The following is a 70,673-nucleotide window of genomic DNA, read 5'->3' on the forward strand; positions in this document are numbered from 1 at the left end:
CCTTCAATGGTGTTTACAGAACACAATAAGGAACATAATATGCATTTCCGCCTAGACTATCTATCTGCACTTACATGAAGAAAGAACTACAAACAAGTCTGGGGAAACGTTACAGAGTATTTCAACGCATAGTGTGCACACAGAAGTGACATGAGACTAGAGGTGGACAGTAGTGAAAGTCGCGGTACAAAGGTGCTCAAGCGTGGAACAGATCGTGCAGTGTCGTCGCTAAACAGAATTATCTACTACGTCATTATGCGCATGCGCGGACGGATCGTGCAGGCATCCCGGATCGTGTACCGACAGTTACCATAGGAACGTTGTTTGCCATTGATTAGTGTCGTGACGCTTGCGCATAGCACTGCATGCGTGTATTGGCCAGGACAACCTGAAATATTCATATAATTATGTTTTTTTAATGATCAAATGTTGGTGAAGGGTAAGACACCTAGCGAGCCACATGATTTTTTGAAAAGAGCCACGTGTGGCTCGCGAGCCATAGGTTACCGACCACTGATGTAAGGGGAAATATGAAAAGTTCAGGAACAGAAGCATAAAAGTTTAAGCAGCTTTTCAAAATCTGAGATTTAATAGCTTTCATCTTAGTCCAAGACAGAAATAAATGAATACACACAAACAAATATGGCTCACAATAAGTAAAACTAAGAACACTGTAGCCAGATTTTATGGAAGTACCACACATAATAATTTCGACTGCACGGATTGGAGTGTCTTTGAAGCTGCAGCCACTGATCTGGATGAGTTAACTGACACAGTGACATCCTACATTAGCTTCTGTGAGGACATGTGTATTCCCACCAGGACTCGCTTAACATACAACAATGACAAACCATGGTTTACAATGAAACTGAGACAGCTTCGTCAGGCCAAAGATGCTTACAGAAGTGGGGACAAAGTCTTGTATAATCAGGCCAAAAACACACTGACAAAGGAGATAAGAGCAGCTAAGAGAAGCTACTCTGAAAAGCTGAAGAACCAGTTTTCAGCCAACGACCCTGCATCAGTGTGGAAAGGCCTGAAAGACATTACCAACTACAAGCCATCATCCCCTCAGTCTGTGGGTAATCAACGACTGCCTGACGATCTGAACGACTTCTATTGTCATTTTGAAAACCAGAGTCTCACCCTCCACACCTGCCCTGAGCCTATCTCTGCTATACCATTAACACCTCCTCTTGACACTCAACCTATATATATATATGCATATTTTAGAATCTTTTAGACTGTAAATCTTATTATATTTGTATTGTCATTGTGTTGAATGTCTGTACTAGAAGCTTCCAACACCAAAGAAAATCCCTTGTGTGTGCAAGCACACTTGGCAATAAAGCTCTTCTGATTCTGATACAGTATCTGTGTTGTCATACAAATACTATTCATATACGCATAATGGTGTCTGTTCAAAATGTCCTCATGTGAGCAAGTAAGTAACGTGTGAGCGTCTGTTTGACTCTGTCTTACGTGTGCACGAATCCGGGTCAGTCAGGGGTCGCTCTGGGTCTCTGTAAAAGCCACTCTTGCAATGTTGGCAGTGGCGTCCACTAGTGTTGTGAAGACAGTCACATACACCACCACTCCTTTGGCCAGAGCGCAGCCATACGGTTTCATCAAACTGACAGCTCTCTGCGTGTCCATTACACTTGCATTCTGCACAACAAAATTTGTCATTACCAGTGTGACCAGCAATATGTGTGTGGGGAGAAGTTTACTTAGCTATGGAATATGGGTGTCACAATCGCGGAAAAAAAATCATTTTTTATTTTTTCATCATTTCTAGATGTATTGTGGCCATTCCAGTCCAGTGTCTGTTGAATTTCAACAAAATCACCCCTTTTGCTGTTGTATTGTTAAAAAGTGAATATAAACGTATTTTCTTTGTGGTATTTGAGGTCTGAAAAAATACAGAGCATCTTTTGTGTTATCTTAACTTGTTTCTCCAGTTTTCATTTTCCGCAAATATAAACAATATTTTTATTCGCAATTTGGGAGACATATTGTTAGTAGTTCACAGAATGAAACAGAAATGATCATTTCACCTAAACACACACTTTTAAATGGTAAATTCAGATTTTTTTCCTCTGTCTGTACCGTTCATGTCAATAACCGTGATTAAAAAAACACGGTTATCAATATTGTGTTCATTTAAACATATTGTAACATAATTCAGCACCCGTTTTGAAAGCACCGGTTTTAGTCACAATGGTTACAAACTCTTTCTCTCTCTGCATCTCTACATTCACGCATAAACAAAATTAAAGATGAATTTGACTGTAAAACATCTTTTCACAATATTATTGCTATCGTGAAATTTTTTTGGCCACTTAACCCGTACCATCACATATTAGTGACTGTTTAAACTGCCATAAACGGGTTTCCTTCGCGCACACAGCCAATCTAACGTTGTTTTTAAACGCATCATTTGTTTATTCATGTCACAGACACCCGATGGTAGTCCAAACCATTGTAGTCTAGCTGTCCTTCCAGTTTTCTTCCCACCTCTGCCTCGTTTTCGATTTCAACATGGCAGCGGAGTGAAATCAGTCTGTAGAGATAGAGCGCATTTAGGCCACACCCACATCGGATGGGAAAACATTCCAACCCTCTCCATTGACTTTCTATTGCAGGAAGCTGCCTCCTTGTGTCGCTCTGTATCTATTGTTAGGGCTTTGACCAAACCTTTAGACCTCAAAATAGTGCAGTTTGCTGAAGTACAGAAAAAGAAAGAGCTTACTAATGCATTGGTGAGCTTGTCCAGTTAAACCATTAGCAGGTTGCCATGGTCGGTCGTTGTAGAGCCTATCACACCGTTCACAGTGATCTCCTGCAGTGTGATGTCGACAAACACATTTACCATGCACCTGCAGCAGAGGCCCAGAAATGAAGAAAACACAACTTTCACCATACAATTAGATGTTAACAAGTTCACCCAAGAACACCTCAGTCGAAGGGAAAATAAAATAAGCAGAAGATAACCTAGACAATTCTTATCCAGTTTCAATATACATGTTGCCAAATATTTTACCATACAGTTTACATACATTCTACTTTGCCAACATCCAACACTTTCTGAACTAAACCAAGCTGGGTACATTCACTAAAGCTATAAGCCATTTGTGCATTACAGTGATTTTTTGTAAAGAGGGTTGTTCTTATTTATGACACAGAGCTGTGGAGAAATTATTGTAACACGTTGAATTGACTTTTATAAAAAGAGTTTTTAATCATGTGCTACATATTTCTTGCCCAGAAGTCCTGCATAACAACGTCCAACAACACCCATATTTACTTAATGCTTCTCCTTGAAATCAAAGACCCTGCATCAGAAATCCGGCCTTCTATGAGTTTACATAAAATAAATAAAACTTGACACTCTCATAAGTGAAAAAAAATGGTGAGGTGATTTGAAAAACCTATAAAGTGCTTTGAGTGCTTCATTGAGTGCTTCAAAATGGGGGGTGGGGGGGATGTTTAATCCAGTTGGCCATTTGAAACACTTTCACATGTTTATCATCATAACATGGGAGGAAACGCACTCAGACACACACTCCCCGCTAACCAAAACATTCCTGCAGGGGCACACAAGGGTTGCGTGTGAGCATGTGTCCTATTATGAGTGTCCTGTCTTGTCAATGCAACCATGTTTGTTTGCATATCTGCAAGTATGTGTGTGTGCATGCATACTAGTTGGCATGCGGTGTCTATTATGTCTGGGCTGTTAGATCAAACGGTCTGACCTTTGATAAGAGGGCAATGAGTTGATTTGTGTGCGTTTGAGCGGGTGACACTTAATTGCTGTTATTGTCTGATCGCAGTGGGCAAACAACAACAACCCCATTAGGACTTTGGGTGCAACGGAGCCCCTCTTTTTTGTCCTAACTCTTGTTATCTCCAATTCTCCCTCCGTTCCTTTTTCCGGTTCTTGTCTTTTTATGTTTCATTTACTATCTGAGTTAGGTTTAACTGTAATCTCTCTGCAGAGACACAGCCAAACGAACAGCAAACATGTCGCTTATATAATCTAGAACAAAGAGAGTGTGAGAGAGGGAAAACAGCGAAGAAGAGAAAATGAGAGATGGGAAACTGTTTATGTAACCGTAGGAGAAACCTGTTTTCTGGGAATGTAAATAACCATCAACAACACAAAATTGTAATAACTATCTTAATTACTATGTAATTACCCATGAATTGTTTATGTTAAGTTGCCAGGTTTGCCATTTTTGTCTAACTTTGTCACTTTCTCTTTAACTGATTTAGATTTTTTATTTTACAATCTAAACAGGAAATTTAAATATACAGTACATGCATTTAAGCACACTGTTTCATTAGCTTCCACATAATAACTATGCATTATATATACACATGCATACGCTTACCATGTGTTTGTTGGTAAGGTGTTTTATCTGTTGGTCACCGGCAGGAATGCATTGATCTGCATGCCCATGGCACAAACAGCCTCCTTTTGATATTAGGTCATAGATGGCATAGTGGGCAGTGGCAAAGTTGGCATCAGGGAATTTATGTTGGCAGGGGCAGGTCTGTGGTTGAAGTAGACGCACTCGTATGTTAGTGATGCTGAGGTGGGCTTGAGCAGTAATGCTGTATGGATCCAGTTTGTCCCAGGGTGACAGAGCACGGTAAATAACCTGCTCACACACAGATAAATATAATTTACTCACAATTTAGAATTTCAACTGATTTTATTCTAAAGCTTAATTAATTCTCTGTTGTAATTTATAAGCAACCTTCACAAGTACAGTAGCAGTGTCAAAAGACCCAACATATTAAACAACACACACACACACACACACACACACACACACACACACACACACACACGCACACACACACACACACACACACACACACGCACACACACGCACGCACAGCACACACACACGCACAGCACACACACACACACACGCATGTCTTCTGTACTGTGTGAGGTTGTGGACGCACTTCTCACCTCTCCATTGCTGCAAGGCAAAGCTGTGGAATATTTCTCAGTACACCTATGTCCATCCTCCAGGTTGAACACTTCACTACAGTTGTGTGCATACAGCCTAAGAGCACTCCATGTGTGTCCAAAGTCCTGCGAGCGCTCTATTGCCATGGCACCAGGGCGTGGCGATCGAAATATGATAATGAGGTGAGTGAAATAGAATTCTACCTCCAGGTCCAGCTGTAAAGTTTCTATGGTAATGCCCTGTGCAGACTGCCACCAGGTTGGCGGGTGTTTGAAGGGTGAGTCTGTCATGGAGGCAGGTGAGTGTGCAAGGTGTGTCACTGAAGCATCACACACCTCACAATGTGGCACACATCTGTCCATAGTGTAGTGACAATACCGCTCCGGAGATTTTAAGCCACACTGTGAGATGGTCCATACAGGACGGCCGACTGCCAGATTTCCCATGCGTGGATTACACACCCGATTCTCGCATCCTGGCACATATAAGAAACACTTTAAAAGTGCTGTTCCATTACAAACACAAACTGCATGAACAATTGTGATTTTTATAATGAAAATTGGGACCAGTTAGTGTTGCAAACTTTATAAGAAAATTTTGTTCCGAGACCGTCCAATGTAATTGAAAGTGATACATTATTAAACTGAATTTACAGTAAATGTTTTATGTTTTGGGGCATCAATCTCCAGTAGGCTATAAATATAAACATAATATCACTTTTTATAAATGTTGAGTGTGTTGGGTGTGTATGTACAGTATGCAGAGCTTATATTTGGTTTGCATAGTCAAATCATCCTTAATCTCTCATTCTCTGGTCTAGTTCATCAGAGATCATGCGTTTAGAGCATGTTTTGATCGCACATGCGTTTATTTACATGCGTAGAGCGCAAGACGAGACACTTACCTGAACGCGCAGGGTGAGGAACGCTGATCACGAGCGCTGCGAAGAACACGCATCTCCCTATCAGTTCCATATCCAGCTGGGAAATGACACAAATTACACGTATCAAGCCTTATGGGGGTTTAAATCCACAATAAGCAGAAGAATCTGATTCCTCTCCAGAGCCTTTCAGAATGCAAGTAGTAGCATGACTTCATTGGCGTGGGTTGGCCAGGTGCGCAAACGCTGAGCTGATCTGCCTCCATATAAACAGAAACTATTCACCAGAAAAACGAGAGAAATCTTGCGCGGCAGGGCCATTGGTGTGAAACTTCACATAAGCATAATAGGCCTACTGAATCACTCCGTTCCCCAGTGACAGCTGTCCATGCGCACAGGTGTGTTGATCTGTATCGCGTCTCGTTGACCAGTGCGTGTCGCTCTACATCTGAGCTCGAATCTGGAGCTCCTGTGAGTGACAGCACCTTTGAAGAACGTAAGCCACGCCCCTTGTCCCAACATTTTTCTCCAGTTTAATGGAGCATTCTTGTCAGGCATGAGTCATTCAACGTCAGATCAACACTTGCAGGATGTGCGCACACTCGCACTTTCACATGACACACACAAACATATTGAGAATGTAATTGTTATACCATGACTTCTTAGGTTCTGTAAGAAGATTGTTTTCTTGTATATAAGACGGAGTTACAATTAATTCTATCCGACTTTTAACGCTTTTTTAAAATAACTACAAATGGATTTTCTGAAGGAAATAACTTGTATTGCAAGACTGAAAATAAAAAAATTGAAGTCATAAAATGTAGTTCAGTAAGGAATATATTTTACTGTGGTTGCATTATTGTCACTTTAAACAGACTAATTGTCACTTTAAACAGACTAATAAGCTCTTTGCACTACCTCACATCTGCACTGTTGTATATTTCACTGGTTTGCACTCTATCTGCCATTACCTATCTTCCTCTTCTTTTTTTTAAATATCCCATGCTCGTAAAGTTGTATTTTACATATATATATAATAATAATGTGTATTTTTATGTATCTTTTTAGATATTTTTATTCTGTGTAAGTGTTATTTGTATGCACCATGGGTCTGAGAGTAATGCAATTTCAATCCTCTATATGTATGTACTGTACATGTGGCAGAATTGACAATAAAGCAGACTTTGACTTTGACTATGAATTTAAGCTCTTTGTAAGTGGAGAAATTCAAAATCTTAAGTATTTTTTTGCCTGTTATGTTATTACATCTATTACATCCTCGGACACCTTAGGAAATATTTTGCCTATTTACTTGTACTTTACTATTTAAACAAGAATCCTATACTTTATCCTTATTCTATCGGGGAAAAAACAGAAATCTCTTTCTTTATTTATTTTTCTTGCACACTTGGTTCCATGTTCATAGTGCTCCTTCAGATATTTAGAGGACTTTGAGGAATTTTCTGTGCAATTAAAGCATCTATGTTACGTATAACTATATTTTTTAGATTTGAAGGATGAAAGACCGGACATTTTCGGAAATTATGAAAAAAAATTCTTATGGAATGCGGACCTGCAAAAGATTTCCGCTTTAATCTGCTCTCGTGGGTTTTGGGGCATTTTTTCTAAGCTTTGGTTCATTCACAAAGTACCCAATCACTGACGCTTAGAATAACTGACCAGGATATTCTGTTTTTAAACAAGGAAACGTTAACCTCTCTTTATTTATTTAAGCACATCAAAATGTATTTCTTTTCACATTTGAAATGTATTCATTTTCACATAAGCTCCCAATGATAAACTTAAAAGGTGCTTTTTCATGCCACTACTCTAGAGAGCGCTGTGGGAAAACGCACTCTTCCCTCCCCCCGTGCGCTCATAGTGCGCTCGCTGTACTTCCTTCTTTCGCGGCAAGGCTTGCGAGTATTCTGTTGTAGCCTATGCTATTTGAATAAACACAATTTTTGTCTTCTAAAATATAATTTTAACAGTCCAGACATGGTAGGTTTATAAGGATCACGTATATTATATTTAAATTTGAGATGGTGTTTGAGAGTGATAGATTTCATTCATCACTTAGCTGTAAATGAGGCTGGCATGTTAGCATGTGTAACGTAAACTGGTCGTTGTTTCTGTTTAGCGGATTCCTTTTGACTAGTTTGTCTCTGTTCCTGTGGTTGTTTTTTTATCCTAACGGGTCGTGGTAACTTGCTGTCTACACTACCCAAAAGGCACATACAACAGTATTACTCGTGGTTTTATATATATATGTGTATATAAATATATATATATATATGTGTGTGTGTGTGTGTGTGTGTATATATATGTGTGTGTGTGTGTTCTTCAAAGTGCCTTCGAGTACCTTGATAACGCCACAGAACGTAGGCTACGGTTTAAGTACGCAGCTTGCTAACGTTAGGTTTTAGCATCTATTACATTAGACGAATTGTTCAACTCGGCACTAAACTTAGTTAAATTTGTGTCTATTCTACAGAGTTTGCCGCTGAACCCCAAGCCCTTTCTGAACGGTCTTACGGGTAAACCCGTGATGGTGAAGCTGAAGTGGGGTATGGAGTACAAGGGATATCTGGTATCAGTAGACGGATACATGAACATGCAGGCAAGTGTCAGAATGTAATACATGTTACGTGGATTCATCACTTATGCTTATCTGCATGTGAAATAATAATGTTTACACAATTTTCTGTTCTCGTGGTGGTTGTGATGGGTCTAGCTGAATTGAAACACTGTGAAGGGTTCCGTTTGAAAAATAGGATCAATGTAAAATAATTGAGATGACTTCACATTGTATTACCTTGTTGTGTTTAAGTATGCCTCTTTACACACGCATCATTTACGACTTTTTCATGTATTATAAGGGGGCAGAGTGTAGAGGATTTCCATCTCTTATCCATGAAATTGCCTCTTTCACACATTAATAACATTATATAAATATGAGGCATTTTCTGCATCTGTTAAAAATATAAAACATGTCCCCATAGAGTCCCCCAATGAATTTCTCCAACTGTCTATACCATATATGAAGCAAAATGGTGTAAATCATTCTATTGACAACACAAAGAGGAGATTGCCGAATGATCCCATTTTAATTGATCTGTCTCTGTGCTGTATCTAGCTGGCCAACACAGAGGAGTATGTGGATGGAGCATTAGCAGGTCACCTTGGTGAGGTGCTCATCAGGTGAGTTTTAGACTGCAACTCGATATATGACCGTTATATCAGGGAAATCCTTGTTGTAATTAACCTGATGCTTTTTTTGCAGATGTAATAATGTTTTGTACATTAGAGGAGTAGAAGAAGAGGAAGAAGATGGAGAGATGAGAGAATAAAGAATGGATTGATTTCTTTGTCAAATCAGGATTGGAAGTTGCATTGCTCAGTTTGCATTGTGTCTCGGTTTTATGTGAGAGTGATACATTTTCCTTATTAAATTGTTAGTTTTGTTATTTTTTACACTGTAAAAGTTATTGGTGGCACGATGACTAATAAATTGTGCAGTTTGTATATTTTTGTCATGACTTTTTCTGACTTAAATTGTGCCCAATATTCAGGGTCAGGGTTGTTAAATGTAGCACTAAGGGCCGGGGTATATGTAAGCAGTCAGGTACAAGAGGCTGTGCTTTATTCTGGATAAATGCTTTTATTAAACTGTTACCATACAATACAAATATTAAAGCCTAAAAATATGTATCAGTGCAACTTTCATGATGTAAAATGACTAAAAGGCCTTCCTTCTGCTGAAAAGAAGAGTCCCTGATCGACTGAACAGAAACAGAATGTTTCGTTTACTTTGCTAAAAGTGTGTAGTGATAAACAGAATTGTTAGGGGAAGCACTGAAGCAGCTATGACTGTGTTTTATTGCGAACAGCTTTTGACCAATCAGAATCAAGGACTGGAACTAACTGTTTTATAATGATTTAAGGATCATTAGAAATAGGTTTTTATTCATAATGTAATGGTTGCAGCCTCGGATTGGATTATAGTATTTGAAATTCATGAGCTGTACAATTTGCTTTTTAGATAATTCAAACCATGTAATCAAGGATCCAGTTGTGACATATCTATGCACTGTCCTTTCACTGACCTTTGGTCAAGTTACCTAATTTTGGGCTTTGCTACATATTACCCACTCTTTTATCTCTGAGCTCTCGCCTGAAACACTAACACTGAACTCTCACAATGTCTACTAGTTTCAAGACTTTGGTTAAGAACGCAAAGCAAGTTGTCTTGGTTTGTAGAAATGCTGAAAAGTACCTTACCAAAAATGAGATGCAGAGTCTGGCTATCATTGAGAATGGAAGTGTGGTGATTGGACAGTAAGTTAGATTTACTCTTAATATAACTGATGGTGTGGTGATTTTAGTAACGTTGTGTTACCTGACATTGTTTCTGCTAAATCAGATTTTAAAAAGTAGTATTTTATATTTCCTGTTTTACATAAAACATACATTTTGAGTCATTGGTGAATAGTTCGAAAAACTATTTTGGCTATTGCTATTTGGCTAATGGTTTGAAAAACTATTTTGATAAATTGGCTCCTGAAAGTCAGCCACATTCTCAAAGATAAAAACAATCCAATATGTAAAATAAGTATACAGTAAATTTTACTTTTTCACTTGAAATACTTTTATGTAAAACAGTGGTTTTAAGAACTATAGTAATGCCTACATAACATTCTCATTATGTGTATATATAATGTATACAGGCGCTGGTCTGCTGGTTTGATGGTATTAGAATATCATCAAAAAGTTGATTTATTTCACTAATTCTATTCAAAAAGTGAAACTTGTATATTATATTCATTCATTACACACAGACTGATATATTTCAAATGTTTATTTCTTTTAATTTTGATGATTAGAACTGACAACTAATGAAAATCCCAAATTCAGTATCTCAGAAAATTAGAATATTACTTAAGACCAATACAAAGAAAGGATTTTTAGAAATCTTGGCCCACTGAAAAGTATGAACATGAAAAGTATGAGCATGTACATCACTCAATACTTAGTTGGGGCTCCTTTTGCCTGAATTACTGCAGCAATGCGGCGTGGCATGGAGTCGATCAGTCTGTGGCACTGCTCAGGTGTTATGAGAGCCCAGGTTGCTCTGATAGTGGCCTTCAGCTCTTCTGCATTGTTGGGTCTGGCATATCGCATCTTCCTCTTCATAATACCCCATAGATTTTCTATGGGGTTAAGGTCAGGCGAGTTTGCTGGCCAATTAAGAACAGGGATACCATGGTCCTTAAACCAGGTACTGGTAGCTTTGGCACTGTGTGCAGGTGCCAAGTCCTGTTGGAAAATGAAATCTGCATCTCCATAAAGTTGGTCAGCAGCAGGAAGCATCAGAAGCGTCTCGCCTGGGCTAAAGACAAAAAGGACTGGACTGCTACTGAGTGGTCCAAAGTCATGTTCTCTGATGAAAGTAAATTTTGCATTTCCTTGGAGGAAGAGAGGAGAGGCACAGAATCCACATTGCTTGAGGTCCAGTGTAAAGTTTCCACAGTCAGTGATGGTTTGGGGTGCCATGTCATCTGCTGGTGTTGGTCCACTGTGTTTTCTGAGGTCCAAGGTCAACGCAGCCGTATACCAGAAAGTTTTAGAGCACTTCATGCTTCCTGCTGCTGACCAACTTTATGGAGATGCATATTTCATTTTCCAACAGGACTTGGCACCTGCACACAGTGCCAAAGCTACCAGTACCTGGTTTAAGGACCATGGTATCCCTGTTCTTAATTGGCCAGCAAACTCGCCTGACCTTAACCCCATAGAAAATCTATGGGGTATTGTGAAGAGGAAGATGCGATATGCCAGACCCAACAATGCAGAAGAGCTGAAGGCCACTATCAGAGCAACGTGGCCTCTCATAACACCTGAGCAGTGCCACAGACTGATCGACTCCATGCCACGCCGCATTGCTGCAGTAATTCAGGCAAAAGGATCCCCAACTAAGTATTGAGTGCTGTACATGCTCATACTTTTCATGTTCATACTTTTCAGTTGGCCAAGATTTCTAAAAATCCTTTCTTTGTATTGGTCTTAAGTAATATTCAAATTTTCTGAGATACTGAATTTGGGATTTTCATTAGTTGTCAGTTATAATCATTAAATTAAAAGAAATAAACATTTGAAATATATCAGTCTGTGTGTAATGAATGAATATAATATACAAGTTACACTTTTTGAATGGAATTAGTGAAATAAATCAACTTTTTGATGATATTCTAATTATATGACCAGCACCTGTATACTCTTGTTTTTTCAGACCTCAAATACGGCAAAGAAAATACGTTTATATTCACTTTTAGGTCATACAACAGTAATATTTGTACATGTATTTAGGAAGTTAAAAATAAATATTTTTATGTGATAACCTTGATTTTTATCACAGCTTTCATGTGTCTTGTCATGCTGTCAGTCTTTCACATTGCTCTTGGACAGTGTCAAAATGACTTGTAAGGACCCACCCCCAATCCTGTATAGGAAAACAGCTCTTAAATAAAACAAATGATGTTGTACTTCAGTTGTACTTTGTGTGAGGGATAGATTTAGGGTGAGGGGATAGAAAACGTAATTACAACAGAAAAACTTGGTGTTCTTTTTCTCACCTTTGTAAGTGACTTTGGATAAAAACATCTGCTAAATGCCAAAATGTAAGGTAATGTACTGTAATTACCATGAAAGTCTGTGAGATATCCCACTAATATAGTGAAACACCTGTGTGTAGTGATGGACTAATTAAAGCTGTTGGACCAGCAGACACCATTGAGTCTCAATTCAAAGGAACAACGTTTGACCAAGTTCTGGATGTTTCCGGCATGTGTGTTCTCCCAGGTGTGTTACATCTACAAGTTAACACAAAATAAGCAGTCGTTCCTTCAGTATTGACAATTCCTATTTTAAAAAATGTAACATTATTGCAGGTCTGGTTGATGCACATACACATCCAGTGTGGGCTGGAGACAGAGTGCATGAGTTTGCTATGAAGGTTTTACTCTCTTTTAGTTCCATCCATTTTTATTGTCCTTGTGCAATTTAAACTGTAAAACAGAGAACCTTAAAGACATGTTGGTATCTTAACACCCTAAACATATTTCCCAAACTTATTTCTAATGCATCTAACTAAGGATTAACACTGTCTATGTATAGCTGGCCGGTGCCACATATATGGAGCTGCATGAAGCAGGAGGCGGCATTCATTTTACAGTGGAACACACTCGCTCAGCAACTGAAAAACATCTTTTAGAGGAGCTGAAAAGCCGCCTAGAGCGTATGGTAAGAACTGGAACTACGCTGGTGGAGTGTAAGAGTGGCTACGGACTGGACCTTGACACCGAACTGAAGATGCTGAGGGTGATCAACTCAGCAAAGAAGTCACTGTCAATCGGGATATCGACAACACACTGTGGAGCCCATGCAGTACCCAAGTATGTACTCTAAGGAGATTTAACATTACACTATTCTGTCCTGATGTTTAAGTTTTATTGATAGATTAAATGCCAGACAGATGTACAGATATCTGTGTAAAGAGTTGTGTGGTTTCTAAGGAGTTTTTGTGTGGTTGCTAGGGTAGGTTGTTACTAAGGAGTGTTTTAATTGCAATACATTTTTAAATACATGCCTTCTTAATTGTATAACTTCAACTTTTTTATCTATTCAGAGGTAAAACGATGGAAGAAGCCACTCAGGACATTGTGACAGTGCAGTTGCCTGTGCTAAAAAAACAAATGGCTTCAGGTGAACTGCAAGTGGACAACATTGATGTATTCTGTGAGAAAGGCGTGTTCGATTTGAGCTCCACACGTCGCATTCTGGAGGCAGGCAAAGACATGGGTCTCAACATCAACTTCCATGGTGATGAACTCCATCCCATGAACTCGGCAATAGTATGCATTCATTCTGCACACTCGCATACTATTCTGGCACTAATCATTTTATAGGATGCTGTTTTAACACAATCATTTCTGTCTCTTCTATCATCTCTATACTTTTGCAGCTCGGGGCAGAACTTGGGGCTTTAGCCATCAGTCATTTAGAAGAAGTAACAGATGAGGGCATTGCTGCCATGGCAACCTCTAAAACATCAGCAGTCCTGTTGCCCACCACTGCCTACATTTTAAGGTAAAGTATTGCAACTTTAAAGCATTAACCTTTTACAAGATTAGTGTTTTGATGTTACTTGCGTCTGTTTAAGGCTTTCTCCACCACGTGCCAGAAAAATGCTTGATTCTGGGGTTATAGTAGCTTTGGGTAGTGACTTTAACCCTAATGCCTACTGCTGCTCAATGGTGACCATCACACACACTTTACACATAACCACAAAATGACATAAACATGATAATTAGGCCAGTCCTCCAATGAGTGTGTGTGTGTTTATTAGCCTATGGTGATGCACTTGGCCTGTGTTATTATGAAGATGTCTATGACGGAAGCTCTAGCTGCAGGCACCATAAATGCAGCGTATGCCCTTAACCGATCGAATACGCATGGATCGCTTGAAATCGGTAAACAGGGAGACCTTCTGATCATCAATGCACCACGGTAAACCTGGATGCATGGCAATGCCAGTTGTTTACATTTAAATAAGACTGTTTGTATATGATGATTTTACTTCCTTTTCTCTCTGATGCAGGTGGGAACATCTGATCTACCAGTTTGGGGGCCATCAAGAGCTTATCAGATACATCATTATCAAAGGAGAGATTGTTTACGAGAATAACAAAGTATTGAACCTTTAAGGTTGAGCATCTAGCTAATGAATCTCAATACACTACAAAAGATTATGTGGTAAAATTTAATTAGCATTGTCACTTAAATTTACTTAATAACAAAATAAATAATAATAAAATATGTACATTTGTTCGATTATATATACATTTAAAAAAACATAAATAATGTTATACAACAACCGATGCACAATCTTTTACACGATTTTGTCTTTACATCTACATAATGTTTCTCTGTTACCGTAAAGGGAATGCACGGTTTAGCACAAGTTCCACCTTCTCTCCACCTAATGCACATGCCTCTAACACACACAACAGTCGTTGATTGGTCAGTTGGTCGGCTTTAGTGATCAGGTCAGCTGTGGTGAAAAAAACTGGATTTAATGCTATGGAGTTACAGTATAGGTCAAACAAATTCACCTTATATCACCCCCATGCTAGAAAGAGTATAGAATGCAATATGGCCTCACCAGAGAATTCAAATTTCAATGGCAAACTTAGGAGTTAAAAGGAACTATCAATAAACTGCCCTTATTGTAGTTTCATCATCCGGTAAATTCATACTTGCCTGGGCTTGGGGGTGGGACATGCGGTGAAAACCCTCCATGTGATAAGACAGACTCCCATGAGTTATCGTGTGAAAGGGGGAGGGACGTCCAGTGCAGGTTTCCAGGGACAGCAGGCAGGAAAATAACATCAAGAGTCACTCCATCTGACAAAGCTACGTGAACACCAGAGAGAAACATTTCATTACAAAACTAAAAGCATCCCTTCTCTGAAACACAAACACAGCAGTTAAGAGTTGACAACGGACAGTGTGCATCCAACGACAAACTATAATCAAATGTGTACCTCTCATTGTTAGGGTAAAGTAGCCTGTGTAGCAGGAGGCAGGAGAAAATGACTCCAACTCTCTTTGTGGGAGGAGTTTGTGAAAGCTATTAGCCTGCATCCCCACAGCAGCAGCCTGAATGTGCCGTCGTTCATAACAAAAAACCCGTGGCAATGTTTCAATGGCAACACGTAAGAGTCCAAGACGTGAGGTCAAGGGACTTGTGGGCGGAGTCGAAAAGTCTCCGTCATCATCTTCATCGCTACTGTCATTGTCACATTCACCAACCAGAAACTCCATAGCGCCGTCGAACAGAGAGAAATCTGCAAACATGATGACAGTTAGTCATGACAGATTGGCGCATAAATATAAACACACTATTTCGAAACTGAGCTGACAGTAATTATAAATATTTTAAAATTATATTATTTATATAAGGGACACTTTATCTATTCAAGAATTCATCATTTAAAAAACGTCATCACAACAAAAGCAGAAAAAGATCGATGTTATCATCCTTGGTGTGAACCCTCCGTAACATGTGTTTGTTGTGGTCCATGGAAGAAAGAAATGTATTTTAAATTTGTGTTGAGGATGCTACACCTTAAAGGAGTAGTTCACTTCAAAATCTGCCCCCAAATTTAGAAGTGAACTACTCCTTCAACAGTGTTGTAGGTAGCTTCCAAGGGTGTGGAAAAAGTGTCTGTGTATTTGGAGTGGTTATTGTTTGTTTGTTTTATTGGACCTGGACATCAAAATTGCATTGGACAAACTATATGCTTTTAGCATACATGCTCATTTTCAACACCTCCAAAAATTATTGAAATTGTCATACCCCTTTCTGTATCCTCTTCTATTGCAGGTGGCTGCAGAGGTGGTGCTAACCTGAAACAAACTGACAGTCATCACAAAAACTGCATTTATATACACAATTGCACACACGCACGCGCATACACACACACACACACGCACACACACACACACACACACACACACACACACATACCTCTTTCTATGAGTGGTAGGCCCACTGCTAAAAAGTTTCCTCTTCATAGTTGTCCTGTGAGGTTCAGACCTGTAGTGCAAACCCCAAAACAATTACAAACAAACTTCACTACTGATCACATTAGTAATGCCCACTACAGCCTAAACACAAACCCCTGTCTTTGCCGTGGCACTCTAGGGCTCAGTGGAGCGGATGGAAGATCTGTATACTGTGTTCGCCCGCTGTCCTGTATAAAAGAATATGTTGGGGTGGTTTTTCTTGTTAAATGTGTAGAATTGTGAGAAACTAGTTACTGTGTGTGTATCTGAACCTCTCTGTGGTGATAACAGGCTGCAGTGATGACACATTGAATAGTGAATCTCTGCCTTTCTCTGTAATTCATCCTCTCACATTCTAACTTCATCTCTCCTCCACTGATGAGACCAGCTCCCCCTGCACAGACATACACTTAAGATCATATACCACTGAAAGAGTTTAAAGCATTGCATAACATTGCATTTGTTTTCGTTATTTTTACGGACTACCATTAGGGGGCACTGTTCGCTTGGTTTTCCATGTAATTTTGCTTTAGCGTACACCGGCAAACTCCACATTTACTTCATTCTCTTTTGCATCTCACCTTGTCTGTTTTCCATGAAAGTGTGCAATGAAACAGGAAGAGGTGGGTAACTAAAATATCCTCCAATCACAGCCCTTTCTAGCATGCTTCCCTCGTCTACCTGCTTCAGCCATTGGAGGAACTGTCGGACTGGGCGTACCCCTTTGTACGGCATCATAGGCTGAGAGCCCGTGCCTGTAAAATAATCACCAATAACAATAAATCACCAATAAAATGAAACATCTCATGAATCCACATGGATTATGTGTGTGATTATCTGTTACCTGTGCAGTAAACCTGGGTCAATGATGTATTAGTGAGATATTCAAAAGATGTACTTCTGTCCATGGCACTTCTGATAAGTTTTAACCGTGTGGAGACAAGTAGTGCCACTAGAATGCAAAAAAGACTTTTAAAAAAATGTACATACTGTAATGTGTAACAAAAACAGCACAAAGAGAGTAAATGGCAAATGGAAAGAAGAGGCAATGACTGGTTACTTGGATAGATTCGGCTTTGAATGTCAGGCTGTGATGTGGAGAACAGCTTGATCATGATTGGCCTATCTGAAGTTCTACCCTCCAACTGGAGCCATCGATACTCTTCAAGCTCCGACCTCTGCCCATCTGCTAGTAGACAGACATTTATATACATTGCTTGTGTAAATATCTTCAATGTTTTGTTTTTCTGCATCTACCTTACGTTCTCACCTTGGCTTCTGACACGTTCTGATCGACCAATGAAAATCACCACACCAATGACATCGCAGATGTGGCCATGTGGACAACAAGGAAGTTCCTGCCTGTAAAACATGATACAAATGACTCTGCTAGGCAAATCTTTAATTCTGATACGAGACTTCAAAGGATATTAAGATACTGTTCTGTACACAAACCCGCAGATAAACGTATGAGGCAGGTCTGGCAAAAGCCAATCTGGGGAAATCTGGTTCTTAGGGATGATAGAAATTTGAGCAGGGGGGTTCCTGGAATTAAGACTGATCTCTAAAAGATGATCAGAAATAGATAAAACAGTCAGAGCGGGGAAGAATTATTGCATTCATGTAAAAGCATACAGTTGTAAAGGCCAAAATATTTCATTGTTATTGTTAATAAACAGTATACATAACATGTACATACAACATTTACCACACGTAATTTGGCACTGAAATAATATATGCATAGAGCTGTAAAGGCCAAAATATTTAATTTTGCGATCATTTGTTAATAAACAGTATACATCACATGTACATACAACATTCACCACACATAATATGGCACTGAAATAATATATGCATACAATTAAAAAAATATTTAAGTCGTTGTTATAAATGTGTTTAGAATATCTGATGTACCAATTTGTGGCTCTGATTCCTGCCCTGAGCGACTGTTGTAACTTTCCTTGACTCTGTAGCGACTCAATTTTACAACCTGGCCAGGCTGCAGGATTCGAAGCCAGTCCAAACAAAGTGTGTTCCACAGCACCACACAAGCACTGGATGAACCATCCCCGACTAGCAGCTCTGCCTTACGAGTACAGGAGAGACAGAGAAATAACACTAACAACATAACTGTACATTATTTGAAAAGTTAACATAAACTGTTAAAACAATATGTATATATATAAATATTTGTTCAAACAAACTGTGTTAATACAATCACTCAGAAATTGGACATACTGTAGGGAAGGATGTCATGTGACATCTAACCTTATAGGGACATTCACATTTCTGATCTGTTTTCCCATAATACATCAGTCTGTATTTGTGCAAAATCCGGACACACAACACTCCGGGGAATCTCCGAGATCCATTTAAGAAACGCCTGCGTATTACAGAGAGTGAAACTGTGGACCTCGTATCTAAAAGAAAACGATATGTATTAGCAACAGCACTTTAACCTCACACCATATTTACTGTATAAACACAGATTCAGATCATTTATAGTATTTTACTGATTACCAATGGCAGATTATTAAAATATAATCTTAACAAATACGTTCACTAAGCAGCTCATAGGCTACGCACCCTCTCTTCCATCCTCACTGTCGTCTTCTTCTGGACCGTGTTCAGAGGGGGGCGTGTCCCGCCACACCTCTCCGTAAAAGTCCTGATTATTCCATAGCGGCAGGTACGAGCTTCTGCGGGCTCTGAGGGGACCTGCATTCGAATTTCCTCCCATCCACGGAATGGACCTCACGTTCACAGATGACAGTGCCCGGAGAGCCGCGTCACCGCCGCAGAGTCTATCCACTTCCAGATTACAAACGTGAAACGAGCCGCCGTCTTCGTCGTTGTCCTCTCCGCGGCTGAACTCCACGTTCCGTATGACTGACCCGCAGTGCAGTTTATTTTTGCTGATGAGTCTATTGACACTGGGATCCATAGAGACGCGGATTTTACAGTCTCCGTCAGTGATGGTAGCGTCAAACAGACTCTCTGACATCGAAATAACGTCCGGAAAACGGATCTCGAAGTCCGGGTCTCTGCCATAGCGCTCCAGTGAGATCACATACAGCGGTTCCGAGTGGGTTCGTGCCCTTGGGGAGGTAGAGGTTTTGGATATTAATTTATTTAGAGCCTTTTTGAGTGTGCAGCACTCAGACGAACTACCTAACCGCGCGGCCATGTTTGTTTGACGCAATAATAATAATACAGCAAAGCATCATGGGAGATAGAGTGCAGAAAGAAAGAGAGTAAATTGGGACATTAACACGTTTAGTCTAGTGAACAGTTTAATTAAGGTCAGTTTTTGTACGTAAGTATTTACTACAAATGACTGTTAAACATGTTAATCGTAATCGCATAAGATACAGCCGTTTTGTATATAACGTTAATGTTGTGTAACGTTAGGCCTACTAGAGACAACACTGCTTTTTAAAAAATGCGTGGTTGTGTTCATCGCATTTGGAATTAAAATACAACAAGAGAAAAATATTTGTACTGTAATAGTTATTTATTTATTTATTGGTTCTACTTTAAAAGTTTAGTTTAGTGTCTAATTATAACAAACGCGCCATCTAGCGGGGGTCTGAGTCATTGAACAGTGTTGAAGAACAGTTCACCGATGACAAGTGATAGAAGCAGACGAGGTGCCTTTTATGCTTGTTATTATGGTGGTTTTTCTAGACATATTATTGACTTTTCTTATATTCTAAATATATTATTGAGTTTTCTTATATAAAATAGTTTTCTTATATAAAAGAATACATTTAAAGGTAGTTATAGAGTTCATGTACTTCTCTGATCTTAACAAGGGCTACGGGAGTCTTGTATGAGTTTGAGCACTTGAACACCTGCGTACACACCAAATATCTTATCACACTAAGACAGGAACTGCACGTACACCACACACACTTTTGTAGAGAAGTTTAATTAAAAACGCTGGGTTGCTTATTCTTACACTAAACAATGAGCTCATTTTTAATAAAACCACACACTTTTTGTAGAGGAGTTTAACTTATCGCATACAGCCAAGGACGCTGGGGTGCTCATTATCACTAAAGCATGAGTTCATTTTTTAAAACCAATGTTAAATCATGTATCGTCCGAAAAGCCCCCGGAAAGGTGTCAAGATAAAGAGCACATGATATACTATGTGTTGATTGAGAGGCGCTCCCTACGATTAAATCCTAATATGGTAGGCCGGAAATATAACTGTAACGTGAAATGTAACTGTAGCGAGTGATAAGGGGATGGACTAATAAAAATAAGTGATGTCATGTAAAACCTGGTTGGTAGAAGATGATGTCAGGTAAAACATGATTGGTTTGAACTGTGATAACAACTTGAGAACAATGTATAAAAGATGGAGTCAGACATGTATTCGTTGGACATCATTGGGCATCTACAGATGAACTCTGTATGTCTCTCTTTGATTGCTCGAGCAAATAAAGATTGAAAACTCTTGAAACCTGGCTCTCTGGTCTCCGTGAATTCTTTCTACATTGGCTGATCGACTAGTGCTGCTAATAAGGCTTCTTGTGTTACTTGGGGCAGCAAATCAGCTGTGTAGGACACTTTGTTGCTCCCTCATTTAAGATGCATGACTTGTTAAGGATCACCAAACCCAGGGCCAAACCAAACCACAAACCATAATCTCTGCTGGAGTTTGTGTGTAGATTGATGAAGCGTAATTTGGGTTTTTGTCTGTATGCTTGTTCACATATATGCAGTGTCCGAGTTTACTTCTGCCATGTCATGTAGTTATGGCGCGCGGTGCAATAAAGTAACTGTTTTAATGGCGGTAGGTCTTTCTTGCTGTCCAATGAAACTCTGCCTTACATCTACTTCATATGACATGTGGGAGAAGGGGTGTAACCTAAAACTGAGCCGAAAGCTGATTGTTTGCTCCCACGTGTGTACTGTCCGATTTTTGACTCGATTGACAAATGGATAAAGAAAAGCATTTGGCAAAACGAATAAGAAAAGCAATTGGCAAATAGAGAGAGAAAAGCATTTGGCAAATGCTTTTTTAAAAAGCGATTTAAAATGTGCATTTAAAATGTGCATAATAAAACTTTTTTTTTAATGTTTTAAAGCATGAATTAAATAAACAGTTTTAAATGTATATATTTATTTATACATTTAATTATTTTTTTATTTAACGTTTTATTGTTCAATTAAACTACATTTTAAAACACAAATTAAATAAACCACTTTAAATAAGTCTATTAATTTCTCAATTTGAAAAGTTATTTATTTGTTTACATTTTTATGTTTTAATTATTAAATTGATCAATTGATTCTTAATTTTATTTCTAATCAGCACTCCTGGTCCTCCATACTATAGAACAGTGCCGCGCAAAGGCAAAGAAACTCCGTAACAGTAGTAACCAAACAAGCCACAAAAATGCTGTGTAGCTGCTGTCTGTCCATCCTGACGGATGACATCTTTGAGCGGAATCCCGGAAAATAAACAGATGCACTCTGACCAATCGAGGGAGAGTTTACTCGCACGTGACTTTTATTAACAAAGTTTAGTCCATTTGGAAATATTGCCTTGTGAATGCGAACCGAACTAAAATAAATTGCAATATTGTAGCAATTTAGCCCCTGGTTACAGAACAAAGCAATCGATCCACGTGTGTGAAAACGCCCAATATGTTGTAGCATTTTTCAGCGGTGTTGGTTCCCTTTCACACCACACTGATTGCTTTGGTCCAAACGAAACAAAATGCAGTCACGTGACAACACGTGGAACTTGTACGTCCCGCAGTTGGATGCACTGCTGGCGGAGTTTCTTTACCTTAAACGACACACTGTTCCACAGATCTACAACACAGCCCAACCGTTTGGTCTTTCAAAAGCAACAGTCTCCACAGGTTTAAAACTAAAAGATGTTTTGATACACAGTGCAATTTTCCACTCAAAACGATTCTTAAGGTGTTCACGTTGTTTTGTCCAACCCCTGAATATGTTTTTTAATCAGTACTCCGTTCCATGACTTTTGTTCTTTTTTTTACACCCCAGATGTCAAAAAAGCTAAAAAAAAATGTACATCTTTTCTCTGTGCAGTACCGTTTGCACCTGCGTCACTCAAAGGGATCCACTCAGATTTCATCTATTGAGGAGAAAGAGGCCAAAGTGTTTAGCTCAAATAAATCTCAAACAGTTTTGTTCAAGGTTAGTAAAGTCTATCATAATTACAAAGTCTCATAAAGCCACGATGTCGACTTCATAGACAAGTGCACACAGTGTTACTGTTCTCTGACCAGGTTTCCTCAAACACTTCTGTGCTTCTGCAGAGTCATGTGATACTGGAGGAGAAAGAGAAGGACGAAGAGGAGGGCAAAAATAAGCAAGAGGGCCAAATAAATGTTCAAAACGCATCTTCATGTACAGATGAGGCCCCGCAGGGCCAGGGCTCTTTGTCTGAAGGACCATTTAGGTCTGCTGATATTGAGGACAAGCAAAGATGTGATGAGAGAGACCCAAAGCTGCAATGCCATTCGTCTCCAAAAATGTTAAATGATGGGAACGTTTTATCATTCCATGTTAAACAAAGAAAATTCATGATCTATCTGTGTGGTGGATATAAAGGTGAGGCTGGTGGCGTCTTCTGAGCATAGAGTAAGTGTAAAGTCAGTTTAACATGCATATGCATAACATATGTTGTGTGTGCTTGCAGATACGTCCTCTGAGCGTAGTGCATTGATGGAGAGTGTGTATCCTCAGCTGTATACACTGCAAGCAGAGAGGATATGATTTCAGGATGATAGACCTGCGTGCAGGAGTGGGAGATCCTGTTTCAGACCATCATGATTTGGCAGAGCTGCACTTGGAGACCCTGAAACGGTGTCAAGAGACTGAAGTGGCAAACTTTCTAGCAACCTCATAGCAATGTGTAAAAAAACACTTCTTAGCAACTGTACAGCAACACCCTAACATCATCAGTGAATTGCAAGCACAACTTGTTCACAAATCATTTAACTAAATATTCCCTTTTTTGTAGGTGTTTGTTGGACAGAAGCATGAGATACAGTCATTGCCGAATACAATCCCGCAAGAAGGTTTTGAAGCACTTCTTAAAGGTACAGTGCGGGATGTTTTGTATGATCTATTAACAGAAATGCAATATAACATACAAAACTGTGTCTTTAGATGTGTATAAAAACCTTATGTAATGAAAAGTTATGTTTTTATTACCTTAGAATAAACCAGTTGTATCTACATAGGGAGCGGGCCTATCTACATCGAATTTGTTATGTTGCGCAGCCATGTTTTGTACAGTAAGCTCTAACGGACAAACAGCTCTACAGAGCGCGTTTCGTATATGTTGGTCTTCGTGTTTGTTTTTAGACGCAGCTTGCGTCATCACTGAGTTGAAGACGCACAAAGTAGTAAGTCGTAGTACGGAGAGGAGGAGGAGTAGTCGTCCTCTAGCTGAAGCAACTGATTGTTCTGTCTTAGAAGTTTTGATAAAATGGAGGACCATGCGTATTGTGCACAAGCGCGGACAGAGCGTGAATCTCCGTCGTCAAAGAAGCGCAAACGTGATGCTGCCAGACGAATTAGAGACAAACGGCGGCAGAAATCCAGGATAAACATCGGTGTATCTATTACCAGATGGAAGGCACTGTTGAAATACAAATGTTTTCAAGGTGACGCCGAAGTTGCCTGTTTTCTGCTAGACTGGTAAGATAATTCAACATTTTCAATGTTTCCACTTTTTCAATGTTTACCAAACAACTGTTTTGTTGAAACGGTAACGTTAGCATTTTATACAAATGGCCATATAACCTCCGAATAATAATGTTTTTCCGTCCCTGCGGTACGTACTCCGGTTGTTCCTGACTTTACAAAGGGGGAGACAAACGTCTACTAACTTACACAACTGCCTATGTCGCTGTCAGATAAAACGCTTTGAACAGCGTTGCTATTTATGATTAGCTAACTTTAGTTACTTCACTACTCTCAGCGTGTACTAGATAGCACGCAAGAAATATATCTAATTATAGAATTGTAACAGTAACTTTCGCAATAGAATACATGTTAAATGATTAATTACGTTAATATATTGCCTTACCTGCTTGTATCACTACTATTCGCTGTCTCAGTAGACGACATCTTTTTTTACTGTTGCGGCCTCCGTCGTAATTCGAAAGGGAGGGGTGGGCAAATGACTCAGAGATTCATTGCAAAACTATAATACAAAGCTAGTGGCCGCTGATTTTCAAGAACTGCGCCTTTAAATCTGTAGAGAGAAACAAAAATAAAGTGTCTAGGAGACAGTCAGACATTGCTGTTGAATCACAGTCCAGTTTTGCCACCAGTAACAGTGGGAGTGTGATCCTGGTGCAAGTGGCAGATGACAAGGAGCTTTCACACAGTTCTGCAGTAGTAAATGAGAACGTGGGTTCCAGCAGCTCCATTTCAGATGGAAAGGACGCACATCTGGCCAGGAGCTGGATGGACTTTGACCAGGATTTGACTCTTCTGCAGACATGGTACAAGCTGGATACAAACACACTTCCCACTGTGTATCGCTTACTTCCTGTCAGGTAAGTTAAAGGATATGCTTTAATGGAACAAATCATCACAAGTAACTTCAAACTGGTTTTGTGTTTTTGCCTAAAGTATTTAGACTCTTAAATGGATAGTTCACCCAAAAATAAACATTTTGTCATCATTTACTCACCTTCGAGTTTTAATGAATTTAATGAATTATAGCACACGTGTACACACTTTTTAAAGCACAATATTTCATGTAAAGAAGTTATCTTTTTAATTATAGAGCAATATAATCCGTAGTTGTTGCAATGATTTACACTTGTGGTTATTCTGCTAGGGTCACTTGTGTATATGAGGGGGAATTATTATACATTCACCATAAACATCAATGTGGGTGCAGTTGCTTAAAAAGTAATTGCAAAAATGGCCAAAGAATTTGATATCTTTTTTTGAGACAAGATTAAAGATAATTTGTTTTCAGAAAATTATTTTAATTGAAGTTGATTTTTTTTTAATTGAAACCATCGGCTGAATATAGACAGCACAACTCACTGGACAGTATGAATTAGCCAAAGATCTGCAATTTCTTGCTTAGCAAGCTGAAAACAATAGAGTCCTTTTTTTCAGAATTACTGTGCAGTTATGTAGACAGAGCTCTCTTTGTTTGGTTCCCATGGCTAGATGACTAATTGTAATATTGTATTACATTAATTGTATTATGTATTACAGTTGCTTTGTGTTATTTTTTGGAGGATATATTGACAGAAATGCAAAATAATATTAATAATAATACTTCAGAGGTGTATAAAGACCTTACATAATGAAGTGTTATGTTTTTATTACTTTAGAATGAGCTATTTCTATCTACATACACTGCGGGTCCCCTTACATGGAATTTGCCATGTTGTTTCTACAGCATCCCTGAACGGACAAACTACTCTACAGAACACGTTTCGTAAATAAATTATCTCCTTCGAAAAAGAAGTCAAAATGCGACGACATCTTTGTTCTGTGTCAGCCTCCGTAGTGCTTCAAAAGGTAGGGGATGGAGTGAACTGTTGGTTGCAATTCGCTATCTCGCTGCTAGATGGCGCTTAATTTCATACACTGGACCTTAAAACGTCTCGGTTACGACTGTAACCTCCGATCCCTGATGGAGGGAACGAGACGTTGTGTTGAGAGACAGACTGGGGTTTGATCTTGAGAACCTATCATCTCAGAGAGGAATTTATACGGGTATAAAAGGGAGGTGGCGGCGGCCATTCACTCACCCTTTGGGCTGAGGAACCTGAGAGACATCTCCCGGTCGCTGCAGCGTGTTGGCGAAACGTTGTGGCATGAAGACACAGTCGTAACCAAGACGTTCCCCTTCAGTCGGTCTCTCGACGTTGTGTTGAGAGACAGACTGGGGACCTATCTTTACATGCACATACGGCACTGAGCCGTATCACGACCTCCAGCGGAGCGACACTGACTGGACTAGTGAGTCACAAGTGAGTGCTACTGCGAGACGTAATCTTCCAGTGGGATCAGTACTAGTAGCATACCCTGAGAGGCTAGTACAGACGACCATCACGGGCGGTGGCGTTCGTCTCTATTAGCGAGACGTTGTCCGGCGCCGTAAGAACACTGGGGAAACACTGCTCTCCTCGTTGAAGAGTGTGTTACGGAGGCCACATCCTATCACAAGGGGAGGTTACATGTGGAGACACCAACATGGTCTCACCAGTGGGGAGAACAACATGTGAGAAATTGTGTCAGCACGAATGGGGAGACCCAGGTGGTGTAATCCACCGGAGGGGAGGTCACAGGTTCACCGACAGGGGAACCAAGAGTGAGGAATTCAACATATGGGACGACCCTGCAGGGGAGTCACTACGTATGGGGCAACAGTCCTAGTATAGGGGTCCACCTGAGCTGGGGCGACTCTACCAGTACTGGACTTGGTTCTAACAGACCGCTCCGCCCGGTCTGTTACCATAATGCCAATGCTTAGTGATGGATGGAATGCCTATACTTCGCCGTGGATTCACCCTTCTGGTGATGGGTCACCATAGCATTAAGAACCTGATGGACCGCCTGAGCGTGGAAGGCTGAGGCAGTTTAACCCACAGCATCGTAAGTCTTCGACACGGAAGTGAGCCTTGGTCAACCCCTCCAAGTGGCAGCGTCCGCGGTGCACTGCAACTGCACATTCCACCTGGGGGACTTCGACATATCCCTTAGCTGCCCCACCATCCAGGGAAGTAACAGCTCCTGAGCCCGTCAGACGGGAATGCGCCACAAACAGCATATTTCACGTCTTTGTGAGCTCCTCATGCACCTCCAGGACAGCCGCGAGTGTCGGGTTGCAGTGGCCCCACCCTCCCCGGAACACTCGCGGCTGTCCTGCCCAGCTGGCCCGGGCAAGCACGGCCGTCATCTCTGCATCGCCTCGTCTTGGGCTTGACTGCCCGGGGATGGGAGCTCCAAGGGGTCTCCGCATCCGATGCCAGGAGGTAGCTGTCCGACGTTATGACAGAAAGTTCGTCTCCATCCCAAGCCACAAGCCATTGAGCGTGCCGGGGCACAGATGGTCCACGAGCCGAAACTGGCGGAGTGACATCCATGGGCATCCCCAATCACCCCCGCCGCTCGCCGAAGCGGTCGACCTCGCCGAAGCGGCAGTCGAACTTGCTCGGGAAGCAGACGGGGTTGCGGCTACATTCCGAAGAACGTAGCCAACCGTGACCGCAACACCTTAATCGACGAGCCCTGCCACTGCATGCTAGACCCCCAACATGCAATACAGGTGTCATGCCCGTCGGACTCAGGGATGAGTCTGTCATACCCAAGAACACAGCTGCGAGACATGCCCGAAGACAGCGCAGACTGTGAGAGGAAATTTGTCGTAAATCCAGCAGTCTGGAAGAAATCTCGAGGTTCTGCTTATTGATGAATAAATAATGTGCATGTTTTTTATTTTATTAAAAAGAAATAGACTGATATATCAGTAGGTAGATCAATCAGCCAATATTTTTACTATTTTGCCATTTTGTTATATCAGCCAGCATATCAGCCAGTTTGTTATTTGTTATATAAGCCAGTTGTGTCCACTAGGGTTTTCCTTTATTTGTCCCTAAAGCCTGCTAAAATAAGGCTTAATTATTTAAAATCCTTTCGTTTTTTTTAAATAGTTTTCCTCTCTAATTTTCTTTACTGTAGCACACATCATCCTGAGTACACCATCCTAAGTAGGGATGTGCATCGCAGAAAGCTTGGGAGAAAGGCTTGGCGCTCTGCATGTGTAAAACTCTGGAATGTTCTGTGGCAGTCTGGACCTGAAGCCATAGGAGAAGACGCCACCTGTCATATGCTTAAGACAGGCAAGTTTTCAACAGACATTCTAGAAAAGGGATAGCATGTCATTCACCGACAGAAAATCTTTAAATATCATGTGTAGATGGAGGGCAAAAAGCTCGGTTGAGATCACTTAGTCAAATGTAATTTATGTTTCAGTGTTGGACTCGGAGGTGGAGCAGGGTTTTGAAGGCAAACTAATCAACCAAGTCTTGCATCAAGCTCAGCAGCGCTTTGTCCGCAACATCCACTTCAAGGTTTGTGTATGATTGTATATGTCGAGGGCATCATTAAATCATAAATATAATTTGTTATACACGTACAGTATGTAAAGATTTGCTGTCTATGTTTTATTTTTAAGCTGAGACACACTAATATCCATGAGACGAACATCAGTTGGGGAAGAAGAGTTCTCAGCGCCAAACACAACAGATCTCATCAGTTCTACATTGAACGTCTCTGCTCGCATGTCCAGCGTGCTGTCACTGCAGCCCTTAACAGGTAACAAAACACACCAGTCCATCTGTTCCTTTCATCTCGCTTTACTTGGCCGAATAATTTGTTGTCAAAGTCATGTTTCAGTGTTATGCAGGCTAGTCTGGCTAAAGGCTCCTATGATGTTCAGAGGAGAGACATTTCCAGGCGTCGAGTTGATGAAGAGATTCAGCATCATATCAAATTTGGAATAACACTGTAGGTTACAAATTTTATCATTTGTTTTCTGTCTCTGAGCTCAGTTTTAGTCTTTTTTCATGACAGACTTGAAGTTGTTTTGTTTATTTACATAGGTTACAGTACACAGTTATCTTTCTTGTTCTTTAGAGCACATGGGTATGTGTTCAGACAGGATTTTCTGGGGAAAGTGAAGCGTACACTTCTAGAATCATCGTCGTTGCTGTTACTGGGGGAACCAGGATTTGGAAAGAGCAGAACACTTGCCAAAGTGGCACAACTCATACCCACCTGGATACCTGGGTGAGCAAACAAAGAGAACATAAACATACATATTGGATGTCAGTGTACAATGTCAGTATGTTTGTTGGTTTCATTTTTATGTATTTGCCAAATGCTTTTCAAAGAAGTACTCAAATAAAATTTCTGAATAGAATTGAACTGTTTTGAAGCAGTCTGATAGAAATCCTACTACTACTAAATGTGGTTTCATCTGGTAAATTCTTAGGGATGCCAATGTGCTGACCTGCTTTGTGGGTCTAATATCTGACAGCAGAAATGTGCGTTTGATGCTTCAGAACCTGTGTCTCCAGTTAGCCAACATCTATTGCCCCAAAACAGAGATATCTGAGGTAAAAGGCCTTTTACCCAATATTGGATACACCAACTTGTGAGATGGCTTTATCCTAGATCCAGCAGATTGTATTACACAGTGAAATATACTCTTGTTTCCCTCACAGACACTTCCCAAGTTGTCCAGTGAGCTGTGCTCATTGTTGGGGCTGGTGACAGAGGACCGGCCCCTGACTCTAGTTCTGGATGGTCTGGATAATCTGAGTGAGGAACATGAGAGTGACCTTTCCTGGCTTTGTAATATTCTACAACCACACGTGTTTATCATTTTGTCTGCCAGCACGCAATCTAAATGTGCTCATATTCTACAGGTAAGCAGATGAGTATGGATATATACAGTAGGGGGATATGGGGTTTATTTTCTGTATGATGCTCAGAACAGTACTGTCAAGTGTGCTTACACACACACACACATAGTTTTTTGTTCTTTTCTATTCCAAAGTATGACATGGTCATGTTCCTAACAGGTATTGAGAAAATATACAGTCAGGGTTACGCTCTATCTCCACTAGGCTTGTGCCGTATCAAATTTCCATGCTGCGATTAATTGATTAAGGTTTCATCGCGGTAAACGGTATTATCGCAGTATTCAATTCTATGAGAAATGCAGGTTGAAAATATAAACCAACTTCAGTGTTTTCCTCTTGATAACAACTTTATTTTAAATAATAAAGAGAACCTCAAACATTTAAATATAAATAAAACAACACACAGTAATGACGTATAAAGTGAGTTTATTCAAACAGAATAAAGTGCAAACTACAAAAGAACAACTTTTGTTAACTGCTTTTAAATATACTTATGTCTGTACAATGCTAGTACTACAATTCATGTTATTATTATTATTGTTTGAATAACAAGCCAAGCCAGTGTGTTAACTATTATAGCAAGCTAAACATTTATAAACAGCAAATTCACTCGCACTTTGAGACAGTGTATGACTTTATTGCGTTCCATCAAAGTATAATTAAAAATAATTATTCTGCCACACTGTCAAATTTCATTACTCGGCTTACTTTTAACCCTAAATATTTACATACCTCATACTTCACCCTTTTAGAAGGGGGATAAATCGTCGGCAGCGTTCCTCCTTCCGCCACGCGTCTTTTGCTCAGCAGCGCGCGCACACACACACGTAGGCATCTCCACATGGGGAACGGGATCGTTTAGAGCAGAGTGCGCATTCCTACGCAGCATACACGGAGTGTACTTTTATCCGGTTGATGAAAAATAAACAAATACACGTTCTAAAAAAATCTATATATTTTCGCGGTATTTGAAAGTGCCCGCGATAACAACATCGTGCTAATTCATTACCGCAATTAATCGCATTACCGAATATCGGCACATGTCTAATCTCCACCTTATTCCTTTGTCATTCCTGTCTCATTTTGTTCTCTTCATCTCTCAGTCTCAGCTCAAGGTCTCCGTCCTGACCCTGCCTGCTCTTAACAGTAAGGAGATCACATCAGGACTGGTGTCCAGACTCGCATCAGACTCTCACACACTAACAGAAGACCAGTGGAGCCTCTTATTCCAGTCATGTCTATCATGTCCGTCCCCTCTCTACCTAAATTTAGCCTATGCTGAGACCAGGAGATGGTGTTCCTTTACTCTCAAAGACAGTTTTAATCTCCCTATGGACCTACAACAGCTCTTTTTGAGCATCCTTGTTCGCCTGGAGCGAGAGCACGGCGCGTGTTTGGTGAGACGCATGGCTTTGTTAATCACTTTCCCGTGCTGGCGTGACCGAGGAGGAACTTTTGGTGCTGTTGGGACGAGATGATCATGTGATTCGTGAGATGGTGGTTTTGCACCATCAGACGTTGCCCATTTCCAAATACTCCCCAGTGCCGTATGTGTTTGTCATGCAACTTCTGCATGGTCTGAAGGGTTAAGTCACAGAAGCAGAAAGCGACGACACATGGGTTCTGCGCTGGACTCATACAGAGTTCAGCTGCATCGCCCTGCAGCGTTATGCACCGACAGAGGACTCCAAAAAAGCCATACATGCAAATTTCACAGATTACTTCAATGGGAACAGCCCAAATAACCAGGTTTTCGAGCCACTGGCATGGATCAGGACGGACAAGGGAAGAAATTGCTATGTATTTAATTTGCACAAACTTCACAGTTTGCCGTATCATTACATCCACTCGGGGCAGATTATTCCATTACTTAGCCAGTGTCTGTTTAACTATGAGTTTCTTTTACATAAACTGTGGGGTCTTTCCATCTGTCACGTTGTGGAGTATCTTAAAGCTGCAGTCATACCGGATAAGTACGTTTGTGCCTGCATATTGCAGAAATAGCTGTTTTTGGTAGAAAGACTATGCAGTGATCAGCAAGAAGTGTGTTTTTGTTAAGTTTAATAATGTAGTGTGTGTGTTACAGAGAACTTCTGGATGTGAAAGTGTTAGGTCAGGTGTTGTGTCTTTCTCATTCTGTGCTCTTGAATGATCCCTGTCAGCTGGCCTCTCAACTCTTGGGGCGTTTGCAACAAATCATTGCACACGACAAGCCTGTTACTTCAGGTACTATATGTACACAATTTTTAAACATTCTTTATTCATGCGTTTATTTAGCTAAAACTTTACAATGAGGTTTAATAATAATGAATAATTCATTACATTTATATAGCACTTTTCTGGGTACTCAAAGCGCTTTACATCGAAGGGGGGAATCTCCTCAAGCACCACCAATGTGCAGCATCCACCTGGGTGATGTGACGGCAGCCATATTGCGCCAGAACGCCCACCACACACCAGCTAATTGGTGGAGAGGAGACAGAGTTATGGAGCCAATTAGTACATATGGGGATGATTAAGAGGCCATGATGTATAGAGGCGAATGGGCAAATTTGGCCAGGATGCCGGGGTTACACCCCTACTCTTATTCGAAGGACAGCCATGGGATTTTTAATGACCACAGAGAGTCAGGACCTCGATTTAACATCTCATCCGAAGGACGGTTTCATTTTTAAACATTAGTTACACCAGTGTTTCCCAATCCTAATCCTCGGGCCCCCCATCCCAGTATGTTTTAGATGTCGCCCTATATAAAACACCTAATCCAATCAGCCCCCACTCTGAATGTTAGTTAGTGTGTTATTTAAGGAGACTAATGTGAAAGTTTCTTCTTTAAAAATGTTTTGTGAATCCGGCCCCAGGTGTTTTATATGCTCCTGGCCTACAAGACCACCACTGGTTTGGCACCTCCTTATCTTCATTCACTAATGCAGAATTATGTACCCGCTAGATCCTTACGCTCTGCAAACGAGCGACGTCTTGTGGTGCCATCCCAAAAAGGTACAAAATCGACTCTCACGAACCTTCTCTGGATCGGTTCCACATTTGTGGAATGATCTGCCTGCTGCTACAAGATCAGCAGATTCTGTGGCCATCTTTAAGAATCGGCTGGAAACACATATCTTCCGTCAGCACCTGAACGATCATTTCTGACTACTATATCTTTTCTACTTTATCTATATATAAAAAATAAAATTAAAAAGAACTTAGCTCTGTACACTGTAGTAGGCTTTGTGAGACATGTTTTATTGCACTTATGCTTTTTGTTTTCATAATGTTGACCCAATTGCTTCCATTTTTTACCCAACTTGTAAGTCGCTTTGGATAAAAGCGTCTGCTAAATGACTAAATGTAAATGTAAATGTATGTAGGGAGACATCTAAAACATTCTGGAAGGGGGGACTCGAGGACTAGAATTGGGAAACAATGAGTTACACTAACAGTAGTTGAAATGAACTAACAATGAACAATAATTCTACTGCAGTTTTAAATCTTTCAATCTGAATTACCAATCAACTATATTAAATAACATTAACAAGGATTAATGTTGTAAAAAATAAATTGCTCATTTTTATTTCATATTAGCTCTAATACATTAACAAATGTAAATAAGAGAACCTTACTGTAAAGTATTAGGCTACCATAATAGTGCCAAATGCCAATAACCAAATATACAATAAATTACATTACATTAATTAAAGAAACAAAAGAAAGACAAAAATGAAAAGGGACAAAAAGCAACGAGGGGCCTATTACAGTAATATTATATATTTTATGGATAATATATAATGATGTTTTTGTAGAAATCATCATAAAAGGAGAAAAGTTTAGATTTACCAATACATATCATAAAATAGTGAGTGAATGTGAAGTTGAGGAAGTGAAGTTTTGTGGTTGACCAAAACATACAAACACCAGTGAACAGACTTCAGTGTCAAACACAAATGCATGTATCTCAGTGTACAGTAACAGTATGTGTTGTTTCAGGTGACCCGAGACGATATTCCTATCTACATGATCTGTTAGCACAATGCAGGAGCTCATCACTACCTGTACTTGTGCCCTCTTACATCTGCCTTCTGTCTCCAGGTGGACTCACACACACACACACCCCTTTCAGGTACGTGTATTTCAATATTTTAGGTACAGTTAACAGTTATTCAGCCAGGAAATTGGCCTTAATCTGTATTTAAGACTTGTGTTAAGGGAGAGCTGAAAACTATTGAATGGATTCCAATGTTAGTTTATTTTTGGATTTTCAGTGTAAACACAGTACTTTATGTGTACACAGTACACAAAATGGTGTAGAATAGTTTATTAAAATGTAACCTGAGATGTATCTCTGTATAACCAGGTCATATGAGTGCCGTTACAGCCCTGGCTCATGGAAAGCATCACATAGTGTCCTGCTCTGCTGATGGAACTGTGAATCTGTGGCAGCTGGATAAACAATTAGGACCAGTTCGATCTTTACCCAGAGCTCAGGGCTATGCAGTAAACTGGGCTGCAGACACACTCACTGTCTGCTTTGACGACAGTGTGCTAGTGCTACAGATGGGTCACTGGCTACAAATAAGAGAGATGGATTCTGGGAAGGTGCTCTACATGGAGAAGGAGTCTTTGGATATTCCTGTGGTCACATGCACCTGTGATGGGCGGTTACTTGTTGTTTTTTATGATGGAAGTAACATGGTTAAGGTAAGACCTTATTTAACACAATATCTAGCTATGGATATTGTGAATGCTTTTCATGCGAGATGTCTATTTTAAGTACAGTATAAGACTTAACTGACTTAACATTTTCCTCTGATAGGTGTTTGATCTTGTGGCATCCTGTGTGCTGTTGTGTTGTGTAAACATCACTCTTGAGTTTGAACCCATCCACAAAGATGAGTCCATCTTGGTATCTCACAACTCTGTTAAAGACTATGTCCTCTTCGCCTACAGGTTATCATTATCACTTTCATGCACACATGCACATTAAGACTCATTAATCATCATTAGCATTTTGTTCTTAATATAGCATTCTTTGATTATACCATAGTACATATCATGTTGCTAGCCATGTGTGAAAACAATGCTACTGTTCCTGGATCATACAATGGCCTGTTGTATTATTTTAGAATGTGCGTCTCACCCAGCATGCATGTGCACATCACTGGTTGCCTTTCTCGTGCATGGTTTCATGTAACTGTAATGAGTTGTGTATCTCATTTCATGACTAATAAGTATATGCAAACTATCTAGAAGTGATCTTGAAGGGAGAAATGAACCGTTTTTGCATAATGAGTTTAATATGGAAGTACATAACATTGTTGCACATGCAAATTGATAACTTGTTTTGTTTTTTTTGTAATTTGAAACAGAATAAGTTTGTCATGACATGGTGAATGAGAGCTGTGGAGTAAGGATTAAAAGGATTGTTTACCCAAAAATGAAAATTTCAGTTTTTAAACAAGATTTTATTTTTTTACAGTGTATTTTTGAAATACAGTCAAAAACTGTAAAATTACAGAAAACTTAGAAGAAAAACGGGGAAAACTATTTATTATATATCCTTATATCATGTAATTTTACAGGAAAAAAAATATTATTTACGGTATATTTCTGTCACTCCAGCTGACAGAAAATGTCCTATTTCTACGGATTTTTTACAGTGTATGAATATTTTGTATGTACACAGATTTATTTGCAGTAATTAATGGGCCAGGGTGCTGGATTCCAGGTAGTTTAGGACCTACTAATGTGCCTTAAAGTTTATTTGTTCAGTGCATTGACATGGGATGGGACATATGGAGGGGCTCCTCCTACAAGTGAAACAAACCAACCCCCGTGTCTCTACGATGTTCTGATGCGGAGATATAGGTCTTGTTAAATGGTTGATAAGTTAACATGTTTGGTTGCTATGGGTGTGGCTTGGCATCTGCCAATTGATGATACTCTAAGCTATGAGTGAAACAAACAAAACCCCCGTGTCTCTACGATATTCTGATGCAGAGATATAGGTATTGCTAAATGGTTGCTAGGCTAACCTGTTTGGTTAAAATAGCCAATAGCGTTTACCTTATAGCCTGAAATTTCATGAGAAGCTGAAGCAAAATGATGTTATAAGGCTAATCCACCCTAATCTAACAAACACCAAGAAACACTTTTTTTGGCAATTGTTGGATGAGCTTTTAAAATGTTGGTGTTTGTCGGCATTGTAGATCTGTTTTAGCTTCTAGATGCGAATAATGTTTTGGAGCACCCTAGTTTAGAGATATTCTTAAAGCGAACATAGTTATACTTAAAGCCAAAATACTTTCATTTTGATTTTATGTGGAGTTTAAATGAGAAAAGGAAATCACAAAAATCCCTTCAAACCACTGGAGACCACAACAACAATAGACACACGTTAAAGGGATAGTTCACCCAAAAATGAAAATCTTTTACTCACCCTCAAGTTGTTCCAAACCTGTGTACATTTTGTTGTTCTGCTGAACATTCTTCAAAATATATGTTTTATATAGTTTTGGAACAACTGGAGGGTGAGTAAATGATAGATTTTTTGGTGAACCATTCCTTTAACTTGTGGTTGTGTAGGGGATTAGTTGATACAATGTATCTGATACAATGTTGATACAATGCAAAGGTAGTACACTTCTGTCATTTTGACATTTATGCATTTGGCAGATGCATTTTTCCTAAGCGACTTACATTGCATTATACTATACATTTGTTTCTAAGTCTTTGTTTCTGTCAGCTGCTTCAGTCACATACACAAACGTGCTTGTATACTTCAGGCTTTAGAAGTAGACCTCATTTATAATAGTGTATGTACAACCTCTAACAAGCAATGTGAAGATCCTATATATGAACATTATGAGAGGTAAGTGCTTCTATATTTTATACAAAAGGCCATGTGTTTTTACTCTTCCTTTCTGTACACTCATTAGAATGTGTTAGCAACTCTATTAAATTACCTGTGCAGTTTGTGTTAATGTTATGAGGTGCTGTGGCAACAGTTACATTGATTAGACTGTTATTATACCTGACACACAGCCAGTGTACTGCATCATTATGGTGTTTAATAAGAAGTATTTTAATGCTGTTTCCTTTTTATTGTCATTCTTAGAGATGGTGGGGAGGCAGCAGTATTCAATGCTAAAGGTGGAGTTGTCTCTTGCACTCTGAAAGCTCAGGACCCTGCAGCCTCTATACAAGCAGTGGAGATGAGCTCTCGGTATTTACTGCTGTTTTGCTGGTAATGTTAAAAGCTTACATGATCCTTATCTGAATTATATGCATTTTTTTAGCATATTCTTTTATTTAGGTTATTGAATATATGGCTAACATTTGTTTTTCTAGCAGCTAGCCATTGAGTACAGGGGTTGTACACTTGTTATTGTGGTGCATCTTGGGATTGAATTGGTGCCCTTAATAATGTTTCTGGTCTCCTTGAATACAGTACACAATAGTATGTTATATACTGTAGTACACTGTATAATGCTGCAGACACACTAGACTTTTTGTTCCATTGACCTCCATTCAATGTGGCAGGCAGAGAACATGGGTCCTATTTTCACGATCTAAGCACATGGTTTAAAGCGCACGGCGCAGGTGCACTCAGGGCGTGTCCGAATCCACTTTTGTTAATTTAACGACGGGAAAATGGTCGGCGCGCCTGGGTGCATGGTCTAAACTGGTTGTCCTGATTCTCTTAATGAGTAATGGGTGTTTTGTGGGCCAAACATGCAGTAAACCTCTCATCTCCCATTCCCTTTAAGAGCCAGTTGCGCTCGCGCCATGGCGGATTCGCTATTTACAAGGCGGAACTTCTCCAGAAAGGAAACGCATCTGCTCGTGCGAGAATTTAAAGCGCGCAAGCAGACCGTCTACAGGACAAGCCGGATTTTTATCTTTATGTCCACAATAATAATATTTTACATTGTAATCCATTTATTTGTAATATTTGGCATTATTGTGTGCTGCTGCGCATCCCTCTGTGTGTAATAAGCAGAATGTATGAGTGCTGTGCACCCGCCTATAGGCGCATATTCCTAATGCGCTCTTTAAATAACAAAAAATATATAATATTTTTCAGTTCCTCAAAATAGCAACGTGCCAACAATGCGCCTGAGCACACCTCTTTTTTAGACCAACACGCGCATGGGTGCACAAATGAGCGCAAATGCATTTGCTATTTAAACAACGCGGCGCAGGATGGGAAAATGAGAACTGCGTCAGGTGGAAACTAGCAAAAACACTTGCGCTGTGCCTTGCGCCGGGTGTACAATAGGGCCCCATGTGTTCAAACAAAGAGGTTTTGCATTGACACGTTCCAAAGTTCGGTGACTTGTGAATACGTATCACATATACGTATGACCAAACTGAGTCCCAATTTGTATACTATCCATCCTAAATAGTATTTGAAATTAAAATTAGTTTGTCCCAAATCATAGAATCAGAAAGAGCTTTATTGTCAAGTATGTTTGCACATACAAGGAATTTGTTTTGGTGACAGGAGCATCCAGAACACAGAAACAGCAACAACAGTATACAGAGACCATAACACAATAGAATACAGTACACAATGATTTAAATAAGGGCCTATGGGTATAAAAAAATTTAGAAATACAATACAACAAACATAAGATAAAGATATAGAGAGTAAAGTTATGTATGTATGTAAATATGTACAAGTAAAAAATAAGAATAGACTATTGTAGTACAAGGTATGTGCTATAAACAGCAGAATGAATGAAATATAATTTACAGAAGTTGTATAAAAAATAGATAGATGTATTATTTGGAGGATATAATTAATATTGCACTTAATTATTATTGCACAGTTATTAATTGCACGGTGTGTAAAAACATTTAACTGTTCAAGAGGTAGATGGCCTGAGGGAAGAAGCTGTTTTTGTGTCTGGTTGTTTTGGTGCTCAGTGCTCTGTAGCGCCGACCAGACGGCAGCATTGTGAAGAACTGATGGCTTGGATGGAGAGGTCCAGGGTGATTTTCTGAGCCCTTTTCCTCGCTCTGGATGTATACAGTTCTTGGAGGGTGGGCAGGGGAGCACCAATGATCTTCTCAGCAGTCCGAACCGTCCTCTGTAGTCTTCTGATGTCTGACTTTGTGGCTGTATGTTGAATGTATGTACGTATGTTGAAATGAGTATTCCAAAAATACCCAGATGGTGTACTATTTTCTGTGAAAACTCGAGTTTAGTGCATGGTCCACTGTCATTTACACAATAATAAAAATGATGCTTCACTAAATTAACAAATGTAATTATACAGTTAAAATCCCCATGAGTTGTGATCGTTTTTACTTCCGTAATTTGACGCATTTCCAAGTGAAATGGAATTTTGAATGAGAAATATAATGGGTGTGGCTCTCCTCTTTCTCTGCGATTTGATTCGATGTACAAAACAATCGTTACATTTTTAAATGGAACTGGCAGCAGACTGACAGTTGAAGGGGAGGAGTTAACTGATGCTCCGCCCAAGCCGTCTAACATATGTCATTTAAGATGGATAGTCATTACAGGACGTAAGTGCATTTTCAGATTTCAACTAAAGATTATGAGGGCACACGAATTTTAAAAAGAGAATGACCCACATTGATAAACTATTAACAATAAGCACTGCAATATTTCATTACAAAAAGGCATCGTAATTTTTAATTTCACTGGGACTTTATCATTGTATAACAAATAATGAATGAAGAATTTATTAAATGCAAAATGTATTGTGATGTGTGTGACTTTTCATGATCACATTGTCGTCTAGTAAACAGAGGTGATTTTCGTTTCAAATTAGTATGCCCCAATGTGTGCATATTGTTTTGTTACACACTAAAAAGTATATACAGTTTCATAACAAAAACAGTACGTACTTTTAGGGCATAGTAAATAGGAAACCAAATCAAGAGGGGAACAGGTGCGGGGCATGAAATCATTAACAATCAATAATGAGGAAACGAGAGGGGTGGTGCCATAGACGAGACCAGAGAGAGCGCATATTAAGTTGTGACAGACAATAATATGCTTCTCTCCACACAAAACATGAGGCTCTGTCATGATCCTGCCACCAGACCAAGAAAGACCTGAAATGAGGCAGAATCATGACAGTAATGGCTTGCAAAATAAACATCAAGCACAAAATTATACTTGAACTCCAAAAAACTGTGCTGATTTCATCCCAGGGTTTGGTAAAATATGGACAAAACCAACCACTGGGTTATAAATTGGGTTATAAACCTATGCTGGGTTGTTTCAACCTACAGCAACCAAGCACAAGATAATTTATAACCAATTACTTTGTTTTGTCCATATTTTACTTGAAAGATTTATATGTATTACTATAACATGTAGCCTGTTCCACCCTCTGTATGTGTTCTCTGCATTTTTTTGTTATTGCAAATTTGTTGGTCATCATCTGTTTCTTTACAGATATCCTTATAAAAGACACAATGAAATCCTTCACATTGAGCTCTTCAGTACAGCAACTTTCCAATACCTGCGCTCTATATTGGGTTGCAGTCAGGACTACATTTCCCAGGTCACCATTGCAGGGGGAGGTTCCTATGCTGTGGCATTTTGCCCGATTCCTCAAAGTGCTACCACAGAGATTATTACCTGGAACCTTGAGACCGAAGAGCATAAACACATTGCACACTTTACTGGTCTGCTGGCTGCTGGTTAGTCAACGTAGCCATCTAGTATTATTGCTTCCAGCAGTGAATGTTTCACCAAAACAAACAAACAAGACTTTCATGATAGATAAGGGCAGGACATTTAGATATGTGCTGCATAATGAAAAAACATGATTTTTGAAAATGTTTAATCTTAATTATCTCATTTTGGAACCAAACTCTTCATATACTGTATATTTCAATTTATAAATATATTTATGACAACTCATAGGTCAAGTACCTCCTTAGCATTATGCATTATAAAACATGTTTGCTTTGAGACTGTGGAAATATTATTCAGTTAGAAGTATGATTTAATTACCAATATAATCAATAAGTGTTTTCTTTCATTAAATCATTAAGCTGTGTGCTTTTATCATGTGCTTGCTATTTTACTCAGTGTGTGTGTGACAAGCCGAGCGAAACCACAAAAGAGGAACAAGCTTTGTGTGTACGTGCAGAAACAGTGTTCTAAGCCAGCACACACATACCCCCAAAATGTTATGAATTAATCCACTGCATATGTTTTAAGTATAATCATGAGTTTTGATGTGTTTTATTGAATCATAGGATTAAGAAACAACGCTGCATAATTAAAGCATTAGAGGATTGAGTTTTTGCTGAAAGTATTTTGACATGTTGTCTTGTCACATGAAACTGTCTCTAGGGGACACTTCCTGAAACTAGCAACTGACCGCAGGGTGCAAAAGATGTGTTGCAAAAGATGTTGTTTTGCAGGAACTAACACAGAAGGATGGAGTCAGATATACGTGGTGCACGGTTATTGGTTGCCAAGGAGCAATACTCCCTAGAGACAAAGGAGGAGTCAGAAGATGAGAACGATGTCAAATACTGAATAAATATGTGTGTTTTTGAATAATCTGGGTTGTTGGCTTTTGTGAGAGAGTGGAGATTTACTGACAACCCAAAGCTTTGTTACTCTTTTACATCTGATAAATAAACTTCAGTTTTTGAACTTAAAAGTTTCTCTTTGAATTCTGAACATGCAGGACTGCCTGTAAAGTCCAACAAGACACATGGCAAAGGGACGGTTTTGGTCGTATCATTTATGTTAATAATTAATTCAATCATAAATCATTCCATATATTTGTAGGCTAGGCTCATTTGCTTCTGCATCACATTCTAGGTGTGTGTGCCGACCTGCAGTACTGTGTGGGGTTCTGTGCCGGAGACAGAGTATTGCGCACGTGGAACCTCTCATCCAGAAAAAATGACCAAACACTTATATACAATGTGCACAAAGTGCACAGTGATGGCACAAGAGAGATCATGCCAACGCAGAAACATCCCAGGTACAAAGTCCATTGAACATAGATACAGCCTTTGTTTCAGTGGTTTATTAACTGTAAACATCATTACACTGTTTGTGTGTAGCAAGATATGATTTTTTTTTACACCCATTATTTAATTACAAAATACGTTTCCTCTGACTCAGGTATGTGGTGTGTCAAAGTACCCGCCCTGGTACTGTGAGAATATGGAATGTGGCACGAGTGCGATTCAAGGGTCGTCCTGTACAAGTTGAGCACGGTCTGTTCTCAAGTGCAGACATCGCTCTAGTGCGAGACACCCCTACATACCAGGTACCTCTTTATACACATACTGAAGATACTTACAGTATTATGTAAATCCATATTTCATATCTAAATTTACAGTGGAATCTAAAGGTTTCATACAAAATTTTTATCAATAGAGCCATAAAGAATTATGTAAAGATACATTACAGATGTTAACTTCAAAGCAACATAGACAGCATACAGTATATGGTTAATATTTGTCTTTTCCCTTTTTATCATACATGTGTTAAACAAACTTGCTTGCTTTTTAGTAAACATTGAAAACGGGTTCCACAGACCGCACAAGCTGTCATGATCTCAGTCTTGTCTTTGTGTCTCGTGTGGGTGTGTTGTTTTGTCGAACACGTGGAGTGCCGTTTTTGACAGCTCTACACGTGTCCGGTGTCTGCGTCACTCGCCCCACCCCCGTGTCTCCCCGCCAGGCTTTTCCCTCACCGGGTTTCCATAACCTCATCACCATCACTCCTGTAGCTCGTTCCCCATCAGTAGTCTTCCCTGGTTCCTCATTATGTTTCACCTGTAATTCATTCCTGTCATTAGATCCCCTCTATTTAATCCCTTTTGTCCTCTTGTCTTGTGTCAGACCGTTGTTTATTGTTCACGTCGCTAGCCGTTCCTAGTCTTGTTATCCTATTCATCATTATAGTTAGTTCATTGTATATCTTAGTCATAGTCTTGTTGTTTGCTCTTAGTGCAGACTTTTTTGCCTTAGTTGCTCTCTTGGACTCTCCCCTTGTTTTAGTTTCTAGTGCCTAGACTCGTTGCTCTCAAGGTTTTCTGTTCACCTCCCCCTTAGCTCTCGTTGGCGTCCCGGACCTCCCAGCTCTTCTCACCCCGGCATCTCTTCTACTGCGGTCGCCGCTCTCATCTCAGGTCGGCCGGCGGGTCGAGGCTTCTCCCCTCCGTGTGTGTTCCCTTCGTGGGTCATGAACTTCCGGACTGTGTCTACTGCTGATTCTCCCGTGAGTGCCGTTGGGTCGAGTCCTCTCCCCGCGGCCTCTCGTGGTTCTCGAGGGCCAAACTGGTCCGGATTTCCCAAGGTGGTTTTGTTCTTCCGTAAATCCTGGTGGGTTGAGTCCCCCTCACCCCGGGCTTACGAGGTTCCTGTGTTCGAGGCCAGTGTCGCCTGGCAGAATTACTGGACTTTGTCTATAAATAAAGAATCTCTCTATTTGCACCCGCATCTTGAGTCTCTGCATCCTCTGTTCCTCCCACAGTCATGACACAAGCGTAAAAAAAATATTAAAATGATGTGAATGTGAAGATTTTTGGGCCCTTCAGAAACACGGTAGGGACTCACTGCAATATTTTACTACTTCCTCTTACAGAAGAAACCGAAAATCACAGGATTACATGGATTTCATGTGATCATTGTTTTAATGTTATGCTACAGTATTAATATGCTCCTGTAATTGATGTAGGGATCATTTGATATTGTGGGATCTGGAATCTGGCTATATTAGAGGACGGATCAAGACATCCTTCAAAGAGTCTCTGCTTGCCAGCATGGACAGAGATTCACAAATTATCTCCTTAAAAGAGAACACAGGTAGTTAGAAAAGAACATATGAACTTCATGACACTTCAGTTTACCATTGCATTTGTGGACCTCTACATTTGAATTTGCTATTCATATGGGACCATAACCATAGAAGCTAAGTTAAGACTGTGTGTTAACTCTGACTAGCAATTAGGACTAATCAGTCTCATTTTTTAGATTTCAATTAGGCAAATCTACCTTTTTATGTTACTGACTTAAAGAAGTTATGACCAGTCTGGATGAAATAAGATAGATGATTAACTTGTAAGACTAGTCAAAAAAGTTTAACCGACCCATGGTGTTGCATATCATTACTGATGTTTGCAAGTGATGCCCTGGGACAGACGCAGTGAATTCCAGACAGCAAAGAGGAGGAGACAAGAACGTGAGATCAAAAGAGAAAGAGATGAACAGCAATGCTTTGAAAGAGAGAAGTTCAACTCTATAGACCAATATCTTCTCAGTGGAGATGAGCAAGTATATAGAAACAACTTACCAAACATATATACTGTAAATACATTTATGGACTGGAACTAACTGTTGTACAATGAAGAACGACAAAAGGATACTTTATTTCCTCTTCAGTTAACAGTGATGCACAATGTACTTTACTGTTTTTCATGTATTTAGTCTATGAAATAATAAAACACGTGATGTGTGCATGTGTGATTTGGATTTAAATGAATTGACTGGTTCTGTGTTTCAATCTATCTTCCTTTCCCACTCATCCTTTCCTTAAGGTGGTCATATGCTCATACTTTGCTCATCATCTCAATGTCTTCAGTGTGGCTTCTGAGGAGCATTTGAGGACCGTTGGTCTCTCTTGAGCCTGCGCACTGCAGCATTGACTTATATGGGAGGGTACTTAGTGGTCGCCAACTACAGTGAAGCACAGCATGCTCCATACCTCACCCTCTGGGACACAAAACAGGGCAGGGTATGCTAACAACAGATGCTCCTAAGTTACATTTACATTTAGTCAATTAGCAGATGCTTTTATCCAAAGCGACTTACAAATGAGGTAAACAATGGAAGCAAGTTGTCTTCTACTTTAAGATGAACAATGTTTGGAAGCGAAACACTGTTGTACCAAAAGTTGTACTTGTTGTACCAAAAGTAGTGTGTAACAGTAAAAACATTTTACGACATTAATATTTGCAAAGCTAATGGGTACATATGCTGCACTTTCTATTTGTGCTTAAATGTGCGGAAGAGGTTGAAAAATGAACCTGGTATCTGTTGCATTGCTATAAGCAATGATGCTTGTAGAGTGGTTTTTGGCATTGCAGGATTCAACAAGTGTGTTCATTCTATCTGTAAAGGTGAAGTGTGTATCTTAATGTCAAAAGCTGTTTTGTGATTCTGTTCAATATGCTGTGACAGCTCTTAGTAAGAAATGTGTGTATATCTCCTTTAATTGTAAACACTACGGCTCTGAGACATTATCAAATCGAACGTCAAAATCAAATTAGAAATTACACACTTCAACTTTAAACAGACATCATAATATTTTAACATGTAAGATGTAATGTATTGCCTTTATTTGAGTTAGTAAATACACGTAATAAAAAGGCTATTTGGAATATCCACTTTAAATTGCCCTTTTGCAAGAGGTAACCAGTTAAAATCTTTCAATTTGCAGACTAAAAGTTTGGGAACCATTCAGGAGGAAACACAAAACCATATCAGGTTATGGGCATCTAAACCTTAACTGGTCCAGCCAGCTCTTTATCACTGAAGGACAATCTAAGGCAATTTTATTAGCAGGTACAGTAAAACTTTGCTTATACTTGTGTTGAATTAATCTAGAGTTTTTAGTATAGTATAGCTTGAGAATTAAAGGAGTCACATGACACGGCTAAAATAAATATTATAGTTTGTTTTAAGATGTAATGCAATGTGTATACATGATTTAAGGTTAAAAATGCTGTATTTTCCACATACCGTGCATTTTTGTATTTCCTCTTTGCCCCGCTTCTCTGAAACATGCGAATTTGTAACAAAGCTCATCGCTCTGAAAAGCGAGGTGTGCTGTGATTGGCCAGTTAACCAGTGCATAGTGATTGGTCGAATACTGCAAGCGTGTGACGAAAATGTAACACCTCTTACCGTATTTGGAACATCAGGTTCCAAAGCAATTGTACTGACAGTACTGACTTGCGTATGCATTTGGGCGGTCTTAGTCAACTCACACCACGAACTGACGTGGATTTGTGGGGGTGTGGTTACACAAGGCGTTTCAAGCAGATCTGGGTGAGCATTCGCTTTTAGATAGAATGCATCTTTTCAATTTTTCAATTTTACGTGTCTAATACATGCATGGGCAACTTATAACACACCAAAGACACAGAAAAACACGTGTTCGCACCATATGACCCCTTTAAAGAATTAAACTTTGGTTAAAGTTATAGTTCACCGAAAAATGGAAATTCTGTCATCATTTACTCACCCACAGATTGTTCCAAACCTGTATACATTTCTCTGTTCTGCTAAACACAAGTATATATTTGGAAGAATGTCAGTAACCGAGCAGATCTTGTCATGGCTCTGCTTCATTTAGTGATGTTTTTCCTGTAGCAGAGCCATGGCAAAGCCTTTGGTTATGTGTGGAGAGAAACATATTATTGTCCTTTTGACAATAATATACGTTCTCTCCAGTGTCTCGTAATTGGCCCCGCCCCTCTCGTTTCTTGTATTGCTTTCCTCTCTTGTCTTATGTTCCACACCTGCCCTCGCTCGTTATCCCTCGTTTGTCTTTCCTATATATACCCTCATGTTTCTTTGTCCTGTGCTCGTGGATTGTACTGCGTTCTGTATGGTCTTGTACCTTGTACCTTGTACCTTGTACCTTGTACCTTGTACCTTGTACCTTGTACCTGTTCTTGTTCTTGTGCTCTTGCGCTCTTGCTGTTACCTGTGGTCCTGTTCATCGCCCTGTTCGTGTATTGTGAGTTTTGTGTTTTATCCTGCCTTGTTTTCATTTAAGACGTTTGGTCGTGTACCTTAGTTTAGTTTCCACTGTGCTTGTTTTACGTTTTGTCCCCCTCGTGGGAAGTCTTTTGTTTTATGTATATTTCTTAGTTCCATTTTCCCCATTGAGGGTGTTTCTTTTGCGTTTTTTGTTAATAAAGTCTTGTTGTGTTAACCCCTTCACTGCCTGCCTGCAATGGGTTCTTTTCACGCCAGTCGTGACAGATCTTGTCCCCCATTTACTGATATAGTAGGGAAAATAAATACTATGTTAGTCTATGAGGGACGAGATCTTACTGACGTTCTTCCTAGGGATGCACCGAAATGAAAATTCTTGGCCGAAGCCGAATAAAAATGAAACACTTGGCTGAATACTGAACACCGATCATGCTTTTTGCATTTCTTCTATTTATTTAACCAATTTTTTCACTATTGCACAAACTGAATGGTCAAATTGTGCTCTTTATATTTTGTCTTACTTTTCAATATAATGCAATATAAATTAAAATAAATTTGAGAAAAACAAATAGGTTAAATTAAAACAAAAAATTGAGCCCTCTCCCTTCTTGAATAGCCTATATTAGGCCTATAACTGACTGCTGAAAGAATGTACTGTACCCCTACAACAAAAAAATTAACATTATAAAATAAAAATATGAATAAACGAAAACTGTTGGATTATTATAGGCTACACTGCAAAATGATTTAAAGAAGAAAAAAAAGTCCATGGAAGTGTAACCAGTCTTAATCGCCGCCCCGCTCTGCGCAGGCCTCGTACCTGCGTCGGTCCGGATGGGTGACGGGCGCTCTAACGAGGTGACTAAACACCACAGTCTCTAGCGGGCCAGTCGCACGTAGGTGTAGAGCACTGACTAGCCAATAGGAACAGGGGAATGTCCCGGGAGGCGTGACGAAAAAAATACACACAATTAGAGGTTCGAATCCCACCTCGGCCACAAATATCAAATGAGCTTGTCATCATTTTCTTATCTCTATGCACTCAATGTATTAAAAAAGTAACATTGTGCACAAAACTATAAGTAATCTTGTAAAAACTATTTGTGTTTTTTAAAAAGAAATATGTACAAAAACAAAGAAAATGTGTTTTTATTAACAATATTAAGGAATGCAATAGAATATTAGGTGATCATGGTTTCCTGTCTTCCTGTGCCAAATTTGTAGTACTTTTTACATTTTTATTTTGATAAGTAATTAAAAAATGATCATTAACAAAAAACTCTCAGTTTTGAGCTGCATTGGGAGAATGGGCAGTGGTAGTGTTCTCAGCATCTGAATTACTTGTTTAACTGTTTTTGTGTATTTGGAACGGCACTACAATGCTCTGTTCCCTTCCATACATACATGGACACATTGAAATAAACGAAATAAATAAATATTACAAGTGTAACAATATGTTTATTTATATATACTGTACATACATACACAAAACCTTGCACAAGCAATGCCTTTACAGTGTACATGAACAACTTGAAATAAAGGAAATAAATCAAAGTAAATAAATAAATATTAAGTGTATAAATATCAACATAAGTGTAACAATATGTTTATTTATATATACATACACAAAACCTTGCACAAGCAATGCCTTTACAGTGAACATGAACAAATGGAAATAAAGGAAATAAATAAATATTAAGTGTATAAATATCAATTTAAGTGTAACAATGTGTTTAAATATATACATAAACTTAGAGTCTTTGGCAGTCTGATATGACATGCCCAGACTGTGTTATGTAGCAGTCAAGTCATTTTTTCTTATCCTCTATCCACCTCTGCTTCTCAGCCTCATAGAATGGAGACTGCTGAAAGTCTCTCCATGACATTTCTGCAGTCATTCCCTGAGCCTGATACAGGGAAAACACTTTAGCAGGACAGTAAATGTATTTGCCTGCCACTCCAGGGAAACCAGTGTGAATATGAGGACTGTTCGGTCCTTGTTTCAGTGGCTGGTGGCAGAATCTGCAGAGACGACCAGTAGGATGCTCCACTACTGACTTCCTCTTGCTTCTCTCCTCAATCACCCTCTTCCTCTCTGCCCCTCTCTGTTTTGAGGCCTCCAGTTCACGCTGAAAGAAGGGAGTGCTTGCAAAATCTTCAAAAGACATTCTGGGATTTGTCAAGCCTTCTGCTGAGTATTTGTCAAATACTTTCTTGGAGCAGAAGTACTTAACATCACCAGCCTGATAAAATAAATGTACTGAGGAGCCATCACCCAGGTAACGAGACTTTGGCTGGCCACAAGCTAAACAAGATCTAGTTAGCGTTTTTTGGATCTGCTGCTGTTGTTGTTGTTGATGCTGTACTGCCTGCTGCTTCTCTACAATGTCCTTTACCATCTTCTCAAGCATTGCCTTGTCCAGGGGGACAGCCTCAGGAACGCTCTTTGCTGGTGGATTAAATGGGGCAGGTGGCAGTGTTTTCACTGGAACACTAATGGTTTCGCCTCCTGAGTGAAGACGCTGCCATAACTGCTGTGTCTCAAGAAGCTTTTCTGGGCTGGTGTTGAGAGAGGCATTTGTGTTCTTCTTTTTAGCAAGGTGTTTTATGTACCTGCTTATGTGCTGCTTTGTGGTTGGGTGTAGAAGGCTGTTGGGGTCAGTGCAGGCACTCTGTACCATAGCAGCATATTCTGCACCCACCTTTTTAAGGAGATCCTTGCTCCCATGGTGCTTGGCCAGCAAACCATCAATGGCATTTCTCATTGGCTCTGGCCATCTGTTATGGTCCAACACAAAGACTCGACCTCCTGTCTTAATAGGTACAGTGCGGGCTGCACGAGGAGAAGCCGCAATAGGCAGTGGCGTTGTGCTCGGCAGTTCTAAAGGAGATTCACAAAATGCCAAAATTACTGAAAGTATTAGGGTCTTTTTGTGCATACTGTATATGAGGCAGACAGGTTACACACATGAATGCCTGTGTCAATAATGTAATTACCTCCATCCGAAAGAAATTCCTCAGACCTTTGTTCCTTCACTGTCACAGGACTTGGAGTAGAAAATGGTTGAAATAAGACAGTCTGTGGGGTGGCCTCTGGTTCTGCAGCAAGAGGGGTCTCAGCAGAAGAGGGATCATCTGAGCATTCCTGAAATTGAGCAAAATTCGTGTAATAAGTTTCTGAACTATAATGCGAGTCTGAAGACTTAAGTAATGATGCTGAAAATGAAACTTTGACATAACAAGAATAAATTACATTTTATTTGTGTGTGTGTGTGTGTGTGTGTGTGTGTATGGGTAGTTTACAAATAATCCATACATGTCCTACTCCTATGGTGTGACATAGCAAGATTTAGAAAACATAATACATATTAATAGGACACATACACACTTATTTGTCAACTACTCATATGTATGAGATAGATAGATAGATAGATAGATAGATAGATAGATAGATAGATAGATAGATAGATAGATAGATAGATAGATAGATAGATAGATAGATAGATAGATAGATAATTTTGTGGTAACCATCGTTTTACCACAGTAAGCATGTTTTTAAAACTGTAGTAAAGCCATGGTCTATTTTCATTAGGGTATGTTTGCAAGTATGGAAATAGATCAATAGACAGATAACGTTAGACAGATAACGTAAGATAGATCGCTAGATTACATAATAAGTATCATAAACTTTATTGCAAACTTTCATTTGATTAATAAGTATCATATACTGTATTGCAACCTTTCTCACCTTACAAAATTTAACCATGTTTTCAATTTTAACTGTAGTAAAACCATGGTCAATTTTCGGAAGGGTCAACATTTCATTTGATTAACTTACATATTAAGAGATCGAGGAAGAAAGAAATAAACTTTCAACTTTACAAGCAAAAACACTCCAATAAAATATAACAGCATTACCTGCTTGGTTCATCAGTTTATTGCGTTTATTTTTGGAGTAAAAACATCTCTCTCCGATCGCATTCTCCGATTGTAAAACGGGTCTCCTCTCCTCCACACAGCGAATGACTGACAGATGACTGTTCGACACTTAAATGCCCCGCCACGGAAGAGAAGAAACAGCGCCATGAAATTTACGTGTGGCCAAAAATATATAGCATCCGTAGTGTTAAGCACTACCATAGAGAATGAATGGGAAAAGTTAAGGGAAGTTAAGCTTAACCATTTTCGGCTTAGCGTCTGTCGCTAGAATGTCTCTGTTGGTCAGGGAGTGAGGTTTATACACTGCACAGCTCTTCACTAGCTGGCCTCCGTTTCACAAGCAATTCTGACTGACAACCATTTCAGTTCACATCTCTCCTCCAAACTCCGCCCACAAAAGCTGACGTTCTCTCAGAAGGTGCACTCGTGGCCAGGATCATGCACAGAACATACTTTGACAAGTTGTATGATGTCAAAGGATGTCGCGAGCAGCGGAGCTACTGTCAGACCGCCCGCTCCAGTCTGAAGTACACAAATTACCAACCGGTAATGCCGCTTTCATTCAGAAATTTACTCTGGCACGGCAAGTTCCGTGCTTCTCTCTCTCTCTGCGCTCCGTCAAATTCCGTCATGTTCGGTAAAATGTATTCGGCCAATTCACTTATACTATAACATACATAGGCCTACAGGTTCGGGAACAATCTACGGCTGGGTAAATTATCTATCCCTTTAAGTCTTTACTTTTAAGTTTAGTAACACAGCTAGGTTATTGAATTGAAATTAATGGAATGTCTTGAATAATTACTTCAACAGATGAGTTGAGCATGTGGGATCTGGACATAGGAATAGTACTGTCTGTCTTTACACCTGATTCCAAGATCCAGAGCATCTCTCTACTTGGACCAGACAACAGCACTCTGGCGTTAGGCTTTAGTGATATGTCTACCCTCATTACTATGACAACCAGCAAGCAAGATCCATGTATGAAATCCAGCACAAAATCTAGCGGAGAATATCTGTTTGGGGAGTCCAGCAGTAGTGAAGACGAGGAAGATGAAGTCAAGAACTGATAGAAAGACCATGGACACAGATAACGTGGATTCTTTGAAAATAATTAATTCATTCTTCCATCCAAAACCCAATTGCTCCTGAAGGGACACTGTCATGGACCAACACAGGGTCGGCGCCACGAGGGGGCACTAGGGGCATGGCCCGGCCACTTCAGTCACTGTGCCCCCTCACTTTTTAAAATTATAAAAGACGAAATAATTTAAAAAACATTTGGAGAATGAATTTGGTTTATATTTATTAAGGAAACAACAAGAGCAGAGGGTAAAAAATTATTTATTTATTCATTAACAGATTTTAAAGACATTGTCTTGTGCTGTACTTTCATGTGTTGTTAAAAACACAAGCTAAAGGGCTGCTTGCGTCCAGCGGCAACGTTTCTGTATGCATTGCTTAACAAGAAACGGGCATTATTATGCAGACGGTGACAAGTGGAGATACAGGCTGTCTAACAGAGAGCAAGAGCTCGCTCTTTAGTGTTGTTATATTGATGCGATCGTTTTGTTAGACATAAAGCTCTACTGGGGAACATTCCCCTGTATACTTTTTCTGTCACTTTTTCTTTAAAGCCTGCTTTTGACATTTTTCTATATATTTTTTTCTATATATGCGTGTAAATTAGTAATCTTCATTTATTAACTTCCGCTGAATTTATGTAGGCTATGATCGGTGTATTTCCAGTTCTTTTTGTCAAAATGTCATACAACATTTGCTCTCCTCCAAGTTGATATTAAAAAAATTAGCCTTTCAGTTTCAGTGTCTTTCATACAGTGTCTTGTCTATGATTAATTTACAGCGCAATACCCTATAATTGTACTACCAGTACTAAATAAATATGTAGGCCTAGAATGATTTAACAACGAAAATACACAATCAGATTCCTGTAGCGGTATAAAATAAACAAGTATGATTTTATAGCGCAAGAAAATTACGTAACATTGATGTGCGCATGCCTGGTAGGATAATCTGATGGGTAGATGAAATTTCGGGACACCAGCCCATTCTAAACCCCTAAACCCTGCCCCCCCCCCCCACTAAACATAGCAGCCTCCTCAATTTGTGCACCCTGGTGCCGACTCTGGACCAACATGTATGTCACATTAAGAGTTTTGGCCTGTTGATGCCATGGGTCCACGGTGTTGCACTATAAACATGTACAAGTTTGGTGCTGTGTTTTTTTTCTGGATAGAAAGCACAATAACATACATTTCTTAACCAGTTTCAATGGTTTACCATTGTTTCTGAGATTGTATGTGTCTAATACGTAAATTATCCTGAAGACTTCGACTTGAAGATTTGGTTCAGATATGTTTGTAGTTTCAGTAGTTAAGGCATTTATGTTACTTAATGTGGCATTTTTGCTATTTTAAAGGGGTCATATGGCGCGATTACGTGTTTTTTTGTGTGTCTGGTGTGTTATAAGTTGCCCATGAATGTGTTAGACACGTAAAATTGCAAAAATTAAAGTTTCGGAACAAAAATAAAAGCGAATGCTCAACCAGTCCTGCCTGAAATGCTTCGAGTAACCACACCAACCCCACAAATCTACGTCAGTTCGTGGTATGATTTGACCAAACCGCCCAAATGTATACGAAAGTAAGGTGGGCGTACCTGTCAGTACAATAATTGTTACCAGGGCTGCGTTCAGCCCTGACAAAATGTTGCAAAACGTTTTTTAAATGGAAATGTTGGTGCGGTTGAACGGCTCTCACTAAATCCTTGGTGTTTCGAGTCAGATCCGTGGGCGTGGCTTGTTGGTTTTGACTAAATCCTTGGTGTTTCAAGTCTTACGAAACCTTTACCCTAACCCACACCCTAACCCTAACCTTACTCTAACCATCTAAACTACCCTTGATTGTTAAAATCGCCTGAAAAACACTGTTGCGCACTGTTGCGTGATGACGTCAGACTCGAAACACCAAGGATTTAGTGAGAGTCGCGGTTTTTGAACACCCTGTGATGATGCGAGAGTTGAACTATGGCAGCTGAGAAGGCCATTATTTGTGTTCTTTTTGAAGAATTTTCAGAGCCTGAAGAAATCGGAATAAATACGTGTTTAATACTGCAAAATACATCTCTTCTAATATCTTCAATTGTTGCGTATACTCAACTCAACTCAACTTTATTTATAAAGCGCTTTTACAATTTTCATTGTTACAAAGCAGCTGTACATGAGACATATTGACTATAAGCAAAATAATTAAAGTTGTACCTGCAAAAACAAGAAAAGGTTGAAAACACAGAAGACAGACATACCCACATACAAAACACTCCACACACACAATATGCACACGTACTAACACACATAGACATAGAGACACACACACACAGATGCGCACGCACACACACACAACACACAGATATATAACAGACTATAAATTCCTATATGCAATATTAATTAAGTAAAACTTTAAAATTCTAAAGCAGCCCCCCCGGTCAGGCAGATAGTGTAAAAACAGAGCAAGGCTAAATAAAATAAATAAACTTAATAATAAAATAAATTATATTTTAAGATTATCATTAATAATCTAATAGCATTTGAAATTTTGTGGTGAAGACATGTCAAGAGACCGCGTCCTTCTTTATCCAGCTCTATCATCTCAGCTCTTGTCAGGTCCCCACTTCCCATTCTCCTCTCTACCATCAGGTCAGGCCATGAACTGCATCCTGCTCGCTGTGGTAACCTTGGAACAATGAGACAAGACTGGCTGAGAGTAGAGTACTGTTCTGTACTCTTTGATGCAACAAGTACATCAGTTGTGTTTTTGGTTCCGGTTGATCTAACTAATGCAGCCTAAACCCTCTGAAGATTTATATTATGGAAGAGTAGTGTATGCAAGATTAAAAAGATGCGTCTTTAGTCTAGATTTAAACTGACAGAGTGTGTCTGCCTCCCGGACAGTGCAGGGAAGACTATTCCGAAGTTTAGGCGCTAGATAGGAAAAGGATCTACCACCTGCACTTGATTTTGAAATTCTAGGTATTACCAACTGACAGGACGCCTGAGAGCGTAATGCACGTGAAGGACTGTAATACAAAAGGAGTTCATTCAGGTACTGAGGAGCTAAACCATGTAGGGCTTTATAGGTAATAAGCAAGATTTTAAAGTTAACGCGATGCTTTATAGGTAACCAGTGCAAGGTTGACAGAACCGGGCTAATATGTTCATACTTTTTTGTACGTGTAAGAACTCGAGCTGCCGCGTTTTGGACCAATTGGAGTTTTTGTAATAAGCCTGCAGGGCAACCACCTAACAGTGCATTACAGTAGTCTAGTCTTGATGTCATGAATGCATGAATTAACTTCTCTGCATCTGATATTGACAGCATATGACGTAGTTTAGATATATTCTTAAGATGGAAAAACGCAATTTTACAGGTGTTGGCGACGTGGCTCTCAAATGACAGATTACTATCGAATAGAACGCCAAGATTCTTTGCTGACGACGAGGGTTTTATGGAACATCCGTCAATAGTTAAACAGTATTCTTGGTTGTTACTTATAGCAGTTTTCGGTCCAATAAGTAACACTTCCGTTTTGTCCGAGTTCAGTAATAAAAAGTTGTACCTCATCCAGTTTTTATATCGACTATGCATTCCATTATTCGATGGAACTGCTGTGTTTCATGAGGCTTCGAGGAAATATAAAGTTGAGTATCATCAGCATAACAGTGAAAGCTAACTCCGTGTCGCTTTATTATATATATATTATATATTATATGTATACCGAGCTGCAGCAGACACATTTAAACGACTTTTCTTGGACCCATTGTGCAAGCTGTCTCTTTAATACCGCGTGGGTTATATACATGTTGCTGCTGATTGGGCTGACATTCTTGACATGCCCACCAAACAAGAGAAACACATCTCAAACCCTGTTGCACACCGTTGCAAACCGTTTCCAGGAAACGTGTCGTTCAACCCGGAAACCGTAGCAAAACGTTGCGCACCGGACCGGTTTGAGCTTGAACATGCCCCTGATGTTCCAAATATGGTAAGAGGCGATTGGTCACACGCTTGCAGTATTCGACCAATCACTACGCACTGGTTAACTGGCCAATCATAGCACACCTCGCTTTTAAAAGCGATGAGCTTTGTAAAAAATCAAGTGGTACTCGCTGCAGAGCCAAGGGGGTGGAGCAAAGCTCCAGCTCCCCCTCGCAGAACCTAGTGGGCGGAGCTTGAGCTATCCACGCGTAGGTACAGTCCGGACTCATACAGTTTGTTTCGCACGGCAAGAAAAGTGTATATTAAAGATGAACTGAACTTTGAGACATTTATAAAATCTTTCCATAGACTTAAACCACTGTCTCGACCTAAATGCTAATATATGTTGTTAATTTTAACTCCCTAACATTTTTCATGATGATTTTTTAGCACGTCAGACGTGTTTCTGTGACAAGCGGCATTACATGAACACCTAATAAAAATATTTAATGCCCAAACTATGTGTTTTCTTACAACTATTGAAACTTTGTATCCATCTCAGAAAATGAAATGTCATAATATTTTCTTCTTAATAGGATGAATCCTTTCGTTATTTCCCTTCATTTTTAATTAGCTTTTGATAAAAGCATCTATACTTTATGATGTAAATTACTACACTTAGCTTACTACCTCTTTCCTTCTTTTTTCCATCGCATTAACGTGTGGTTTAGATGTGAATTAAAATAGGCTAATCGGATTAATTCGTGTAATAAAGCCATAGGGAGAACACAACAAAATAATATGGTGGAAATCATTAGAACAACAACAATTATCATTCCCACTTGAGTTAGCCATTCTCTCCAGGACCCAAACATTGACTCAAACCATGTTCCAAATGCCCTATCTGTTCCAGCATTGGCCTTTACTTCATCCCTCAGATTTTTCAATTTTTCCATAGCATGAGTGAAAGACCCATCAGGGGAAGTATTATTAGGAATATAAGTACAACAATCTTCTCCAAACATTACACAAACCCCTCCTTTTTCTGCTAATAACCAGTTTAGGGCTTGTCTGTTTTGCCAGGCCATTTTACTCGTTGGGGCCAATTGTTCTCCAAGGGCTTCAAGTGCATCATTTGTAAAATTAATAAACCTCTGCTGATTGTAATACAGATAGTTAATCCATTCTGTGTTCTTATTTGGGGTTATCCATACAAGAATAGATTCAAATCCAGATCTAATCTCATCTCTTGCTTTAAATTGGTGTGGAATATTTCTAGGTTGGCCAATAGTATCCAAATAAACATTAGGGTCACTTTGGTATGCTCTCTTAATTATGTTATGTTTGGGCTTGCGTTTTACATTTTCATTTGGGTCCCATGTAATGAGTGTTGTCACGGTACCAAAATTTCAGTAGTCGGTACCAATACCAGTAAAATTCCACGGTTCTCGGTACCAATTTCGGTACCAAAGCAAAACACCAGTACATGCTAATTGAAACACAATTTTATTAATAAAGCTCATTGTTAATATAAATGTATAGAAAGCAATGCCATTTTGTATACATGAAGTATAAGTTAATTGTTGCTGAAACGGTTGTGTGCTCACTGGGGTCTTTCATGCTGATGAACATCCTCCTCAGTCTGCTGCTGTATAAGACAAATAGAATAAACTTCAGTAAGTCAACTGACTGAACAAACATGCATATGCAATATTAAAACAAACCTCAGTTTTTATACTGCATTTACACAAGATTACTTACATTAAGGTAACTGTATATTAAAATAATAAATGCAACAGATATATTTTTCTTTAGTTTAAATGTGGCTTTTTAAACCTAATAGAGTTATCTATCCAAGACATACACATTGCTAGTCATACAGTTAGTATGCTAGTTTTCTAGCACATAGATTGCAGATAGGCCTAAATAAAATACTAGGTACTGTAAACCCCACCCTGTCCTCCCATTAATTTTACCCCATTACAGTTATAAAAGCATTAAATGGTTAATAAGGACACTTGACTGGATTAGCATTGGCGCTAACAAATTAACACGCAAACAGGGACTGTTTATTTTAACGTAACCTTTAACTTAACATATGCTACAACATTCATAATGCAAACGCGAACAGAATTTGAAACTTACCGCTTGAACTTGTTAACTTAAATCCGGATGCTTCCTCGTTTCACCACAAAACTCTGTTCGTTTTCTTCGTGATATGACTTTAATCTGAAGTATTTCTGTGCGCATCTCTTGTGGATCGGAGCCGCGCTTATCCGCTCATCACGTCTTATTGCGTCTATAAAAAGTTTCCGACTAACAACCTGTCAGACAGAGCATCAGTACCCGGTTGACCCGGTACGTCGGTACTACGGGTCTTGTGAAAATTAGGTACCGACAACTTTTTTATTTTTAGGTACCGACTTGGACCCGAAGTACCGGTACTTTTGACAACACTACACACAAGAAATGTAATGATAGTAACATCTTGTATTAGTTTTACTCTTGCACATAAACCTATCCATTTTTCTGGCAATGTTGGCCTTAGTTTGCTTCCTCCACACAACCAGAAATAGTCAGCAATAGCATTTGCTTGAGTTTGGTAAGATTCAATTAATGGCCATCCTGTTGTCATATTTTGGCAGTTTTCTGGACCTATTACTGTGAAGTTATCTGTAAATGTGGCTGAAGCAAACTTATTACTCCAATGTCTTTTAATATTCTCTTGACCTCGCATGCTTTTATCCAAATGCCAAACAGTTATACAATTCCCTTAAAAAAATCCCACATTATTTCCACCTTTTTTGTTTGTACCATTAAAGCATTCATATTGCAATGTGTAATCTATGTCATAAACAGCTGGAACTTCAATCATGTTTGCTGGCAGGTTTACATCAATGTGCATACATTCCTTTCCCCATAATGGGTGAGTGTAGTACTTTTCCCTGTTTTTTCGTCCTGCCAAAGCTAAGCACTCTGCATGGCAAAAAGGAACAGTGTTTCTCTTTTTATCACACTGTTTTGTGTAATGTCCAGCACAATGTCTATAGTCATATGGGTTTGGCACAACGATGAGTTTGCTTAATGGTGAGGGGGTGCAAAACACACAACTGTCCATATATGACTGTTCCACTGTAAAACGTGGCTATCTATACCACTCATTGTGAATAGCAATGTCCCAAAGTCTCTCATACTGTGGTAGTTCATCACAAATCGAAGTCTGGGGGTGACCAACTGAGGTCTGACACATCGATTGTTGGGAGGTCTTCTGCCAGTAGTCGTTCAAGGGATAACTCTGGGTCAGGTACCCCTGGGTCTGTGGTATGGTCTGTACCAGGCTCATCAGTAGCAATATCGTGATCAGAATGTCCTGCATCTCCCTCCCGACTTGGGCCTGGGCGTAATTCCCTGTCGCTTGCCGGGGTCGGAGCGGTGTCTGGTTCCTGTCTATGGCGGCTATCTCGAGTTGCACTATGTTCTCCATGTATGTCAGGATCGTATACAGGCCTGCCAGCATGCTCCGTCGGTTGTCTGTGTTCTGTGCTCTGGCCTGGCTCCTCCCCCGTTCGTTCTGGTCGTGGCCTCTGTTCTGGCTCGTACGGCGGCTCATGCTGTGTCTGCTCCTGCTCCTGGTCCTGGTCGAGTCTCTCCTGCTGTGCCCTCTGCTCTGGCTCGTGCTGTGGGAGCTGCTCCGGTTGTCTCGCAGCTGCCCTAGGTGATTCTGGAGCAGGGTCGGGAGCTCTCTCGGGGGTCCCCTGACTATCATCTTGGTGCTGTACTTCGTCTGAAGTCTCTGATAGTAGGGCTGTGCGATTTGGGGAAAATATCTAATTGCGATATTTTTGACAGACATTGCGATTGCGATTTGATTTGCGATTTTAACTTTTCTAATTCAAGCTTCAATTCAATATTGTTGTGTGGAGCACAGTATGGGTATAGTTACCCTGAAAGAAAACAACAAAAATAAAAACATTTAATTGTTTCCATTAAAACCATTACAAAATTAATTTTTGTAGTGTGCTTTGGGCATTATTCAAATAGGGCTTACTGTTGTTCAATTGGTTCCCAACTTCCAGATTACATCACACCAATAGAATCCAAATACCAGTGTACACTATTATAGTTTCCATTAAAACAAATACAACTCCCATTGTAACCCTTAAATCCATAACATTTTCTATTGTGTTAGTGAATTATTAAAATAGTTCATAGTTTACATAGGCTGATTTATTATTGTTTAAGTATGTGGGATTTTTTAAAACAAGTAAAAAATGTGCTGAATGTTTAATTTCATCCAAGTGAAATTAGCAAAACAGTTAGATAGAATTTACATTTGTTTGAAACGCGGAGCTAGGCGTGAGTTTACACAGGGTGCGCGCGTGCGTCAAGCCTCGTCCATATTGCCAGATGCCCGAGCCGGACTCAAGTACTATAAACGTCATTACGAAACAGGCTGTGTATGCGCGTCAAATTTAAACGGCTCGTCCGCGAGACGCACAACGCGGGGAAGAGTCGCGCGAGTATGACACAGGCTGTGTGTGCGGTCTTCTGAATTGGACGGTTCTTTAGTATTTATTTGCCTAATGATCGATCTGACTCTGCAGATGCCATAATAACACACACTGTCTCTCTCCTGCCTTCTGTATGTTTGTTTTTTTAATGACGGACGTTTATGCAGTTGGCTGGGGCAGTGCTGATTAGGCATAACGGAGGTGCGCTCACTCAGTTGGTTAGCAAGAATGCCACTCAAAGCGGGCTTGGAACAGACGCGTTTCCTATTTTTCACATCGCTTCCACATCGCAGCCTCTTGCGATTAGCAAATCGCAACGTCTCACATCGCGATTGCGATTCGATTTCGATTAATCGTTCAGCCTATCTATAGTTTCCTCGTCGGCTTGTCAGGATCTCGTCGAGAGTTGTGGTACTCTGGTACAATGGTTCAAGTGGTACCAGTGTTGCTTCCTTCTCACTTGTACTGCTGTGGTGTTGCTCGTACGACTGTGTAAGAGCCCTTCTCTCCGTGGCTCATTCCATCTCTTCTGAAGACCCTCAGATAGACTTGTCTCCCGGAACTATTGCACATGGAGCTTCTTCGTCCTGTCTGGGCCCTCGGCGCTGCTCCTGCGATATATACTCATGATACCAAGTTAATTGTCTCATGTAAGTTCTTAATTCAACTTGCAATTGTTCCAAGGCGGTCCATCATAAGTGCCCCTTAAGTATGGCACTGGCATACGGTCTGCCCGTNTTAAAGCCCTGTCCACCTTCTTACTTCTCATTGAACACAGGAGGACCCCTATGTGACAGCAGTATTCTCAAAACGGGTGTAGTAGTTAGTGCTTTGGGCATGACATTGGCAGGTAGGTGGTTTGAAGTCCCGGTCCTCTTTGACTTTGTTTCTCATTGAACATAGGAGAAACTCCCCTCACAGCAACATTCTTAGTTGTCATGAATGCACATATAGTGAAAAACAATAAGTTTGATCCCTGCTCACATGCAACACGGTTTGTCTTCATCGCAGCATTTATATTCATATATACAGAGACATGCAAAACTGTCAAGGGCCACACACTACATGCTTATACATGACAGGGATAATACTTTAAAGCCAGTTGGGAGGGGTAATTTTGGGACAGGGATCTGGTTATTCAAAACTGGTCACGTGTTTCTACCCCCCCTTTAAATTTATTGCATGGGATGGCATATTATTGGCCAGAAACAATTTCTTTGGATGCCATGCTTCACAAGGCAACACTGTATTGCCTCATTAAAGCAATCATACATTATTTTACACAATATATGCTAAAATTTCCAAAGCCCCACGCACACTACATGTGTTACACGTAACAGGATAATATTTGGAAAGTGTTTGGTGGAAAAATTTAGGAGCAGGGATCATTGCAAACAGGTTCTACCCTGCCCTGCCTCTTCACATTTGCTTCGGGTTTGTGGGATAGGGCAGGTTGTGGTGGTTTTAAGGCCCTGTTCCACCTTCTTACTTCTCATTGATCCACAAGAGGACCCCTATGGTGACAATAGTATTCTCAAAACGGCTGTAGTAGTTAGGTGCTTTGTTGGGCATAACATTGGGCAGATACGTCGGTTTGAAGTCCCGGTCGTCCTCATTGAATTTTGTTTCTCATTTGAACATAGAGAGGAAACTCCCCCTCACAGCAAACATTCTTTAGTTTGTCATGAATTGCCACAATATAGTGAAAAAAACAATTAAGTTTTGATCCCTTGCTCACATGCAACAACGGTTTGTCTCATCGAGCATTTATTCATATATACAGAGACATGCAAAACTGTCAAGGCCACACACTACATGTTACACATGACAGGATTATATTTAAAGCAGGTTGGAGGTAATTTTGGGACAGGATCTGTTTTTCATAACTGTCACGTTTCTACCCCCCTGTTAAACGTATTGCATGGATGCATATATTGCCAGAAACAATTCGTTTGATGCATGCTCACAAGCAACACTGTATGCCTCATAAAGCAATCATACATATTTACACAGATATGCTAAAATTCCAAGCCCACGCACACTACATGTTACACATGACAGGATAATATTTGAAAGGGTTTGGAAAAATTTAGGGCAGGATCTGCAACGTTTCTACCTTGCCTGCCTTCACATTGCTTCGGTTTGGGATGGGCAGGTTGGTGGTTTAAAGCCCTGTCCACCTTCTTACTTCTCATTGAACACAGGAGGACCCCTATGTGACAGCAGTATTCTCAAAACGGGTGTAGTAGTTAGTGCTTTGGGCATGACATTGGCAGGTAGGTGGTTTGAAGTCCCGGTCCTCTTTGACTTTGTTTCTCATTGAACATAGGAGAAACTCCCCTCACAGCAACATTCTTAGTTGTCATGAATGCACATATAGTGAAAAACAATAAGTTTGATCCCTGCTCACATGCAACACGGTTTGTCTCATCGAGCATTTATTCATATTTACAGAGACATGCAAAACTGTCAAGGCCACACACTACATGTTACACATGACAGGATTATATTTAAAGCAGGTTGGAGGTAATTTTGGGACAGGATCTGTTTTTCATAACTGTCACGTTTCTACCCCCCTGTTAAACGTATTGCATGGATGCATATATTGCCAGAAACAATTCGTTTGATGCATGCTCACAAGCAACACTGTATGCCTCATAAAGCAATCATACATATTTACACAGATATGCTAAAATTCCAAGCCCACGCACACTACATGTTACACATGACAGGATAATATTTGAAAGGGTTTGGAAAAATTTAGGGGCAGGATCTGCAACGTTTCTACCTTGCCTGCCTTCACATTGCTTCGGTTTGGGATAGGCAGGTTGGTGGTTTAAAGCCCTGTCCACCTTCTTACTTCTCATTGAACACAGGAGGACCCCTATGTGACAGCAGTATTCTCAAAACGGGTGTAGTAGTTAGTGCTTTGGGCATGACATTGGCAGGTAGGTGGTTTGAAGTCCCGGTCCTCTTTGACTTTGTTTCTCATTGAACATAGGAGAAACTCCCCTCACAGCAACATTCTTAGTTGTCATGAATGCACATATAGTGAAAAACAATAAGTTTGATCCCTGCTCACATGCAACACGGTTTGTCTCATCGAGCATTTATTCATATTTACAGAGACATGCAAAACTGTCAAGGCCACACACTACATGTTACACATGACAGGATTATATTTAAAGCAGGTTGGAGGTAATTTTGGGACAGGATCTGTTTTTCATACCTGTCACGTTTCTACCCCCCTGTTAAACTTATTGCGTGGATGCATATATTGCCAGAAACAATTCGTTTGATGCATGCTCACAAGCAACACTGTATGCCTCATAAAGCAATCATACATATTTACACATATGCTAAAATTCCCAGCCCATGCACACTACATGTTTCACATGACAGGATTATATTTAAAAGGGTTTGGAAAAATTTAGGGGCAGGATCTGCAACGTTTCTACCTTGCCTGCCTTCACATTGCTTCGGTTTGGGATAGGCAGGTTGGTGGTTTAAAGCCCTGTCCACCTTCTTACTTCTCATTGAACACAGGAGGACCCCTATGTGACAGCAGTATTCTCAAAACGGGTGTAGTAGTTAGTGCTTTGGGCATGACATTGGCAGGTAGGTGGTTTGAAGTCCCGGTCCTCTTTGACTTTGTTTCTCATTGAACATAGGAGAAACTCCCCTAGCAACATTCTTAGTTGTCACGGGTGCACAAATAGTCAAAAACATTGACTTTGATGCCCGCACACAAGCAACACTGTTTGTCTCATCAAGCATTTATTCCTATTTACAGAGACATGCAAAAATGTCAAGGCCACACACTCTACATGTTACACATGACAGGATAATATTTAAAGTTGCATGTAGGTAATTTTGGGATAGGATCAGTTTTTCCTACCCGTCCCATTTCTACCCCCCTACACTTATGCATGGATGCATATATAGCCAGAAATAATAAGTTTGATGCATGCTCACAAGCAACACTGTTTGTCTCATCAAGCATTTATTCCTATTTACAGAGACATACAAAAATGTCAAGGCAACACACGTTACATGTTACACATGACAGGATAATATTTAAAGTTGGATGTAGGTAATTTTGGGATAGGATCAGTTTTTCCTACCCGTCACGTTTCTACCCCCGTACACTTATGCATGGATGCATATATAGCCAGAAATAATAAGTTTGATGCATGCTCACAAGCAACACTGTATGTCTCATAGAGCAATCATTAATATTTACACAGACATGCTAAAATTCCAAGCCCACACACACTAAATGTTACACATGACAGGATTATTTTTAAAAGGTGTTGGGGCTGGTTCTTTATTACTCAACCTCCAGGATTCTACTCCCTTTAAACTTATGCATGGATGCATACATAGTCCAGTACAATTAGTGTGATGCATGCACACAAGCAACACTGTTTGTCTCGTCAAGAATTAATTCATATTTACATAGACATGCTAAAATGTCAAGGCCATACAAACTACATGTTACACATGACAGGATATTATTTGAAAGGGTTTGGGTACACTTGGGGGCAGGATCTGCCACGTATCTACCTTGCCTGCCTTCACTTTGCTTTGGGTTTGGGATAGGCAGGTTGGTGGTGTGAAGCCCCGGTCCTCTTTGACTTTGTTTCTCGTTGAACATAAGGGAACCTCCAGGTGACAGCAACATTCTTAGTTGTCATGGATGCACATATAGTGAAAAACAATTAGTTTGATCCCTGCTCACAAGAAACACTTTTTTGTCTCATCGAGCATTTATTCCTATTTACAGAGACATGCAAAAGTGTCAAGGCAACACACGTTACATGTTACACATGACAGGATAATATTTAAAGTGGAAAAATTAGGGCAGATCTCAACGATTCTACCTTGCTGCTTCACTCTTCTCGGTTTGATAGCAGTCTGGTTTAAAGCCCTTTTAATTCTCATAACGGACTCTATTGACCGATATTCTCAAAACGGGTGTAATATGCTTGCTTATATGGGCAGTTGAAGTTTGACCTGTCCGCCTTCTTTTTCCACTGAATAACGGAACCCTATCGGCAGAACTGTTAGTTGTCAAAACTTTTCTCGCTTTGAAGATTAAATATGTGAACCAAACTCAGAACTACTGTTGGTTGAATACAAGTCAAGTGTGATACAAGTAGGGACTTTCTATCATTCATGGAACACAGCTGGAACAGTATGTTACAGGACAATTCTCAGCTTTGACGATACCGTTCCCCATTAAAGCTGGCATATTTTACCCTTGACTGTTTCCCTTTCAAGCGGGTCGTACAATAGGCCAACTAGTGATAGTGGTCAGTGCTTTGGGTTTGACATGGGCAGGTTGGGGGATGGATGCCACCGATCTCCTTTCTTTTTTCCTCATTGAACATGGGAACCTCACTTGACAGCAACATTCTAGTACGGTTGCACTACGTATAGTCAAAAACATTGACTTTGATGCCTGCACACAAGCAACACTGATTGTCTCATCAAGCATTTATTATATTTACATAGACATGTAAAATGTCAAGGCCACACAAACTACATGTTTACACATTACAGGATAATATTTGAAAGGGTTTGGGAACAATTGGGGGCAGGTATCTGCCATCGTTACTACCTTGCCTGCCTTCACTATTGTTTCGGGTTTGGATAGGAGTAGGCGTTGGGTGGTTTGAAGCCCGGTCCCCTTCTTATTCTCATTGAACACAGGGGATCTCCCTACTGTGACAGCAGTACATTCTCAAAACTGGTGTAGTAGTTAGTGCTTGTCGGCTTGAGATTCGGAAGGTCTGATGGTTTGAATCTCTGGTCCCTTCCTTTTTTTCTCATTGAACAAGTGGGGAACCCTATCTGACAGCAACGTTGTTAGTTGTCATAATACGTTTTCATGCTTTGAAAGATTACAATGATTGACCTTAAACTCTAACAACCTACTTGTGTTGGTTTTGAAAGTCACAGTGCAAGCTTTGAGACAATTAGGGACTTTCTATCTCATTGAACACAGGTGGAACAGTATGTGACAGGAGAATTCTCAGCTGTGAGAGACAGTTCCCCTGAAATAGCTGAGCAAATATTAACCTTGATGAGCTTCACTTTCAGGCGAGCTTACAGTCAGTCCAACTGGTGAGGTTGGTTAGTGCTTTGGGTTTGACATTGGCAGGTTGGTGGTTGTGAAGCCCCGTTCCTCTTTGACTTTGTTTCTCATTGAACATACGGGGAAGCCCCCTGACAGCAACATTCTTAGTTGTCATGGATGCATCATATAGTGAAAACAATTAGTTTGATCCCTGCTGCAAGCAACACTGTTTGTCTCATCGAGCACTTATTTATATTTACAGAGACATGCAAAAAATGTCAAGGCACACACACTACTGTTACACGTGACAGCGATAATATTCAAAGGGGGTGGAGGTAATTTTGGTACAGGATCTGTTTTTCTACCCGTCACGTTTCTACCCCGTTAAACATTTATGCATGGATGCATCTATATAGCCAGACACAATAAGTTTGATGCATGCTCACAAGCAACACTTTTGTCTCAAAGCATCATACATAATTACAGAGACATGCTAAAATGTTCCAAGGCCCACACACACACTACATGTTACACATGACAGGATAATATTTAAGGGTTGGAGATCATTTTGGGCAGGATCAGTTTTTCTACCTGTCACGTTTCCTACCCCGTTGAACTTAGCATGGATGCATATTAGATCCAGAAACAATAAGTTTGATGCATGCTCACAAGCAACACTGTTATGTCTCATAAACAGTCATATCATATTTTTACACAGACATGCTAAAATTCCAAGCCCACACACACTACATGTTACACATGACAGGATAATATTTAAAGGGGGTTGGAGGTAATTTTGGAACAGGATCTGTTTTTCCTACCTGTCACGTTTCTACCCCGTAAACTTATGCATGGATGCATGTATAGCCGGAAACAATAAGTTTGATCCCTGCTCACATGCAACAGTTTGGTCTCATCGAGCATTTTATTCATTATTTTACGAGGACATGCAAAAACTGGTCAAGCCACACACTACATGCTATACATGACAGGATAATATTTAAAGCAGGGTTGGAGGTAATTTTGGGACAGGATCTGTTTTTCCTAACCTGTCACGTTTCTACCCCCGTAAACTTATGCATGGATGCATATATATGCCGGAAACGAATTGTTTGATCCCTGCTCACAAGCAACACGGTGTTGCCTCATAAGCATATCATACATATTTACAAGACTATGCTAAAATGTCAAGGCCACACACTACATGTTACACATGACAGGATTATATTTGAAAGCGGTTGGAGAAATTTAGGGACAGGATCTGTTTCACCCACGTTTCTACCCCCCTGTTAAACTTATTGCGATGATGCATATATTGCCAGAAACAATTCGTTTGATGCATGCTCACAAGCAACACTGTATGCCTCATAAAGCAATCATACATATTTACACAATATGCTAAAATTCCCAAGCCCACGCACACTACATGTTACACATGACAGGATTATATTTAAAAGGTGTTTGGGTTCATTTTGGGCTGGATCTGTTTCACTCAACTGCCAGGATTCTACTTCATTTAAACGTATGCATGGATGCATTCATAGTCCAGTACAATTAGTATTATGCATGCACACAAGCAACACTCAGGGCTTAATTTTTTCCGAGAACAAGCGGATCATGGATCCGGCACTTCCGAACTCGATCCGGTACATCATTTGGCAGATCCCGCTCCTCAAGCGCTAGTGGAAAACGTTCGCTCTGATCCTGTTGCGTGCATATATTCAATTAAAAAGCACTCGTAATAATTATGATGGAATAACTATTTTATTTTGATAATGAACAGGCTGTCATGTTGCTGCAAGGTGAAATATTGTTGCTGCACACCAGCGCAATCGCTTGAGCTTTTACTTATAACGGCAGGAACAACTCGAAAAAACTCTCGGGAATATTTATGGTCAAACAGATAAGACTGCTATGTATGTCATTCGAAAGGAATGCTGCACACTTGGACTAAAAACAAATCTTTGCGCTTTTTGAAAAATAGAGAAAATTTACAGGATGTGCTCTGTCATCTCCTTTCCTTGATCTCATTTGTGGAGCGCTGCGCCTCACAAACTGAACCAATTGTCAGCAGCATATTGTCACCATTTTTTCCCTTTCGTTTTGTTAATCTGTTAACTGTCAAATATTTGCGTATTCCACGAATACATAAGCCTTTAAACGTTGATGCACTTCTAAAATGTGGGAAGTCTTCTGACGCGTAGGCATGCACATCGCATTCTTGCATTATATATTGAATGGGACTTGTCGTGATGGACACTTCAGAGAGAGATATTTGTTTGTTGGACAAGTTTTATTAAATGCTGCGAAGAGACGGAGAAGAACTGATGAAATACGGTTATCAGATGATTAGATGCGTAATATGCCTAATTTGTTATACACATTAGCCTCCACCAGCACGCGCTCACGCACAAAATGCCTTTGTAATTTAAGTTGACATTAAACTTCTGAATTGTACACAAATATCGATGGCTGAGTTTTGGGTGTTTTACAAGCACAACACTTATTTATAATAAATTAAATATGGCAATTAACTGTTTCCATCACCTTTACACGCATTTGAACTAAGGTAAACGCGAGATAAAATCTGCCTCTAGCACGTTCAAATTCTTTGGTAATTCTGAGATTATTTTCGCATGTCCGTTTCCATTTAGGCTTTCTTATGCGCATTTTCAAAACATAAATAGTTGGATAGAAAGCCCCACAAAAATTGCCCATTCCGTTACTGCTCCATACCCCACTAACTTGCCGGATCTGCAAGGCCCCCTTGTTCCAGCACGTCAGAATTTACTAATTAAGCACCGGCAACACTGTATGTCTCATGAAGCATGTATTCATATTTACATAGACATTCTAAAAGTTCATGGCGACAAACACTAAATGTTACACGTGTCAGAATAAGTTTCCAGGGAGGAGGGTAAATCGGCCAACTGCTGTAGTGATTAGTGCTTTGGGTTAGATAGGCAGGTTGGTGCTTTGAAGTCCCGGACCCCCATATTTGTTTTCCCCCTCGTTGAGCACAGGGGAACCTCACCTGACAGCATCGTTCATAGTCGTCATAATACGTTTTCCTGCTTTGAAAGATTCAATGAAATGAGCTTAAACTCTAAGAACCTACTTGTATTGGATTTGTAAAAAGTAAGTCAGCGGTGCAAGTGTGAAGACAAGCAGGGACTTTCTATCTCATGGAACACAGCTGGAACAGTATGTGACAGACAATTCTCAGCTTTGGATACCATTCCCCCTAGCAAAGCTGGCATATTTTACCCTTGATTGGCTTCCCTTTCAAGGGGGTCCGTACAATAGGCAACAGGTATAGTGGCCTATTGTGCTTTGGGTTTGACATGGGCAGGTTGGGGGGATGGAAGCCCCGGTCCCCTTTCTTTTTTCTTCATTGAACACGGGAACCTCACTTGACAGCAAAATCCTTAGTTGTCACGGGTGCATACATTGTCAAAAACATCGACTTTGATGCCTGCACACAAGCAACACTGATTGTCTCATCAAGCATTTATTTATATTAACAAAGACATGCTAAAATGTCAAGGCCACACAAACTACACGTCACACATGACAGGTTATAATATTTGAAAGAGGGTTTGGGAAGAATTTAGGGGGCAGGGATCTGCAACGTTTTCTACCTTGCCTGTCCTTCACATTGCTTCGGTTTGGGGATAGGGCAGGGTTGGTGGGTGGTTTAAAGCCGCAGTCCCCCTTCTTATTCTTAGTTGAACACAGGAGGACCCCTATGTGACAGCAGTATTCTCAAAACGGGTGTAGTAGTTAGTGCTTTGGGCATGACATTGGCAGGTAGGTGGTTTGAAGTCCCGGTCCTCTTTGACTTTGTTTCTCATTGAACATAGGAGAAACTCCCCTCACAGCAACATTCTTAGTTGTCATGAATGCACATATAGTGAAAAACAATAAGTTTGATCCCTGCTCACATGCAACACGGTTTGTCTCATCGAGCACTTATTTATATTTAGAGAGACATGCAAAAATGTCAAGCCAAACACACTACATGTTACACATGACAGGATAATATTTAAAGGGGGTTGGAGGTAATTTTGGAACAGGATATGTTTTTCCTACCTGTCACGTTTCTACCCCGTAAACTTATGCATGGATGCATGTATAGCCGGAAACAATAAGTTTGATCCCTGCTCACAAGCAACACTGTTTGTTTCATCGAGCATGTATTCATATTTACAGAGACATGCAAAAATGTCAAGGCCACACACATTACATTTTACACATGACGGGATAATATCTAAAGGGGGTTGGAGGTAATTTTGGGACAGGATCTGTTTTTCCTACCTGTCACGTTTCTATCCCGTTAAACTTATGCATGGATGCATATATAGCGAGAAACAATAAGTTTGATGCATGCTCACAAGCAACACTGTATGTCTCATAAAGCAATCATACATATTTACACAGATATGCTAAA

At 39.9% G+C, this 70,673-nt stretch overlaps 7 protein-coding genes across 13 annotated transcripts in view; 4 read left to right on the forward strand and 3 right to left on the reverse strand.

The window, feature by feature from the left end:
- ntn4 (netrin 4) overlaps positions 1–6,330 on the reverse strand; it is a 14,155-nt gene extending 7,825 nt beyond the window's left edge. Inside the window, exons 1-5 of one of the 2 annotated variants that reach the window (XM_057345449.1) lie at positions 5,890–6,330; positions 4,985–5,460; positions 4,395–4,664; positions 2,753–2,879; positions 1,483–1,668 (exon numbers count right to left, since the gene is read on the reverse strand). In XM_057345449.1, the coding sequence (XP_057201432.1) occupies positions 1,483–1,668; positions 2,753–2,879; positions 4,395–4,664; positions 4,985–5,460; positions 5,890–5,959 (1,129 nt within the window). In that variant the 5' untranslated portion in view covers positions 5,960–6,330. The remainder of the gene's footprint in view (positions 1–1,482; positions 1,669–2,752; positions 2,880–4,394; positions 4,665–4,984; positions 5,461–5,889) is intronic. The other variant, XM_057345454.1, reaches the window with a different exon arrangement.
- A 1,416-nt stretch (positions 6,331–7,746) lies between these two features.
- On the forward strand, positions 7,747–9,390 carry snrpf (small nuclear ribonucleoprotein polypeptide F). Its single transcript, XM_057345609.1, has 4 exons — positions 7,747–7,866; positions 8,360–8,485; positions 9,002–9,066; positions 9,149–9,390. Exons 1-4 carry the CDS (start codon positions 7,864–7,866, stop codon positions 9,213–9,215), a joined length of 261 nt encoding a protein of 86 aa, XP_057201592.1. The 5' UTR covers positions 7,747–7,863; the 3' UTR covers positions 9,216–9,390.
- A 668-nt stretch (positions 9,391–10,058) lies between these two features.
- Positions 10,059–14,635, forward strand: amdhd1 (amidohydrolase domain containing 1). The gene is made up of 9 exons (XM_057345634.1): positions 10,059–10,203; positions 12,617–12,723; positions 12,813–12,877; positions 13,039–13,316; positions 13,550–13,775; positions 13,886–14,010; positions 14,084–14,177; positions 14,270–14,430; positions 14,522–14,635. The coding sequence occupies exons 1-9, from the start codon at positions 10,067–10,069 to the stop codon at positions 14,625–14,627; spliced, it is 1,299 nt and encodes a 432-aa protein (XP_057201617.1). The 5' UTR covers positions 10,059–10,066; the 3' UTR covers positions 14,628–14,635.
- A 40-nt stretch (positions 14,636–14,675) lies between these two features.
- Positions 14,676–19,704, reverse strand: si:ch73-71d17.2 (RPA-related protein RADX). 2 transcript variants are annotated; one of them, XM_057345294.1, is made up of 15 exons: positions 19,078–19,704; positions 18,760–18,911; positions 18,406–18,577; positions 17,947–18,055; positions 17,762–17,853; positions 17,552–17,677; positions 17,336–17,443; positions 17,073–17,246; positions 16,764–16,885; positions 16,606–16,679; positions 16,454–16,522; positions 16,283–16,332; positions 15,468–15,770; positions 15,184–15,336; positions 14,676–14,974 (listed from the first exon to the last, which is right to left on the reverse strand). In XM_057345294.1, exons 1-15 carry the CDS (start codon positions 19,676–19,678, stop codon positions 14,853–14,855), a joined length of 2,427 nt encoding a protein of 808 aa, XP_057201277.1. In that variant the 5' UTR covers positions 19,679–19,704; the 3' UTR covers positions 14,676–14,852. The 2 variants fall into 2 exon arrangements, with proteins under 2 accessions (XP_057201277.1, XP_057201266.1); XM_057345283.1 differs by having other exon boundaries at positions 17,552–17,680.
- A 2,860-nt stretch (positions 19,705–22,564) lies between these two features.
- Positions 22,565–41,560, forward strand: LOC130561265 (uncharacterized). Of its 5 annotated transcripts, XM_057345489.1 has the most exons (17): positions 22,565–22,674; positions 22,797–23,091; positions 23,180–23,395; positions 23,504–25,052; positions 28,207–28,367; positions 28,501–28,598; positions 28,703–28,842; positions 28,924–29,034; positions 29,164–29,316; positions 29,522–29,645; positions 29,754–29,957; positions 31,058–31,100; positions 33,942–34,074; positions 34,309–34,652; positions 34,768–34,901; positions 37,069–37,197; positions 40,390–41,560. In XM_057345489.1, exons 4-14 carry the CDS (start codon positions 24,961–24,963, stop codon positions 34,370–34,372), a joined length of 1,323 nt encoding a protein of 440 aa, XP_057201472.1. In that variant the 5' UTR covers positions 22,565–22,674; positions 22,797–23,091; positions 23,180–23,395; positions 23,504–24,960; the 3' UTR covers positions 34,373–34,652; positions 34,768–34,901; positions 37,069–37,197; positions 40,390–41,560. The 5 variants fall into 5 exon arrangements, with proteins under 5 accessions (XP_057201472.1, XP_057201479.1, XP_057201456.1 ...); XM_057345496.1 differs by lacking the exons at positions 34,309–34,652; positions 34,768–34,901; positions 37,069–37,197; positions 40,390–41,560 and having other exon boundaries at positions 25,919–28,367; positions 31,058–32,180; positions 33,942–33,997; XM_057345473.1 differs by lacking the exons at positions 34,309–34,652; positions 34,768–34,901; positions 37,069–37,197; positions 40,390–41,560 and having other exon boundaries at positions 31,058–32,180; positions 33,942–33,997.
- A 123-nt stretch (positions 41,561–41,683) lies between these two features.
- On the forward strand, positions 41,684–43,331 carry si:ch211-212k18.6 (uncharacterized). The gene is made up of 3 exons (XM_057345595.1): positions 41,684–41,944; positions 42,088–42,235; positions 43,026–43,331. The coding sequence occupies exons 1-3, from the start codon at positions 41,922–41,924 to the stop codon at positions 43,182–43,184; spliced, it is 330 nt and encodes a 109-aa protein (XP_057201578.1). The 5' UTR covers positions 41,684–41,921; the 3' UTR covers positions 43,185–43,331.
- A 5,119-nt stretch (positions 43,332–48,450) lies between these two features.
- Positions 48,451–50,855, reverse strand: LOC130561325 (uncharacterized). Its single transcript, XM_057345559.1, has 3 exons — positions 50,616–50,855; positions 49,695–49,842; positions 48,451–49,578 (listed from the first exon to the last, which is right to left on the reverse strand). Exon 3 carries the CDS (start codon positions 49,460–49,462, stop codon positions 48,506–48,508), a length of 957 nt encoding a protein of 318 aa, XP_057201542.1. The 5' UTR covers positions 49,463–49,578; positions 49,695–49,842; positions 50,616–50,855; the 3' UTR covers positions 48,451–48,505.
- Between the last annotated feature and the right edge of the window lie 19,818 nt (positions 50,856–70,673).

Source organism: Triplophysa rosa, linkage group LG1, assembly GCF_024868665.1.
Source record: "Triplophysa rosa linkage group LG1, Trosa_1v2, whole genome shotgun sequence".
Lineage (NCBI taxonomy): Eukaryota > Metazoa > Chordata > Actinopteri > Cypriniformes > Nemacheilidae > Triplophysa > Triplophysa rosa.

Excerpts from the sequence above, each read along its gene's own strand:
- LOC130561265 (XM_057345473.1), top strand. The coding sequence starts at position 24,961 with ATGGACTTTGACCAGGATTTGACTCTTCTGCAGACATGGTACAAGCTG. Across the intron at positions 28,843-28,923 it reads GTCACTGCAGCCCTTAACAG|TGTTATGCAGGCTAGTCTGG; the intron begins GTAACAAAACAC and ends GTCATGTTTCAG. Across the intron at positions 29,317-29,521 it reads ATACCCACCTGGATACCTGG|GGATGCCAATGTGCTGACCT; the intron begins GTGAGCAAACAA and ends GTAAATTCTTAG.
- amdhd1 (XM_057345634.1), top strand. The coding sequence starts at position 10,067 with ATGTCTACTAGTTTCAAGACTTTGGTTAAGAACGCAAAGCAAGTTGTC. Across the intron at positions 12,724-12,812 it reads CGGCATGTGTGTTCTCCCAG|GTCTGGTTGATGCACATACA; the intron begins GTGTGTTACATC and ends ACATTATTGCAG. Across the intron at positions 14,178-14,269 it reads ATGCCTACTGCTGCTCAATG|CCTATGGTGATGCACTTGGC; the intron begins GTGACCATCACA and ends TGTGTTTATTAG.
- snrpf (XM_057345609.1), top strand. Across the intron at positions 8,486-9,001 it reads ACGGATACATGAACATGCAG|CTGGCCAACACAGAGGAGTA; the intron begins GCAAGTGTCAGA and ends TGCTGTATCTAG. Across the intron at positions 9,067-9,148 it reads CTTGGTGAGGTGCTCATCAG|ATGTAATAATGTTTTGTACA; the intron begins GTGAGTTTTAGA and ends CTTTTTTTGCAG.
- LOC130561325 (XM_057345559.1), bottom strand. The coding sequence starts at position 49,462 with ATGAGAAATGCCATTGATGGTTTGCTGGCCAAGCACCATGGGAGCAAG.
- si:ch73-71d17.2 (XM_057345283.1), bottom strand. The coding sequence starts at position 19,678 with ATGGCCGCGCGGTTAGGTAGTTCGTCTGAGTGCTGCACACTCAAAAAG. Across the intron at positions 18,056-18,405 it reads GGAATCAGAGCCACAAATTG|AGATCAGTCTTAATTCCAGG; the intron begins GTACATCAGATA and ends ATCATCTTTTAG. Across the intron at positions 15,337-15,467 it reads CTTTACCCTAACAATGAGAG|CTTTGTCAGATGGAGTGACT; the intron begins GTACACATTTGA and ends GTGTTCACGTAG.
- si:ch211-212k18.6 (XM_057345595.1), top strand. The coding sequence starts at position 41,922 with ATGCCAACGCAGAAACATCCCAG. Across the intron at positions 41,945-42,087 it reads CCAACGCAGAAACATCCCAG|GTATGTGGTGTGTCAAAGTA; the intron begins GTACAAAGTCCA and ends CCTCTGACTCAG. Across the intron at positions 42,236-43,025 it reads GAGACACCCCTACATACCAG|CTCTCGTTGGCGTCCCGGAC; the intron begins GTACCTCTTTAT and ends CCTCCCCCTTAG.